The 70,753-nt window shown below is 44.9% G+C and overlaps 3 protein-coding genes across 3 annotated transcripts; 2 read left to right on the forward strand and 1 right to left on the reverse strand.

Annotated features, from left to right (window-relative positions):
- The first annotated feature begins 7,319 nt into the window (after positions 1-7,319).
- Positions 7,320-28,835, forward strand: YME1L1 (YME1 like 1 ATPase). The gene is made up of 19 exons (XM_084279928.1): positions 7,320-7,423; positions 10,076-10,207; positions 12,648-12,810; positions 14,224-14,322; positions 15,488-15,597; positions 16,543-16,693; positions 16,785-16,892; positions 17,674-17,756; positions 18,463-18,553; positions 20,057-20,209; positions 21,455-21,587; positions 22,063-22,125; positions 22,575-22,687; positions 23,044-23,199; positions 23,868-24,019; positions 24,822-24,948; positions 25,046-25,119; positions 25,743-25,829; positions 27,050-28,835. Exons 1-19 carry the CDS (start codon positions 7,394-7,396, stop codon positions 27,191-27,193), a joined length of 2,169 nt encoding a protein of 722 aa, XP_084136054.1. The 5' UTR covers positions 7,320-7,393; the 3' UTR covers positions 27,194-28,835.
- Positions 28,836-32,247: 3,412 nt separating this feature from the next.
- Positions 32,248-37,018, reverse strand: LOC311205516 (patched domain-containing protein 3-like; the record flags this gene model as incomplete). Its single annotated transcript, XM_084279963.1, has 4 exons — positions 32,248-33,770; positions 35,131-35,276; positions 35,841-35,962; positions 36,281-37,018. The coding sequence occupies 4 exons, from the start codon at positions 37,016-37,018 to the stop codon at positions 32,248-32,250; spliced, it is 2,529 nt and encodes an 842-aa protein (XP_084136089.1).
- A 22,394-nt stretch (positions 37,019-59,412) lies between these two features.
- On the forward strand, positions 59,413-68,943 carry LOC311189111 (phthioceranic/hydroxyphthioceranic acid synthase-like; the record flags this gene model as incomplete). Its single annotated transcript, XM_084260691.1, has 6 exons — positions 59,413-59,473; positions 60,880-61,033; positions 61,712-61,872; positions 62,633-62,836; positions 62,940-63,121; positions 63,412-68,943. 6 exons carry the CDS (start codon positions 59,413-59,415, stop codon positions 68,941-68,943), a joined length of 6,294 nt encoding a protein of 2,097 aa, XP_084116817.1.
- Positions 68,944-70,753: the final 1,810 nt, after the last annotated feature.

A 70,753-nucleotide genomic window follows, 5' to 3' on the forward strand; every position in this document is an offset into this window, starting at 1 on the left:
TATTTTCTGTAGTCAGCTCTCCAATAACTACTGTAGTTCGCTTTTTAATTAACTTCTGAAAGACTTCTGTATTCTAGAAAATAAACTGAAAAGCACTTCTGTGAAACTCAAGGACTGACGCCAAATCAAAATATCAGTAACCTCAATGATTTTATTTTGCAAGTGTTTATAGACATCATTAAAGTCGGATCTGAGCTTCCTGAAATAAGTGCAAGTTTCCAGAAATATATACAGTGAGAGCTACTATGCATTTAAGACAATAAAAGATGTGTTTAAAAAAAAAGTACAGGCATCCAAAAAAATGATACAAAGCCACACGTTACCATGGCTCACATCATATTCGAGATAAGAGTCAGCAGGTTCTCAGAAACACACTCTTAACTTCTGGGGTTTTGCTCAAGAAATCTTATCAGTACTCAGATCCCAGTATATAATGCTATCCCACATATATGGCTTTAGCATCTCCTTTATAAATCCTTCACCCTAAACTTTAATCCACACATTAAGTTAACAGAGATCCCAGGAAAAGAAACCTCCATTTACACTCAAAACACACTGTAGGAGCACAAAGCAACCTTGACTCAAAACTCAATCAAGCTGTTCACTGTGTGTGCTTGCAGTTATGCTAGACCCTCTGCTGAGTGTCCTAATCCATGCCTACCTTCATATGAAGTACATAAAACTATATTCAAATCCTACTGTACTTCAGAGTGCTCGATGTAGACAAGCACTTAGTTTTGCTGGTTATTCTCTTGCCATCTAGGCCAACTACCATAATGAACTCTGAGCCTCAGCAACAAGTAAAACCAATTCCCTTTAAGGGAGACTTGGATTCTGCTTGAAAAAGGATGTTTTCTTGTTTTGTTTTCCTTAAGGTGTCTACATATTCTTAAAAGAAATTAGCTATTAGAAAAGACTCTTCTGTGAAAAAAGGAGCCAAGCGGGAAGATATCAAAGGTACCAGGGAAAAGAAATATGCTCAAGCATTCCGAGAAAGAAGTAAAAATTACTAAATTCACTACCACAAAAACGTTTTCAGACATGAACACTGTTCTGCACTCCATCTTCAATGACATAAAACAACAGTTAGTTTTATACTCACTAAATAGATGTTGTTAGCTGACTGAAGGGAGTAGTACAAGTGCACAATGAAAGGACTTTTACTGAGAGCCAACGCATCCCTCTCTGCCTGGACCTGGTGAACCATGTTTTTGTTGATCATGTCTGCTTTTTTCACCACCTGAAAAACAAAACAAAGTCAAGTAAATAAACATTCTTTTCTTTGCTCAACCCGAAGTTCTTCGGTCAATTAATTTACTTCTACACTTGCTCACACACATAGATACATAACAGAGATAACTTCATATACAGACAGAATTTTAAACCACAAGCTATCACAGAACCTTCTTCATTGCTCTGCTCCCAATTCAGTCCTGAATGGAAATCACACAACCAATATTTCCTGCACTTGCACAAACTGGAAAATGAGTGTTTAGACTGTATGTGAAATTAAGCTGCCCTGAGTTAATCCTCTTATCCACAGTACAGAAATCAGAAACAGAAAAAAAGTGTTCAATGCTTAGATATACACTTGATGAGCAAGTCTTTCCACCTCTTCAGAGGCTGAGATATATGGCCTGAGGATTGAAAATAGAATACAATAGTAAGCCACCTCACCTTGGTAACCTCAAGCACAAGACCACAACTACTCCAGCCTCTTAACTTTGTAGAGAAAGCAAGCAAATTTTTTCATTTACAATTTATAATCAGGTCACCCAATAAATATTTGTTGCCTTGGGAAGAAGGCTCAAAGGCATACAACTCACAATGAGGTAATAACAAGCTTAACTATGAATTAAGCTCCGATTCCTATACTGAATTACTCCACTATATATTAACGCCCACTCAATCTTAATCTTGATCAGAAGATGCATAATAGCACAGTTGGTAGGTATTTAGACAAGTACTGCACATGCACTGGAAGTTTGCCCACCTCTGACAGCTATAGTCCAGGTATGTAAAGCAAGTTTCATTAATCCATTCTCTACGCCACACAACTGTAGAGTTACGACCACCATTCAGTAACAGAATTTGTTAACATATAAAGATGGCAAGGCATAAGAAGCATAATTTGCTACCTTCTAAGTGTTGGCCCTAGCTATAAAAATACTTAAATTCAGTAGCTTGCACAGTCTGTAAGTCTGCAACAGGGATAAAGAATGCACACAGAAGCTCTTAGGTCACAACACTTTCAATAAACTTCTGTACAACACTAAAGTAAGGCAACTGACCCACTCTATATGCAGCACAAATTAGTTTCCACAGCTACCATCGCTATAATCAAAGTTGATACACAAAAAAAATAATTCCAAGATATACACAGAATGCACAGCACCCCACATTCAATACGCGTTGACGAGTGTTTAACACATGCTAAATGTTATAGCTGTAAACAATCTGCAAACTTCCCTGCAATAGTGATAAAGGATTTATGTGAAAGCTTTCACCTCAAAATGCTTATAATAAACCAGTGTAAACCCATATATAGCTCTGAACAGCAGTATCTGTTTTGCCTGACTTTTTACATTGCCTTTACATACCATGCAGATGGTTACAATCTTTATAACTGCAAAGCCACACTCCCACAAACCACTAGTACAGTCTTTACTACTGACAACCCTAGTTTTTAATCCTTCATGATCAACATAGGAATGGAGTGGTTGTGGGTTTAGGTTTTTTTAAAACTATGCTCCCAGACAAAGTCCTTTACACGACCTCCTCTCTGTGCACATCTCAGAGGCGGCCTCTTCCCTCGTGACCAAACGTAAGCCCGCCCTCCCCGTGGCACAACCTCTTCAATTTTAGCAGGTATTTTTACAGGAAAGAAGCAAACAGAGCCATAACGCTCCGGAAGGCTTTCAGTGTCGTTTCCTCGGCGCTCAAAGTACTTCTGATGACAGCTGCCATTACCAGAGGCCTCCTAAACAAAGCCTCCAAGCGAGGAGAAACCTGAGGAGAAAGCCAAGCGCAGCCAAGCGGGCAACACGCCTCCCCGGCTTCGCCCCGAAGGGCAGCAGCTCCCCAAAGTCCCAGTGTCAGAAATTGTCATGCGGGGCAAGCCACGGGCCCGCAAGACAGGCCTAGGCAGGGCACCTCTTCCTCCCCGGAACGCCCCTCCCGCACACAGGGCTAAAGGAAAGCGGAGGGCGGCAGCGGCGGAGCGGACCCCGCGGGCCGCAGGGGCGGGGAAGGGTCTCTCGCAGCCGCTCACCTTCACGGCATAGAGCTTCCCCGCCTTGCGGCCCAGGTACACCTTCCCGAAGGCTCCGCGGCTGATGGGCTTCACGATGGTGAACTCCTCGATGGAGGGCGGCCGAGGAACCTCGACGCGCCTCGAGCCGGCAGCGTCGCCCCCCGGCCGCTCCCCAGCCGCCGGCTCCACCGTCCCCATGTCGCGCCCCGGCGCCGCCGCCCCGCGCCGATTCAAAGCGACGCACGCCCCGCCCCGCGGCGTCACCGGCCAACGGGCGGGCACGGAGTAGGGGCTGCGCTCTCGCGAGACCTCTCACGCGGCGCCTTGTTGCTGGCGCACGGAAGCGGCCGTAGCCGCGGCCTGGCGGCGGTAGGCAGCGCCCGGTGGCGGCAGGCAGCGCCCGGCGGCCTGCTGCCCGGGGCCCTGCTGCGGACGGCTCGCCCCGGCAGCGCTTCGTATGCTTTTCCGCAGCGCCTCCGCCGTTAGAGGCGCCATCGCTGCCGTTGTGCGCAGGCCTGTACGTAGCGGCGGTTGCCGCGATGCCCGCCTTCCGGCCCCACCCGTGTGGTGCTGCTCCGGGGCGTGTCTGCTGAAGGAGCCAAGTCCTGACGCAGGCTCGCTCGGTAAAGCTGGTTGCGGCGTTACCCGCCAGGTTTGCGGGCGCCACCCCGGCGCAAGTGTTTCTGGTAGGCTTTTGTCACTACCTGGCTCAACCATATTGCCGTGCTCCAGCCTTCACGGTTTGATCAGAAGGACACCTTCAGCAAACTACCTCGGATAGAAAGGCCAGTGGTCCTAAGAAAGGACTCGCAGCAGGCTGCCTAGTGAAGCAGCAGTTTATTACATGTTCTTGCAAGAGTGGGTGTCCCAGTGAAGCAGGCACACCTGTGGTCAGTGTTTTCAGCATTTTACACCCTATTGCCATCTGAAATCCCTCCTGTGTTTACCTGTGAATTAGGTACTTCCAAGGTTTACAGGCTCAACTGAGGTGCCTTCTTTATAACAGCACCTAGTGTAATGTGCATTGCATGTCTGGCAGGTCCCTGCTTCCCCTTGGTGAAAAAAATAATGGTCATAAGCTTACTGAGCAAAATGCAGTATCTTCCTAAGTTACTAATGTTCATCTTATATAGCCCTTAACTGTTGCCCCTTTATTAACACATCTTGATCGACAGTTGTCCTTTTATCTTCCTTTTATGGTACGACTTAGTTTTAGGCCTCAGTTTCCCCAAAGACCACTTAAGTCTTTGGTAAATGACTCTGGATGAGGTAACTTGAGTCTTTTATTCCTCAAGTCAGTGTAGAAAAACATTCTAAAGTTTGCAAAAACAACATTGCTCAGCATTTTCTATACCTCCTCCTCTTCATTCTGTATACCAATGAACCCCCACAACATTCATTCTGTGGTGTGGGGTTTTTTTAAAATACTTGTTACAACAAACTGTTAGAGCTGTTTTTTCTGACTAGTTAATTTGTCATCGAGGTTTCTAATTTGGCAGCAGTTATTAGGATCTATGAGCAGGTAGACTGTCCTCTCATTTCTGTGGGATGTGTGGGAATGTGTGGGAATTCAGCGGAACGCAGTGTAAAACATTAAGAAACAGGAAGCTAATACTTAGAAAGAAGCAACTGATTTTGGTTGCACATAATAATCCTCTCTCACTTGCATAATCAAAGCTTCAAGAGTTGTGTGTCCAAACAGCATAGGTAGGTGGGCTAGTTCATTACCTAGTCAGGCCTGACTATCACTATTGAGCTCTTACTGTCTCATGGTGTCCTCTGGATTGCTGATGACAAACTGCTTTCTGGACAGATCTGTATGATCAGATGTTAGAACAATGTGATCTGTTGCTTCCCTCCAATTCTTGATTACTTCAGCCTCCATTATCATAGGTGGGGTTGCTCCCTATTTTGTTTCCTTGTTTCAGGCCGTGCTGTTCTGACAGCAGGGATGGGGCTGACATTTGCAGTGTCGTCTGACCTTGTTGCCACCTTCCTGTTCCCAGAGCACAGGATCCAGGAATCCCGGGAAATATCTGGGATGATGTCGTAATGGAGTGCAATCATTCTGCTCTCAGTTTACACACAACAGTGTTTACTAGTTGTACTGCTCCCATTCTTTTATCCCTTGCCTTAATGCTTTTACGTTGCTTACACATATACATTGCTGTCCATAATTAATTCAAACCAGTCTTAATCGTTCCATTGTGGTCCCTGCATCAGAAAAGAGCTATGTCTATAGAGGTCAGTGCAGAAGTGGGGGTCTCCATAACACAGCCTCGTCAGGCCCTTTTTTTGCTCTAAGATACATTGCTTACACTCTGATACTGCACAGGGAGGCCTTGGTTGTACCTGTGAAGGAGTGCTGCAATCTCGCAGATCCCAGCAATAGATGCAATTTAATATGCAAATGTAGGAAACATAACGTTTTAATACATTGGCTGTATTTTAACTCTGCAGCGTTAGTTTAGTTGTGCCTTGTCAGCAGCATTTTCAGCAGACGCCCAGTTGCGATCAGGAGGGCTTGCTCCTTTTGGTGGCATCACATGCCAGCACCAGGCTATGCCAGTTGTAAAACTGTCACCAGTGTGTCATTCCACTACAGCCTGAGATCATCCAGGAGATAATCTACACGTTCTCTCCCTTCCCCTGGGGTACAGCTGCCTAGGAAACTGCTTCGCGAAGTGGTAATGCTTATCCCCTTTCAGGTTTTGTTTTTGTGGAGGTGTTTGCCACATCAGCCAGCTCAGCCACGTGGCTGTGATCATGAGAGTGAAGTGGAAAACAGCAGAGATGGCATGAAAGCAGGTGGAGGCAGCACTGCGGGTGTGCTTATCCAGATAAGCAAGATGACACTTTGAGCAAGGAAGGAAGTGGTCAGGTGAAAAAAAGAAAATGGTAATAAACCCCCAAAATAATTGGAGAGCATGTGGAAAAAATAGCAAAAGGCTAAGAGAAAGGATGACTACTGGAGACGAAATTCTGCCATATGTAGATGCACGTGCCCATAATGTCTTAGTTTAAGTTGCATTTTAACTGGCTATGACTACCAGTATGTAAGTTACTGATACATATTTTTATTTATAAAAGGTTTTTTATATACAGGCAGTATATTCTAACCACCTGCAAAGCATTGTCAGTGCTTCAGGAAGGTGTCTTGAGTAGTGATTCTAATGGATGTGACCTAAATGACACGTACTCTTGCAAATCTGTTCCCTGTGCAGGTGCTAGGCCCATGTTCGCCCTCCTGCTGACGCCCTGTGGGGCTGGCTGCTGCACTGCACTTGCAGCTCCCCAGGCATGGCTTGGTCTGGGTGCAGCGTCCCTGCCTCATTTCCAACCCAAAGGCACCCCCACACGCACTGGAAGTCTTCATCAGAACAGGGCTCCTGGAGTCTCTCTGCTTCTGCAGAGGTGACTAAAGGCAGTCGGACCCAGGGCGCCCCGCGGCCAGCCCTGCTGGCACTCCCGGCCGGCTCAGCTGACAGGACGGCGGCCCCGCTAGCAGCCCTCCGCACCCGTCACCCCGTGTCACGAATCGTCCTCGCCGGGCACTGACTGGGAAGAGGAGCTCTGCTCTAGCCGCTCCCCGGAGGCGGTGACCCCCGGGCCCCTCCGCCGTCAGCGGCTGACAACGGGCACGCCGCGGGGCCCTCCCTACTCCCCGCCCTGGGCACCCCTAGGGCGGGGCTGCCCGCAGCCCTCCTCTTGCTCTTCCTGACAGCCTCGCTGCTTTCCGTGCCAGTGCTCCCCGTTGCCCTGCAGACGGGCCTTCCCGGGAGGGCGGTTTGCCCCTCACCCCCTTCCTCCTCCTGGGGCCGATGGTTTGATCCCGCACGCGCTGCAACGGCAAGCAGGGATTCCTGCGCGGCCGCTTCCGAGCCGGCGGCTGCGCGGGGGCGAAGGGAGAGGCTACCCGGAAGCTCTACCGTCTCCGGACGCTTCCGGGGCAGCTTCGGGCCTGGTCACCGCCCGCCGTGGGGCGCGGCCATTTTCCTGAGGAGCGGAGCCGGGGGGAGGGGGGAGGAGGCTGTCGTGCTGGCGGCGGCTGCCACAGCGGCGGAGGCTGACGGGCGGGCGCGGCTTCTGCGTCTGGGCTAGGAAGCGGAGGAGGCCCCTGTGGTCGTCCCCGCCGCGAGGATGTTTTCCTTCTCTACAGTGCAGCCTCAGGTGAGGGGTGTCGCGGAGCGCCCCGGCAGCGCCCCCGGCCCGTTGCGGTGCGTAGTTCGCCGCTCTTGGGGCCCCTCTCCGCCGGACTGCGGCCGGCGGCTCGCTTCCTGTTTGGGCAGAGGCAGTGGAGCCGGGCGGAGGCAGCCGGGAGGCCCGGGGCTCGCGGGCCTCGGGTGGAAGAGCCGGGATCCGCCTGCCGCGGGTTTTCAGGCTTTGGAAAGCGTCGTCCGGGCGCGAGCGAGCGCTGTGTGCGGGGACGCGCGTCGCGGGGGCTGCCGGCTCGTGGCACCGAGCGTGGCGGCGGGGAGGGGAGCGGGCAGGGGGGCTCCAGCGGCCTGGCGTTCCTGCCGGGGGGGAAAGTGCGTTAATGGAGGAGAGGGAGGTGCAGTGAAAGCCGAAGTGAAGCAGGAACCTGGAGGTGGCGCTTTTTGTACCTGGCTTTGCAGTAGAAGCATTGGGGGGGGTGGTGGGGTGGTGGTGTTCCAACAGCTGAAGTTAAACTGCTGTTCGCTGTCACGGGCTGTTGCGAAAACCGAACAGAGATCACTTAGAAAACAAAAGAGTGAGTGGAGGAGAAGTTCATCAAGTATTTTTTTAACGCAGAACAGTCTGGATGTGATTGGGAAGGTATCGTCTACTGGAGTGTCTCTGATGGCACTAGTGGGTGTTCTGGACTTGAATCTGAACCAGTGGTTTTATTTTTATGTTTTATGTTACAGGGTTAGTATGGAATAGTCTTACTCGACAGTGAGATTTGTTTGTTGGTTCCAGGTGTGGAGAATGCCTTAATCACTTTTGTTAGCAGAACTTGTGATGATGTGAGAATGTATCATTCCAACTCTTCGTAGTGGGAAAAGCAGGAGGAGGGCTTCATTAGTGGTTGGGATGCAGGCTCTGGCCTCTGGAGGCTTTATGGTTTTACCACAACCTCCTGAAGTGATAATTATAACTTTGTACAGTTAACTCTGAGGCAGTTTTCATGTCTCGCAGCATTGCCTCTCTTGATGTTCTGTGTAGTCAACACAGAGATGGAAATCCTCGTGGAAGGACATTCATAGGCAGAGGCTTAGCCAGGTATTGCAACCAGGTATTTTTCCAGCAGCAAGAGCTGCACCCCAACTCACTTCCCTAGCGGCATGGTATGTGTCTGAAGTGCTTTGGAAGTGTTGAAGTTTAGTGCCATATTTTAACTAAATAGGCATGGGCAAATGCTAGAGGAGGAACCCTGATATCTGGTGCACTTGGACTTCTGCACTCATGAATGACGTAGTGTCCCTGAGCTGACTGAGTGCTGCTGAACTGTAGAACTGACTATTTTATGTGTGTATGCTTTGTATAGGTTGATTTGATACTTAGAGATATTGCAGAAGTGGGGACCCAAGTAAGAAAACATAAAGGAAACTTTTGGGAATAATTTGAAACATCTGTATTTTTCCTGCTTTATACAAATTACAAAAGTATTACTTTATACATGCAAATAAGTGGTGTTTGGAAAACAATACAGGAGTCAGTAAGTACTTAAGAATGGTGATCTCTGGATTACTAAATTGTTGATAAATAAATCCTCATGATTTGGTCCTGTTCAAAAGCTTTCATAGTGGTTCAGTGGGAAATAGCTTGATGAGGTCTGATGCTGTGGATAATCTAGGGATAATCTAGAATTTACTGTGTTTTAATATTTCATATTAAAGTCTGAAATTAAGGTCTACCACTAAATAGAATAATTTGCCATTCTTTTCCTCTTTATTACTTAAGGAACATTGCTTAAATTATCTTCTGTGGCTGTGTTATGAAGTGGTATCAGAATGGTGATCTTAATTTTGTCTTGGCAGACACCAGTGCAAGCTCAGGATTATTTTAATGGAACACCCCTTCCAAAGAAGGGAGAGTTCCTGAATGAGAGTAACTATAAACAGGTTTTAAACATTTCCTATTAAATGTTTCCTTTTTGGTGTCTTTTATTGCTATATGGGGAAAACCCAACTATTTTGCATGTAATCACCAAGCTCTTACTACGGTCAATTAACAGGGAAAAACATTTAGTTTCACCAAGTTTTGTGTTTTATTTGCATTAAATGCTTAAGTTTGTGATAGTTGTCAGAAGACAGCAACAATCCTTACTGTTCTGTCACCTGGTTGTAAGAGCACGTATCTAACACAGCAAACAAATGATACATTTTAGAAAAATGAAAAAAGGAATTATTTAGTGTAGTAGTAATTTTGTTTCCCTGCTGTTCAAACTATAAGAAGTTTTCTATCTTTTTTTGTAACTTAACATTGTCTTAAGTACAAAATGAGGACAGTCTCTGCATCTCTGAAGTGTTGATGATCAGTATCTACTTCTGTATTTGCAAATCTAGTGATTATTCTCTTTAAGCCATGCTTATGTTTGGAAACCAGGAAATGTAGCCTTTTTTTAAATTCTTCCACGCTTTGTGCTAATGTAATCTGTCATGCATACTTAATTTTATTTAAAAGGAATAAGCAAGTTTATCAGATAACACTGGTCAGTTCATGTGGCTTATTATGAAGTTCTCACTTAGAAGGCAGCATACAGCACATACAATTATAAGTCAGGGTTTGGAATGGATATATGTTTAAATAGTTTAAAAAAACCTTAAACTGAATTTTTTGTCTGTTTGTTTTGGCCAGGCTACTGTTCCTCTGAGTCACCTTATCAATGCCTTTCATTCACCAAAAAACTCCACTACTACTGCCAGCACAGCATCTGTACAGCCTGTCCAGAGGGACACCTCCCCAGAGCATGATCCTCAGAAGAATGAGGTACTAAAAACCTTTGGAAAAAGTGGTGGTCTGCTTTTAGCTGAATTAACATCCGAGTAATGTCCATTTAAATGAATGCAGTATTTGACTCTTTTTATAAAATAATGCAACTCAACGGAACAGAATGTTAACACATTGAATGCAACTCTGACAGAACTGCAGTAAGTCAGAGCATTGGCATTAAGGGTTATATAACAATACAGTATTTCATTAGTAAGATATTACTTGTCTCATTAATTCGCAAATGAGGAGGGAATTTGCTTCCACTTTCAACTTAATGTTTCTTGTTCTAAAGTAGTAACGCTTCTGTTAGTAAACCCCTTACTGTATTTCCACTCTCTGAGTTCTAGTAAAGTTTGCATCTTCATTGCTTGTGAGAAAATGGACTGTAACTTCAAATATGTAGAGGGGCTTTGAGTGATTAAATAGTATATTTGTGTGTCATCTTTATTTTCCTATTACAATATATTTCATTATCACCAGGTATTTTTTGTTTTTCACTTTAAAAATTTAAAATACAGAAAGTGAAAAGTAGTACCAGATCTTGCAACTTCTCTTTGAACTTCTTTCTTGTAAGAGTTTTATAACTAAGAAAATGTTTAGGAGGAAAATCATGGAGTGTCTTATGTGGTATTGGAAATGAGCATGGATTGCATTAATCCATGGATCACGATTCCATTGTTGGGGTGTCTTTTGTGATTCTGTATTTGTTTCCAGTGATAAAAGTTTATTTCAGCAGGAGACCTGGGTTATTGAACAAAACTAAAATTGTATTTATTTTATTCAGGTCTCTGTCTTTTTACTCTTAAGAGAGTCTGATCTCATTTAAATACAGGGTTGTTTTTTCACATTTAGTATTTTCACTCTTATTCATCACACATCTGTTTGTTTCCTCCTAGCATAATAAAAGTATAAAAATTATAAGTATTTTAAAAGGAAGTTCTTAAAGCAAGTTGATTAGATTATAATAAACCTTAGTTTAAATAGAAGTTAAAATCAGATGATATTCACATAGTATGTGCTGTTCTAATATTGAATGAAGTTGAACTATTGGAATGGCAAAAAAAATCATTATTTGAGAACATGAAGCCTCTGTGCTGCAAGCTTAAATCTGTATTTGGACATTCTGAAAATGTTACATTTCAGAATTGAGTGTTCTCCTCCTGCTTAGCTTTAGGTAATTTTCCGAGTAATTATGTTGGAAGGCTTCACCTATTCCTTTAAAACATGTCTAAAATTCCAGTTACATGTAAAAATGTGTTTGTACTTGTTTTGCATAGAAGTGGGCCAGAAGCGATCTACTGTTTTTACAGTGTTTAACTGCCTTTACAGTTTAAAATGGATTTAGGTAACTTAAACTTTTAATATGGTGGTATTCTGGATGCATCAAGGAACATTTCTTTTGACATTTTATTGATGTATTTTTCATGTGTATCTTTTTATTCAACATCTAGTTTGACCTCAAGAGTAGATTGATGTAAAGCTTACATAAGAAACAATTTAGGAAAAGAAAATACAATAATGTTCTAAATACATAAATATGTAATGTTCTAAAAATCAACACTTATTCTAAATATATTTGCCCAGATACTTAACTTGTCATTTTTACTTCTCAGTTAAGAAAATGTTACTGCAAAAAAAATATTGCAAGGACAATAGATATTTTAAAGGGTCCAAATCATTCTGTACTGTTAAAACATACTCTGCCACAAAAATATTTTTTCCTCCCTGTAAAACACAAGATTAAAATGACTTTGATCAAAGTTATTTCTTTAGTAACTCAAGTGTGTGGGCCATAACTTCCATGTTGGTTTTTTTCATAGTTTCTTTGCTTTGTAGGAAAACCCAGAAAACTTGCCCTTTTTCCTATAGGAGCTTTTACCTTTCATTATGTATCTACCCAGCTCATGGCTTTTTAAGATTTTAGTACTGGGTATAACTTCTGAATATCCACTCTTCGCAGCTAAATCTGTGCAATCTGAAAAAAGGCTAACACAGGAGAAAAAAAATGGGGGGGGATTTTTCTGTTTGCTCACTTGGGTGAACTATGATGGCTGGATATTGGCATACATTACTCCCACACACAAACACACTGTCCATTTGCTCTGTGGTAAAGAGTAGGAAAACTGTTGTCTTTTTTCTGGGGCTGCTTTTATCAGGGAGCAGGAGGGTGTTGAAAAGGCTGAGCTGGGAAGAAAATGTGCTTGTCATAAATGTACTGTGCCATTGGAAATATCAGCATGCACAAATGGAAAACTTGTTCTGCGTTGACAGTAGCAACTATTCTTTCTTTAGTTGTCCTTATCTTCACATAGACAGTGTTTGTTTGGCTGAGCTATAGAACATAAATGCTGCACCAAAAGTTAACTCAGTTGTTCATTTTCCCTCGTCCCCCCTAGTATTCTTAAGTAAATCTTGAATGTTTATTTCTATTTTGCAGTCTGTACTTAATTTAAGAGACGTGGGATTGTCTGATTTGAAAGCTAACCAGTTCAAGGAATTGGTGAAAAGGTTGCTTCCTGGCTACTGTGCAGAAACCAAAGTCTCTTCACCGTGGCATACATCATACATCTCTGCTGAGTCCTTCTTTGAAAATAAACATGGTATGTTTCAGCATCAAGTACCACTGAGAATTGGTAGAGATTATAAATGTTATTCTTTAGTTTAATCACTTAAGCACTGTAAATAACTCATAGTTTAAGAAAACTTTAATAAAAAAGAGTATTAATGTATCTTTTATTATATACAGATCATCTCTAGAGTGGTGCCTTAGAATCTTTGGGATTTTAGAAAACACAGCCTGTTTCTTCAAACTCAGATTTGAAGTTGGCTGCTATTAAACTTGTCTGACCTCAACTGTAGCACAAGTGCATTCATTTTCTCTTCATGAGGAGCCTGAGCTATAATTTTTGTCACCAGCTTGTTTCACCAAATAGAAGGAATTAGATTTTGCTGACTTAGTTAATGTAAACTGGAGATGTTTATTACTCTGTTACATTACTGATTCCTTTTTTGCTTCAAGGAACGTTACACAAAAGGACATGCATTAGAAAGGCACTAAAGGTGGCAAACTATAACAATCCTTCTAGAGTGTTTCATGGCTGAAATCGGCTGAAAAGGTGGTTCTTTACAGTTAAAGATTCTTTGTTGGAATTGATCTCAAATACAGGAAGCAAGGTGTTAAAGTAAAACACAAGGCCATTGTAGGTGCTCAGTGTGTTAGAAGCAGCATGTAGCTGACAATTGAGATACTGCAGTACTGTATTATTATATAGTATGCAATATACTAATAACATAGTATTGCAGTTGGGAGAAAGAGTGTAAGAAAAACATCTCAAGGCTGCCATTAGAGGAAAGGTATTAAATGGTGTTGTGGTGTGAGATTAAAAAAGTTAGATCAGAGGTAGTTTCCTCAATGTGAAGAAAGTTTCAAGTGCTTCAAAGCTTTGATAGATTAGCATGTAAGCTTACTAGAAGGGTTGTTTCATTCACAGTTGAAAACACAAGGTTTATTTTTTCTTGTATGTATTGTATGAGGCCTGTACAGTTTAAGTAAATTGTTTTCATATTTTATACATGGTCTGTTTTAAATTATCCATGAGCAATCTGTTCTTCAAAGCATTTGATACTGAATGATTGGTTGAGTGCTGGTCCTTCAGCTTCATTAAAATCTTTGGATTCCTGCCCAGTGTAGATCACATCTGTACAGAGCTGAATAAAGTTAAGAGTTTTCCCTCTTAGATACAGCTTCAAATTTACAATTCTGGGTACCAATATTTTTTGGGAGTTCTATTTTTAAAAAATCTGGTATATTGTGAAGTGCCTGACATAGGTTAATGCAAAGACGTTAACTATCTGGGTACTTGTAATGGTGCATTTGTTTTATTACAGATATCTGAAGGACTGTAGTAAAATACAGTAAATATTTAAGAAAGCAAAAACAGCCTATGCAAGAAGTAATATTAAGTTGCCATTTAATATATGGCATATTTACGCTTTGCTGTATGTTTTTACAGGTTTTGTGGATGTTTTCAGTACTTTACGCTCATCTTGTTTGTACAGACAGCATCCTAATCCCCTCCAGAATTTCTGCTCAGATGCTCGGCGTTGGCCAGGTATAAAACAAGCCACAGTGGTTTTAATCTCTGTAGTATCTCTTTATTCAGGGAAAATATTTTTACTTTTGTCATAGAGGTATCAGGAAATATTGGTAAACTAACAGGAGAAATTTAATGTTGGTATTAACACTTCAAATAATGAGGTTATTTTTACATTGAGTAGCGTGTTTGCGGAATTAAGTTAATGAGCATGGTGGAACTGTGGACTCTGGTTCAAAGATGTCAGATGCCACTGGAAAATTTTCACAGTGAGAATGGCCAAGTTGTGAAATGGAGAGGTTGTGTTATCTTACTTTTCGGAGGTTTTCAGAACTGGGCTGGAGAAGGGCCAGAGCTGCCTCATCTGATGTTGAAGCTGGACCCTTTTTTGATCAGGGGTTTGACTAGATCACCTCCAGAACTTCCTTTTATCTAGTGCTTTTCTGTGGTAACGGAGGGCTCAGTTAAAACTGTATAATTGACTGGTACTGGTGATCATTTTAATAGTAATGAAAGAAGATAAATATTCTTGGCTTTTATGATTTACGTGGTAAAATCTCCATCACAAGGTTTCCAGTGTGATAGGACATACAGTGCTATAACCTCACTGTGTTTACCTGGTCTCTTTTCAGTTTCTAAGTTAACAGCAATGTCCAGATCTCCTCAGGGCACCTTACCCCCTAAGCTTTTAGACAAAGCTTTATCTTAGAGCATTCCTGTCCTTCTAGATTAGCTTGGAAATGTTTCATGTTTGTCAGCCTGCCTGGTTTTAATTGAGCTGTATGTCTCTTCTGTTCACTGAGATGGTGATGGGGTTGGCCAGTTATTTATAATTCACATTGTGAGCTCCTGATTATTTTAACAAAACATTTATGGGAAAAATATTGTGGAACAGTAAGTGGTTTATTTATCCAGTTTATTACTATTAGATCCAGAGGCGTCTGTCTTACAATTTTCTGTTTGGTGGGGTTTTTTAAACTTTCTCAGCCCAGCACCTTCAACAGATTACTGTTAGCAATTCTCTCCACTTTGTACTGTGGGTATGTTGGGAAGATTATATTCAGTTCAGTCACAGGAGTCTTACTGTATAATGGTTTCTGAAATTCTTAGCTTTGTGGGTTTTTTTGTAGTGATAGTAATGGATAGTTTTTAACTTTTAAAAATTTATTATTACTACTCTAAGTTTACATACAGTCACGGACCTTTAAGACTTTGAGATCAAGAGCAAGACGTCTGCAGTCAACGTCTGAACAGTTCACAGAAACAAAAAGTTCACTCTCTTCACTTTTGAAGGTAAATACAAGTAACATTATGATGTTGTTTTGTGCTTGTACATATTATCTCTTTCTCGTGAATGAACCTGCACAATTTATTGAGGGTGTTCTGTTTCACCAGTGAAAAAACTTCTTAATTCTAAAGTGTGAGCTAATGACAGCATACTGGTTGTCTTAGCAATACACAGTTTTGCTTCATGTGTCATCAACATAAAGAATATTTTGAGGTTTTTAGCCGAGTAGTTTCAGAACATAAAAATGGTTTTGAATTCTAGAAATAAAAATCTTTGGTTTTTTGGCTTTGTTAAGAATAGCTTGGAGTCATGAGTTGTCCGTTCAAACAAACACAGATAGTTTAACATACAAGAAAGTGAATTGCTTTCAAGTAGTTCAACATGGGATTGATGTTTTAAAGATACTTGTGGGTATTTTTGAGATAAAAAATTTGTAATGATGGTATTTTTATGGGTTACAAACTTGCTCTCACACTTGAAATTCAGCAGATAACTATCTAGGCTCTGGATAGCAAAGCACTTAACAAAACCAGGTTAACCTTGCAGTCTTTGCTTCTAATTGGTTGTACAGAGGTCAGGCTAATTACAGCATTTGATCTTATTGTTAAATTAGCTTTGAACTTTCCCCTTCCAGGTATATGTGGTTTGTTTCATCTTTGGATTTGGTATACAGTGGGTGAAGATAAACCAAAGCTAGCTGCATGCAGTGCTGCTCTTAAATTTGGTAGGGCATACGAGATGTCTAATAAAGCTCCACGAAAGCTGTACTTAGCAAAGAAAAGTACTTCACATTTGGAGATAATTTCAAATAATTTCATCTAACCCACCCATAGCACCTGAATCACATGCTGCTTAAAATCTTTTTTTAAAGCCCACACCCGTGCTAGCCAGGTAGTGAAGCTGACTTCACATCACAAGTGTACTAATGCTGCTGTGCAAAATATTTTTAGGGCTTTATCCTGCGAAAGCGAAGAATTGATGTTGAAAACTTAGATACACTAATGAAAACAAAAAACATCCCAGAGGCACACCAGGAAGCTTTTAAAACTGGTTTTGCAGAAGGCTTTTTGAAAGCACAGGTATTCCTGCAAAAAACACTTGGTAAGTTGTTTTAGTTCGTGTACCTTGTTGCTGCATTTAGGAAGTAATTTATTTCAGCCCATATTAAAACTATTTTTGTTTCCTTTTGCAGATTCCTTGAGAAGATCACGTTTGCTTTCTTTCTTTCTCTTCGTTCTTTGTTTTTATCTTGCTGTATATTCATCATTTTTACCTGGCAAAGGTTCCTTTTCTGATGCTGGTTAGTTACCTTTTTTTTTTTCCACGCTGTTTCACTTGTTCATTATGGTTTAGCACAGATTAAACGTGTTTTGACATTAGGATTGGTTTAGGGTAATATTTCAATGTTCTAGTAAAAGGGAAAAGTTACCTACTGCTTTTGGCTACAGCCTTTCAGATGGTAATATAACAAAATGTATATGGAGACAAAAAAGTTTTCTGTAGTTATTTTAATTCTTTTGATGAAACAATTACTTAGAACCAAGTGGGGAATAAGTCAGATTGTTCACCACTTTCATATTTGTCTTTGACTTTTGATGTTGCGTTATCCAGGTCAGCAGTAGGAAAAATGCTTTGGGTTTTATTTGTAAATACAGCCTTGTTTATAGCAGTTAAACTCTTGCTTGGCCAAATTATCTTGAGAAATCCAGTACAAATAGTGGAATGATCAAAAGCTGATCTGATGTTAATGGAGAATTTCAGCTGGGTCTCAGGACAATTGGGGTACGTGCAGAAACGCTGGGTGAGGACTTCTGGCCATGTGTACATGCTGTTGGATGCAGGGCTTGCTGTGCTGCAAGTGACTAAGAAGCATTTGTATCACTGAATTAATGGCAAATATGTAACGTTTTTTTGAATCAGTCTTGTTCTTGATAGACACTTATGAATGGAAACGTGCCCTTCTAAAAGGGCAAGTGTAAAGTTAGTGGCTTAATAGTGTGTGTTCAAGTGCAAAGTTTAGTCTTGGAATGAAATTGCTTCATTTGTAAATTTGTTGTTCGTCATCTGCTGTTTGCTATTAGTACGCTTTCGAACATCAAGTATCTTTGATGCAGCAGTTGATCCAATCCAGTTGAAAAATGTCACCTTTGAACATGTAAAAGGGGTAAGTTCAAAAGTAATGTGTCCAGTTCTTGCTTAACTAATCATTGTGAGCCTGAAGAGTGTCTTTGCTCTGTTCAAGAAATCCTTTCTATGAACTGAAGCCTTACATATATTGCCCTCTCCAAATCAAGGAGGGTTTTAATGACTCTTGTTCTATTTTGTATCTGTGGCACTAAATACCTTACAAGAGAGAAACTATTGACTTGTTGAATCACATTTTTAAAGGCTGTAACAGCGAAAGGCAGGCAAAGTATCCATGCTAATCATATTTTTTGCAGAAGTTGATTGTCAATACAATAAGATGGTAATGCCATTTTATCTCTTTCAGAGAAATGATAAAATTCCCGTGGACAAATAGAGTTAATCTTTTTTTCATTAATTTCATTATTCCTTTCAAAATTCATAGAATTTCTGATTCTATACTGATTTTGTTGGTCAGATATGGTCTTGAGCTCTGGTTATTCCTTCAGTATTAACTTCAGAATTTACCGATTACTATGAGCAGTTCCAGGAAATAGGTTAAACTAAATTCATGGGCACTTGGTATCCACACAAATTCAGTGCTACACTTTTCTCTGCCCTTTCTGTTGTGTGTTTTTGGTCAATATGCAATTACAGAGTTAGTCTATAACACAGATCTCACCTACAAAAAAGATGCAGTATTTTTTAAGTGCTTAGTTATATTTTGTCATGTCTTTCATGTGTAGGTTGAAGAAGCTAAACAGGAATTGCAGGAAGTTGTGGAATTTCTGAAAAACCCACATAAATTTACGGTGCTAGGAGGTAAACTTCCAAAAGGTAAGTGTCATTGCTCAGCCATGTTTTTTTTCCCTTTTGTTTGGTTATATAGGGTTTTGTTTCCCTAAGTGGGCCTAAATGCTGCCGGTTTATGTTTAGTTTGTATCAGGAAAAATCATCAAATAATGATAGATATAGGCAGTGGATTTCCTTACTGGTTTAAAATATTTCAGGAACAAGTGCATCTTGTTGTGAAAGCTGCTTTGTAAAAGGAGATACCCTTAAGTGAGGTATTAAATTGGCTGTTACTCCCCTCCTCCAGAAAATTGGAGATACCGGAGAACTTCAGATAGAAGAAGCAAAGATGCCTGGGTACATCTTACATTCATTAGAAAATCACTAACAGTGTTAGGGGGTAATAAGCTATGACAGTGCACAGCAGTGACTGTGGACTCCAGGCAAAAAGCCTTTCAGAAACCAAACCTGTGTTTATAATTGTTAGAACTTTATTTACAGAGTAAAGAGCTGATACTTCTTTCAAAGACCCAAGTAGAGCCCCTTTTTCAGAAGATGTACTGAACTACAAGAATTCTTTTATCTTGTCACCGAACATATTACTAAAAATATATTTGCTGATAAAGTTATATAAAATTGGTCTTTTTGAGTAGAACTTTCTCGCCCAGAGGAGTTTAGCTTTTGATTTATTTTCCTCCCCTCCTCCTTTAACTGTATCTTTAAGGATATATATATTTTTTAATTTTTTTTTTTAAATTAATAGCTTTTGGTCACTGAATACTTTTAATTCTGCTGTACCTTTTCTCACCTGAGAAAGATAATTAACAGAAGTCTGGAAAATTTACCCAACATAATGCAAAACAGAGCCTGTGTTATGCAAATTAGTATGTTGGGGTTAGGCAAAACTTATTGTGCCTTTAGTTATTGAACTAATACACAGTAGTTCTTTATGTAACTGAACTTCTTTTAGAAGGAGGCCTTTATTTCTTCCATACAGCTTTCAGCATCGGTAGTGCTTGCTAACTGCTTTAGATGGTTCAGAAACAAATATTTTCATTTAAAAGGATGATCATAAGAGCAGACTAAATGAATATGAAATATGTAAACCTGGTAAGTCTGTTTCCTGTTAGTGCTCTACACGGTTTAATGTCAGTTACTCGGAATGATCTAATTAAACACTTCCACTTTCAGAAACTGCTAGAAAAATGTCTAAGATGACTGTTAAGGACTTAGCTGCTAAAAGCAATGGTAATTTTGTAGAATAATTCAGGCTTCTGTCTCTATTTAATAAGACTTAAGGTCGTCTTGCTTAAATATGGATCGTAGTGTATCTAGATCCGTTACAGTGTCAGAAGATGCTATAATTAATTGTCTCTTAAGCTACATCATTGAATCACTGCACATAATGAGCAGTATCTGAAATGAGACATTTAACAGCTTTTTGAAGCCAAGTGTAAATTATTTATTCTAAAGATGGAAGAAGCAGTCTGTCTATAATAGGACTGTGGGTTTGGTGGTTTTCATGGGGTTTTTTGTTTGCCTTTTTAGGTATTCTGTTAGTTGGACCACCTGGTACTGGTAAAACACTTCTTGCACGGGCTGTAGCTGGTGAAGCTGATGTTCCATTTTATTATGCATCTGGGTCAGAGTTTGATGAGATGTTTGTTGGTGTGGGAGCCAGTCGCATCCGGAGCCTGTTCAGTAAGTTAAAAACTTGAGGTTTCAGTCTCTTCACATGCAAGATGAAGTATTCGGTGTTGGTTACAAGTTCTGATTAGGTATAGTTCTGGTTACTAGAAAGTAGTACTGTAGAAGGCTAATAAACAAAATGCTGATTGGTGTAGGCAAATCTCAGTATTCTGCAAGCATCAATCAACTATAGAATCTTGCTAGGTGTCAGACAAAATTCTAGGAAAGCTGTAACTGATGTGAGAACACTCCCAATAGAATAGAAATAATTTAATTGGAAATGTGATGTCCTGTAAACTAAATTAAATAATTAAAATTTATAATTTACTTACTGTCATACATAAAGTATTGTAAATTTGAATTTAATTGCAAATTTAAGATAAAAAATAGTGTTAGCCTTCTCTATTACTTCCTTCATTTTTATATTTTCCTAAATCTGAATTAGAGCTTTGTGGCATCAGAGTGTAGCACCAAGCTTGGCTTTCCTTTCTCTCACTCATCAACAGGTCCAGAATGATAACTCTCATAGAAGAGGCTTTCTATTTTAAGCACTAAAATATTACCAGGGAGGGAGGAACCTAACATCTTTCCTAAATGGAAGATTGAGAGTGTCAGGCATGCACAGTATAGGAAGTTTGCATTTGTAGAAGAAATATGACTTGCTTGACCTGGAAGGGATGTAAAATGTAATGAGTTATACCTTAAAACCTTTCTGTTGACTTCAAGTTAGTTATCTTCTGTGCATTAATGTTACAGCTATGTCTGGCTGGCTAAGATAAGTTGCATGCAGTGTTTTACATTATTGTATTTTTATTTTGTGTTTTTAATACTTATAAACTTGAGGGTGAGGTCTTCACTGTTCAACTTACTTTAATAGAACCTACATGTTATTTGTGTTTAGAGCCATCACACTTCAAATTATTTTGCTTAATAGGTCTGTTTTCTACCCAAGCCTGTCAATAAACTGTTGTACCAAGGCGATTAAAATACACCAAATTTCTTAACCTATTTTACTAGTAATTTCTTGTAGCGTAATGAGAATAAGCTGAGGTGGAGATGCAGAACCTCACTTCTCTGTATTGCTTCATTTCAAAAACATTTATTTTCTTCTAGTCTAAAATCCAGACAGTTCTGGTGATGTCTAACGAAACACTTTATAATCCAAGAGTAATAGAAATAGCAGAGTCCTGAATTACATGATACACTGTCTCCTTCTTTCTGTGGTTGAAGTGCCCTTCTGCTATTTTCTTTTGTTAGGGGAAGCAAAAGCAAATGCACCGTGTGTCATATTTATTGATGAGCTGGACTCTGTTGGTGGGAAGAGAATTGAATCTCCAATGCATCCCTATTCAAGACAGACCATTAATCAACTTCTTGCTGAAATGGATGGGTAAATAAATGCAATTCTGAGAGCACAAAGTGCTTTACTGACTGGTATTTAGACAGGTTGAATTTTTTTCCCTTTTAAGCTTTAATGTGTGTTGTAAATTTTTGTAGTATTTCTAAGGATAAGTTTAAGATATTTTAATGATCACATTCTAGTACTGCCAACAGCAGTGTTAACGGCCTTACTGTAAGGAATATAGAAGCTTCTGAGTTGTAGTAACACAACAGCAGCAATTGCTTTATATAATTTCTCATCCCCACCTCCTCAACCCCCCCCAGTTATATATCTAAAAAGTTCAACTCTGAGGTCAGGGCATGTTTTTAACCACTTGCTGGGTTAAATGTGGTCATTCTTGGTTTACATGTTGTTTGATAGTATGTTTTCCAAAGTAAGAAACAGAAGTAGTTATTGGCAAAAAAGGTGTAAATTCTGTCTTTAAAAAAAAAAAAAACCTCCTCGCTCTCTTTTTTCCATACAGCTTTAAACCTAATGAAGGTGTTGTTATTATTGGTGCAACAAACTTCCCTGAAGCGTTAGATAAGTGAGTATAATGTATTAATCGCTTTTAAAGATAATGTATTAAGAAAGAAACAAAAAAATACCCTGCAGTGTTGCTTGTGACCATCTTTGAGTATTTACAGCATTACAGCTGGGGTTTCCCTCTCTTAAAAAGGATGTACTGACCAGTGCAAGCATTTAAAAGGTTGGTGAGTTAAATATTGAGAAATAATGTAATGTGCTTATAAGCATATAAAAAGTTCTCTAAGTTTATTTACTTAAATTGACCAGCAATGCAAAACCCCCCATTAAAATGCTAATAAACACCTTTGATCTGCCTTTTTACAGATGGATAAGAAAAACGTATTCTGGGCATCTGTGCACCAGACACAGTCTTTAGAAATACCAGCTGAATTTCTGTTCTTTATCTATGTCAGTAAAAGTTTACTGCAGCATTTTTAAGTCATCGTGTTACATTTTCTTTTCCCTTAGCGCTTTAATACGTCCTGGTCGCTTTGATATGCAAGTTACTGTTCCCAAGCCTGATGTGAGAGGTCGTACAGAAATTCTGAAGTGGTATCTTAATAAAATAAAATACGATCCGTGTAAGTAAATACTTCTGCTGTAGCTGCTTTTTGTGTAACAGCTTTTATACTGGATCAGCCTGCTCATGTGTTAGTCCTTTATTCCATCAGTAATTGTGGCTTTAACACGTGCCTCCAGTAAAGAACACAAACTATCTGGTATGTAGTGTAATGACAGATTTTTGAGGTGGTGTTTACTTCTAGTCCCCAAAAGTCTTAAGAGTTCCCTCTAAAGCTGAAAAATGTATGTATAATGCATTATTTTTAATAGAACATGATTCTGGCTTATCAAGAAGTGATCAAGTTATGCCTGCTTATGTTACAACCTTTTTCAGGAGCGATATGGACCCTAATGACAAGTTTGTTTTTCCCTACAGCTGTTGATCCAGAAATAATTGCAAGAGGCACAGTAGGATTTTCTGGAGCAGAGCTTGAGAATCTTGTAAATCAAGCTGCCTTAAAGGCAGCTGTTGATGGAAAAGATATGGTAACCATGAAAGAACTGGAATTCTCCAAGGACAAAATTCTAATGGGTAGGATTTTGAACAAGAGACATACATAGATGTTAGACTACACAGGGGGTCGTCTTATAGAGAAAGAAGGTTTCACGCAGTTGGTTTTTTTGCTTGTTGGAGGGTTTTTTTTGTTTGTTTTAGTTGATCCTGTATAGGACCTTTCGGGACCAGAGAGGAGCATATGAAATCTAGTGAATATAGAGTGAAATCCATATTTTAAAACCTTATAGCGTGAGGCTTTTTTTAATCAAAACTACAGCACATTGTACTTCAGCATAGAGGAAGATGCAGACTTCATTTCTTACCCTACCCCTACTTATTCCTAAAGGGAAGGAGAGAAGAAATGAGCAGAGGCCTAGAGCTTCTGCTTGGATTGCCATGTGATAACACAGACCCTAAACATCTGAGATGAATGCACTAACAACCTGATCTGTTCATAGTTGAAAGAAGAAACGGAATTTTCTCAGCTACTCAGACTACACTTTGAATTTATTATTTTAAAATAAACTTATCTGTAGAGTATATTGACGCCCCTTTTAGACATGAAAATCCTACCATTTTGCACTTCATGGGTGTTAGTTGATTTTGCTGGTGTTTCTCAGCTACTTTGTGCACTTTTTATGTAATGTGTGGATTGTGGTGGCCAGCTGCACCAAAAGACTTTATTTAATGTTCCTCTGTTTAAGGACCTGAACGCAGAAGTGTAGAAATTGATGAGAAAAACAAAACCATCACTGCTTACCATGAATCTGGACATGCTATCATTGCCTATTATACCAAGGATGCAATGCCCATCAACAAGGCCACAATCATGACACGAGGAACAACACTTGGACATGTGAGTATTTCTAGAATTATGTGTTGGTTTACTGTTGAGGACATTGAACAGTTGTAATTATGTTAATTGTTATTGTGTGTTGAAAGGTTCAGTTCTGAGCAATCTCTTGGAAAATTCATTGGTCTTTTGTATGATAGAGAGCTTTCTTCAGTTTGAAATAAATTAGCACATGCTAATACAATGGCTCACACACACAGAGGAAGAAATGTATGTTTGAGTCATCTGCACCTAACATAGCCCCCAAATGGTGAAACTTTGAAGGACTGAAAAGCAGTACTTTTAACACAGACATCCTTTATCAAGTTGCTCTTTGTCCAGTGTGACTTTTTCTAAACCTAATCAGTTACCTACCTCGTTTCTAGCTTAGATACCCCTACGTTTCTCTGTTCTGCCTTTAGCTATCAAGCATTTGAACTGAAAAACATTTCTGTGTGGTTTTGTTGAACTTTATCCAAGTCAGTGTGTTCAGTTAAAGAAAATCATTGGCCTGAATCCTCCAGGCAAGTTGATTTGTGGTGGGTAAAAGGGTAAGGGTAGAATAGATGTTTCAGTTTCTACTGGCGGTAAGTTCAAGTTGTTGAATTTTATGTATTGCTTGTGGCCTGTAGGAGGCTATTTTAGCTGGTAGGCTAAGTGCCTCCAAGTAAACCTGATGAGTGCATAGTCTAGAACAAGGCCCAGAGTATTGAAGTTGTTGCCTAAAGGCCTATATACCCACTTTGGCTATAAACAAGAATGGTTTTCAGATTATTTCAGTATTTCTTCTGTTTATGTTACCTGACCAGAGTTCTGTATCTTACAGGTATCTTTGCTTCCAGAAAATGACAGATGGAGTGAAACTAGATCCCAGTTGCTTGCACAGATGGATGTCTGTATGGGAGGAAGAGTAGCAGAAGAGCTCATCTTTGGAAGTGATCACATCACAACAGGTCAGCTGATCAGTGGTTAAAATAGTTTGATCAAAGCTTGTGGATGGGCATGTTTAACTTGGTTTTGGTAACTAATTTAAATCTGTTTGTTGTCTAGGTGCTTCCAGCGATTTTGACAATGCTACTAAAATTGCAAAGCTCATGGTGACCAGATTTGGAATGAGCGAGAAGGTAGTATCGTCAGTCCTTCGTATTTACGTGGTCCCAAGATGTGTTCTGTTTGTAACTAAATACCTGTTGGGCTGTCAGAGACTTAAGTAGTTCTGGCAAAAAAGCAAGTAAGCCATATGACTGTCCCTGCTATAGAGAACTCTTCTAGAAAACCTGTATGCTTGACAGATTAAAAATTAGCTTGGAAGATCTTCACCTCAAAATCTCATTTAAAATTACTAATGTCTGCAGAAGGTATTTATAATAAAAGCAAAAATTTTGAAATTGAGGATAATCTTAGGGTCTGGGGAGGGATGGGGTAACAATATTGAGTTTTTTTAGACTTCTAAAGAAAATTCTTCAGTTACCTCTATTACTCATCAAGTGTTAGTAGTCTAAGGGTCTTGGGTTTTTAAATAAGAAATAACTTAATCAGGATCTGTACTGTGACCTGCTGAAATAGAACTCTGCAGTGACTTACATGGGTGATGGATAGGCTTCATGTTTTGCTTTTGATGCAAATACTTCAGCAAGCATTTAATTAAGGATTTTATTTGTTTGCACATAGAATCAATAGGTGAGGAAGCTCTTACAGTGTATTTCTGCAACAGTGGCAAGATAAAGATATTTTTGTTGTTGTTTAGCTTGGTGTTATGACCTATACTGATACCGGGAAAGTTAGCCCAGAAACTCAGTCTGCAATTGAACAGGAAGTAAGAACACTTCTACGGGTAAGAGTCTGTCCCCTCCCCGCTCATCTTCGTTTTTTAAATAAGCTGAGCATCACCTTACCTGATAATGTAATACTTAAGAGTTAAGTTAATGTATACTGGTGGTAATACACAGGAGGATGAAAGCATTCCCAAGTATTTCATGTAGCTGCAACTTCAAATCTCTGCGTGTCATGTTGCATGGCTGTTGTCATGCACAAGTAGTGAGAAACAAGTAGGTGGTGTTGCATTCTTTTAATATACTGTTTAACATTTCCTCTTACATTTGGTCAGGATTTGTGTTTTGCCTATGCAGCTCATAGCAACAACAACAACAACAAAAAAAAAGTAGGGCTCTAAATTGTTTCAGGGCAGATGTGAACTGGTGTTAGTGCTGTATTTCACACTGCCCAGTGGATCACTTCATAGAGAGTCCCAGGAACGGCTGTGTTGGGTCAGGGAGTAGTTGGCTCTTGGGGTATCCTGTTCCTCGCAGGGATCAGTAGCAGATATTTAGGGGAATCTGTAACACTCCAATTACAGAACTTCCAGTTCGCTGTTCTGGTAATTTGAATTAGTTTGGTATAGAATCATAGGTGGGAGAATTATTTATATCATAGTATTTGAATGATTAATGCTTCTGCTGCAGCTGGTTTTGAACTGACTTGATCATGTAAGAACCATCTGTGTAGAAGCCAAAGTTAGAGTTGAGGTTGGTGATGCTGGCAGTGCATCTGGTAGCAGCTGGTAACTTAATGGGCAGCTTTCAGCTTTCTAAAAGTACCCAATACTTAGAGTTTTGTAACCTCTTGAAAACTTGTCTTTGAGGAACATTTCTTGAATGCTATAGCACTGCTTATTGTATAAAATCAAGTATATTTAAATTAAGCATCAAGTTTTCAAATCCAGTAAGTTGTTTTTTCCCCGTAGGTCACTTGTAAAAATACTAAGCTCTGTCTCATGATAGTACTTTTCTACTTGTGCAAAATGCAAAGGTGGTATAAAGTGTGGGGTTTGTGGGCTTTTTTTCTTTAAATTATTCACTATGCCAGATAGATTTTTTTTTTTTTTTTTTTTTTTTTTTTCCTTGACATAGTAGGTGTGTTAGCTGCAAAGTGCAAGGCACAACTGTAAATGTCTGTTTCAAACAGCTCTTACCTGGAAATAGTTTCTGAAGTGGAATCTTGCTAGTTTTGTTCTAAAGTCTTAAAAATCTCCTTCCGCTTTTTTTTTAATATTAGGACTCATACGAGCGAGCAAAGAACATCCTGAAGACTCATGCAAAAGAACACAAGAATTTAGCAGAAGCTTTATTGAAATATGAGACTTTGGATGCCAAAGAAATCCAAATTGTTCTGGAGGGAAAAAAACTAGAAGTAAGATGATAACTTCTGGGATACAGTAACTGATAATCTGAAGAATGTACATCTAGCAATGCAGTAGTCTTAACGCAGCGTAGCCTTTTTTCCCTTCCTGATGTGTGTATGGCATTAGTGACAGTTTAATGTTATGTCTCTTGTGAGCTTCTGTTACTCATCTACTTGTTTCATCAGAATAAGACAGACAAAATAAAGCAAGTTCCTCATCCTCTGCTCCCTATGCTCGTCCCACAAAGTTACTCAGCAGGATAAATCTCAGGGTTGAACTGAACATTTTTGGTTCAGTCAAATGTGTTGAAGCTGAGAAGAAAAACATGCAGCTGTACTGGTGTGCTTTGGCACAGCTTCCCAGGCTGTGCTGCTGCATGGGTACTGCTGGATACCTGCTGGAAGCGGGGAATGTTTTATGGGTACTGACAGGTTGGTTGGTGAAACAGCAGTATGTAGTCTAACCAGTGCTCGTACTCTGAGGCTACAGATTGCTTTTAAAGCAGGCTTCTTACTTGGAAGTGTAATGGAGCATCTCTTAAGAACAAAGTGGCTATGCTGTGCATCTCTGTTAAAGGGAACTGGGGGAGCTTAATGTTAGACACAAACATCAGTGATTGCATTTTCAGTGCTCTTGGGGTAAGCACACACGTAGGGCTGGGAGAGAAATTCTAATGGGAAAACAAGGGGCTGAACAGCTCTAAGCCTCTTTTGGACCATGTGTTGGGCAGAACTGTGGCAGGGATAAGGGAAACACCTGTGACCTCTGATGTGCTGCTGACAAGATTCTTGGATTTTTTATTACTGCAGTAGATGGCTAACAGTGCTTTGCTGGCAGTGCTCTTACACTGTGGGAGAGTCTACAGAACTAGTTTCTACTCATACTATGTAAGGGCGTTGGATAATACAGCAGGTAACTCCTTCAAAGAGGGCAATATTGCTCCCTAAAGAGTAGTTCAGAAAAAACGTGTGAAGCACATGTTGTTTCAAATAACATTCCCAGTTCTGTTCTACAGTAGAAATAGGGAAGTAAAATCTTTCTTTCAACCCTTACAGAAAACTCTGAAAGTTTGAAGATAGTAAAAAAACATTTTTGAAAACAAAAGCAGTTTCCAATCAAGTAGAAGTGATTGCTAGCAATGACATGCCAGTATTCTTCTGATCTCATGGAACTGATTTTTAGTAATACCACATCTTGATCATAATCTTTCTGCACAATTAATTGTAGCCTCTTGGGACTATAAACTTTGTTGCAGAGAGGGCCTTAATGTTGAAGGTCACCATACTTGGATGTTAAAATAGTTAGGCTGGTGCCAATAAAAGTGAATGGAAATTGGTAGCTACACTTAAAACTAGAAGTGACATAGTATTTTAGAATTTTGAGTGTAAGGCTTGATTATAACCTAGTTTTTTAGTAAGAGCACATGCATATTTTTTTTCTTTCAAAACAAGGGTAAGTTTCTATTTGCCTATTTTTGTCAGCTTACTATAGTGACATCCCAGTGCAGCGTGGCAGAACTTCCAACTGTTATAAAACAGTATACCAAATGTGTAGGCTGACTAGTCACAGCTGTACATGTATTTTAGGAATATGCCAACAGAAATATACTGCGTATTCGGCATCCGTTTTTTGGAGTAATAAAGGTTAATTTTAATTATGCATATTGGTTTTCTTTTTATTCACTGTAAATTGCTACAAAATGTAATACCAAGTTCCCTACTATGTAAATTGAGGTGTATAAAACATAAAATTGTAAATAAATTTAATAATGGCAAAATTTCATTCTCTCTAATTAGATTTCTAGGGAACATTCTCCCTAGAAATTCAGACCACTTTCAGTTGTTGCTTCAGCAGCATCACTTGCATGTGAATCTGTGTTTGGAAACATGTCACTCCTCAAGCCGTCAAAATCTCTACGGAATGATCTGGTTTGAAGGGTAAGTGCTTGGGCTCCAATTAATGTTTCTGATTCAAAAGTTGCTTCCTGTATGGAAAGGCAAGTGAGCACGGGGGGAAAAAAGGTATCTCTGGGTCATCATGATGCCTGTCTTTGCTTTCTGGAGAGCTTAACAGCAGAGGTGGTACTGCAGACTGTACCTAGAAAGCTGTGTGCATGTGGTAGCTCTGGGGTTTCAAAAAAACTTGTCTGTTAGACGTGTGGTGTCCTCAGGCACGTCTAGGAGCAGAAATGCTTCTTCACATTGGGCCACCCAAAACTTGAGCTGTACCCCAGGGTTGCTGGCCCAGCAGGCAGATCCGCATCTCCCCCGGCACTGAGGATGAGCAGATACCAAAGTTCAAGTGTTCTGGCGCCGCGGAGAAGGGAGCAGTAGGACACTGCTGTACTGGGTCTGACGCCAGGGGTTTGGTAGTGGAGTGACCTAGAGGGGTGGCTTCTGTGAGAAGCTGCTGGAAGGTTCCCCAGTGACTTCCAGAGCCAATTCACCCAGCTTCAAGATGGACCCATTCCTGGCCAAGGCCAAACCCATCAGTGATGGTGGCAGCACAGCTGGGGTAATGTAATTAAAGTGGGGGGAAGACAGCTGTGAAACAACTGCAGGGGAGAGGAGTGAATATGAGAGGAACAACTCTACCAGCACCCAGGTCAGCGCAGATGGAGGTGCAGGATCTGCTTCAGGTGCTGGAGCTGCAACCCTGTAGCCCATAGAGAAGAGCAGGGTGCAGTAGCCAGTTCGCTTGTTGCACAGAGAAGGATGATAATGAAGAAAATCATAGAATCGTAGAATCGTAGAATCATAGGGGTTGGAAGGGCCCTCGAGAGATCATCGGGTCCAACCCCCCTGCCAAAGCAGCTCCCTAGGACATATCACTCAGATAGGCGTCCAGACAGGTCTTGAATATCTCCAGAGATGGAGACTCCACCACCCCCCTGGGCAGCCTGTCCCAGGGCTCTGTCACCCTCCCTGTGGAAAAGTTTTTCCGCATGTTGGTGCGGAACTTCCTGTGCTCCAACTTGCAGCCATTGCCCCTTGTCCTATCCCCACAGACTACTGAAAAGGGGCTGGCTGATTCCCCCTGCATCCCCTGCTTAAGATAATAATAGACTTTAATTAGGTCCCCCCTTAGTCTTCTCTTCTCAAGGCTGAAGAGTCCCAGCTGACTCAGCCTTTCCTCATAGGGGAGATGTTCCAGGCCCCTAATCATCTTCATGGCCCTTCTTTGGACTCTCTCCAGGAGATCCCTGTCTTTTTTAAACCAAGGAGCCCAGAACTGGACACAATACTCCAGGTGGGGCCTGACCAGGGCAGAGTAGAGGGGGAGGATCCCCTCCTTTGACCTGCTGGCTACACTCCTCCGGATGCACCCCAGGATCCCATTGGCTCTCTTAGCCACCTGGGCACACTGCTGCCTCATGGCCAACCTGTCATCCACCAGGACCCCCAGGTCCTTCTCCACTGAGCTCTTCTCCAGCAGGTCACCCCCCAGCCTGTACTGATACAAATGGTTGTTCCTTCCCAGGTGCAAGACTTCACACTTGCTTTTGTTGAACTTCATCTGGTTTCTCCCTGCCCAGCTCTCCAGCCTGTCCAGGTCTCGCTGGATGGCAGCGCAGTGTCCTGCGTGTCAGCCACTCCTCCCAGCTTTGTATCATCAGCGTACTTGCTGAGGGTGGATGATATTCCCTCATCAAGGTCAGCAATGAAGATATTAACCAGGACTGGACCCAACACCAAGCCCTGGGGAACACTGCTAGTAACAGGCCTCTAGTCAGATTTTGCTATGTCCACCTAAAGCCAATAGAAGACCCTGTGCTGCAGCACATGGATGCCTGAAGGTGGCTGTGACACCCTGGGAAGCCTGTGCTGGGGGCAGGCACTTGGCACAACCTGTGACCTCGTAAGAGGAACGCCATTATTTCCAAAAGTATCACACCAAATGAGATAATCTCCTTTGGCTGTGAACCACACCACCTAATCAGCAGCACTGGTAGTGCTTGTGGTGGTACAGCTGTGCTGCTCCTGGTGCCATGGACACTAAGCTGAGGGATCCTCTGAAGCTGGGCACTCCTGTGGGGAAAGGGAATGCCATCAGGAGCAGGATGCCGTGGTAGCTTCTTTCTCAGCTGTCTGGACAGAGCTGCTGCTTCTTCAGAGAGGCCCCATGAGGAGCAGTGGGGGATAAAAACACCAGCCCTGTAAATTGGTCAACTGATGGATGTGCCTCCAGTGGGGGAGCTCGGTAAATCGGTGACAAATTATGACTTGATTACAGGTTAGAAGAGTGCCCCGTGTATTATTCACTGAAAGCTCCTTTGCTGTGTCAGTGTGTCACAGGACGGGCTGTCATGAGTGAACACAATGAAACTTGAGTTCAGTTTTAGGACAGACCAGCTCAAACCTGTGTTGCTTTTTGATTTGGTCCTCAAACCGGGGTGGGTTGTCTCAAGTGAAACCTTCCCTTGCCATGCCATGGCACTGGGGCTTCCACAGTGGTTACTCAGGAGCTCCCCACAAGTCCAGTCACCTACAGCATCATCTCCCTTTGCAAACTGCAGTCAACAGAAGCCAGGCACACTCTTCTTAAAGATACAGGATGTTTATTTAATCTGAGTGAAAAAAAGAGGTTTGAATAGAAGATGTGAGCCAGCTGGGCTGCGTTACGGCACCAAGGTGAATGCTGTCTGTCAGGCTGGGGCAGGGGCGGTCTGTATAGCAATTTTAATACCTTCAATAAACAAGTCCCAAGAAACATCACAGCCAATGTTATATTTATTAATCTTACAGCCAAGCACAGGCAAAAATAAGGAAATGCAAATCCATTCTGCGTGTTTTCAGTCCTTTGGTTCTTTTCCTGCCTGGCTCTTCTGGAGCCTGTGCTTCCCCGTTGTTTGTGTTTTTCTGCCCTTCAGTTTCTTCATTTCTCACACTCCTTGAAAATCAGTGCATTTTAATCTCCGCATCATAAATATATAATAAATGCAAATATATTCCATTTAACTTAATCAAGGACAATCTTTGTCATTTCTAAACCTAAACTCTAGATTTTTAGGTTTGGTATCGTGGGGTGATCTGGTGTTGGGTTTTGTTTGGTGGGGTGAGCTGTCAAAGTTTCAAAAAAAGGTTAAAAACACTGGAATGAAAACAAGGCCGTGAAAAGCCCCAAACAAAATCACAAGGAACATGATCTTGAAAAATGTCCTGAAGATGTAGGTTTTTGCTGCAGCCAGGACAACTACTCCCAGTATAGTAGAAACTGCACCTTGTAGTATGGGGTAGCCCAGCAGGGACAGAGCGTCGACTGCCCTTTTATTGGCGGACGACTCTCTACTCGTAACAAAGGCATAGGAAATATGAGCCGAAAAATCCACAGAGAACCCTATGCAAATGACCAGGTTGATCATGGATATGGAATCCAGATTGACTTTCCAAAACGCCATGAAACCAGCAACACCAACTATAACAGAAGCGATGGCAAAAGTCACCCACAAGCAGCACAACGGGTTGGGAATAAGGAAAAGGGAGACGACGAGCATTGCCCCAGCAGCAATGACAATGTTCTGAATGGTGTTCTGCACTACCACCAGGTACTGATCGTAGTAGATGAACGCTGGGTGGTACACCATGAATGGAATACTGCACTGCTTGGCTGTCTCTCTCAACTGATTGAGAAGATTCTTCTCATCAATGGCTGAGGTCACGTTCACGGTCTGGATGAAGAACCGTGAAGCTTCTATTTTATCCTGAGTCCTGTTCACGTCCCACTCAAAACTGGGAACAATGTGGAACAGGGTCGGTAAGCTATTCATGAAAAGGGTCTGATTTGTTATATTTACCAAGCCCCCTGCAGCAAGTTCTGTGTATACTCTCAGCCATGACTCTGAGAGGTTCTTATCCACATAGGAAAGGTCCTCTAAATTCTGCACGCAGCGCTCAATGCCAAGGCGAACAGTCTCATTCCAGTAATCTACACTTTCAGTAATGACAACCATGACCCGGGGTCCGTACGCCAAGAAGTATTTGTCGTTATCGTCATAGTAGGGAATAACGTAAGAGTCATCGCTCGCCAGGTTTCGCAGATCGATGCCTTCCCTGATCTGAGTACAGCCATAGATACTGCCGCCCAAATATGCTCCGTACAGCAACACCACGAGTAGCTTGATCCCTTTAGTTGTGAAGAAAGGGCCATAATACTTTTTAAAGAAGATGCTCATTGGATGCTCGCCTTCTGGCTGAGACGGCTTCCTAGAGCAGCTGCCTATGCAGCAAGCGTTGTACAAGCAGGACGTCTCAGCCCCATCTTTCTCCACTTCCACCGGCAGGCATGTTAGCCAGTGTCGGTTTCCTTGCTCCCTTTTATGATTTAGGACAATAATTGCCCCAAAGAAGGTCAGGTTATATATGTAGCAGAAGACAAAAGCAGTGCCCGTGTAGAGACAAAATGATCTCACGGACGGAAAAGCAGTCCAGGTGCCAATGAAGAAGGCCAAAACATCCGTGAGAGTGGTGATGGTCACAGAAAGGGCTGCTTCTGCGTAAGTCTCGGCCAGCAGAGTTTTGATGCTGGATTTCTCTTTTTCCCTCAAACTTTGTTCCCAGGAAGCGATCATGATGAACATGTCATCAACACCGACTCCTGCAAGAGGAGAAAAAGCTAATGCTTCACTGCAAAGAGCAGCTTCCACTAGCACCCATTCAAGCCCACATCAAAGTCGGAAAAGTAAAGTCAGGATATTTTATGCTCTTTGCTCTCCACTTTTCTTCTCTCCAGTTTATCTTTGAACATTTATTCACGATTTATGTTCGTTTATCTTTATGTTTATACTGATGCTCCTGCATGTATTATCCACCAGTCCTGGGAAACCCTGCCAGGAAGGCTACAGGTCAGACCTTTCACTATTTTGCCAATTGTACTTAATCTTCTATTCCCTAAAAATTAACCATGCAAAAAGGGGAGGCAAGCCTGCCTGGACAGAGGAGCAAGCGCAGACAATACAGCTAAGCTTAAAACAGAGAAAACCACTAATTGTAGCATGAACAGGGAACTGCCAGTAGACATGCAAAGACGAATTAAGTCACCAGGTAATAGGGGATGGCAGCGAGCCAGGCTGCTTCTGGAGGGCAGGCAGGCTTCAAAGCCATTGTCTAATGGACTGATAATTTGGTTGTTTTAACACCAACTAGACAAGTCTGCATGTCATTTACACCAGATAAGGATTTTAAAAGCAGTAATCTGCTTGCAGCAACATTAACTCCTGGTATTTGGATAGTGCAGTGCTGTCTGTCAAGCAGTCGGTGCAACTGTGATGCTACTAACTTCCTTGCGTTTTGGGGGGAGATGGTTGCACAAATGGTACATCACTTCACTTGTACAGCTACGTGGGATCTTTTGGACACAGTCAATATATCACAGAGGAAATTTCACCTCTTCACCAAATGAGATGGATTTCTACTTGAAATCACAGACAGTCCAGCTCACTGCTTCAGGCACGGTTTTACCTGAGACTACACTCAGAAAATGGGACACAAAAAGTTAGGGCAACTCACTTCCCAGAGTCACCTCAGAATACAGGTACTGGGTTAAGCCAGTACAAGTGGAGCACAAGCTGCACACGGGACGCATGTTCCAAGGTGTCCCTGTTGAGCTGCCTGGAGGTGCCACTGTTGAGCTGCCTGGAGGACGACTAACAGCAGAGAAGTGAAGATCTCTCCCTGTGTTGCAAAAAGTGGTAGCCAAGAGGTGGAGGCTTTGGGGGAGGCTTCTGTACCTGCTTAAACTGCCGACAAATTCAGTAGTCTCACAGAACAGCCCTCACAGCAAACTCTTCTGGGGTAGACAAACTTACCCAGAGCTAATGATACATATAAATGCTTTCTGTACTATGCCTCTAGGAAAGAGAAGAGGACGAAACAGGGAAATACGGTGAGGAAGGAGCTCAGAGAGGCTCCACCTCCACGGTCTTTCTGTCTGAATCCGAGTCGCTCTGTCTACTTACCGAGAATAAGAAATGGTGCGTTTGCTACAGTGACCACAAACGGCACTCCACAGAAGAGCATCAATCCAAAGCTGCTTAATACAGCTAAGCCGGCAGAGACCACTCCACAGCACGCGAGCCAGACATTATTTCTTATACAGCTCAATCTGAAAATAGTTTGAGGAGCATCTTAGTTACGTGTCAAGCATTTCACCAGGGTGTTTGGCATGGCAAGTGCACAGATAGCAACGACTGTCTGTGAAAAGAACTCTTGATGCAAGCTGTGATCTGTAGGAGAGCTCTCAATTCTCCGTGAGCTGTGGAACCCTTTCATAATGAAAAGCATTTACTCTGTCAGAGTGTTTTTCAGTTATTCAAACAGTTCCCCAACCATCTGCTACAAAAAGGATTCTTATGAGGCAGGGACTACAGAAAGGTCTGATGGCTTCAAAGAACTGACAAATAGATCCGAGCATTCGGAAAGCTCTGCGTGTCTGAACCAAACACCTGTTCAGGTATTCGTCTGGTACTTTCCATGAACACCATTTAAGCAGTTGGGAAACACACACCCAAGGAGGAGAGAATCAGCAAGGCCATACACACTGCCTGTTACTCCGTGAAGCCTGCAGCTTCAAGAATGACTTTGCTTTACAAGCGCAGAAACAGCTTAGGCGAGGTGAAGAAGAGCAGAGGTCACCCCTCATCGATCCGTAGCTTAGAAGAGGTTTTACCTTAGGCAAGAGACGATGGAAAAGTTTATTGTCAAGAAGTATGTTACAGAGAAGAGCGGGATCACGCTCTCGGTATTTCCTTCAAACTCCCGTTGCCTCGACAGTGAGGTAAAGTAAGTCACCTGCCAGGGAAACAAGGAGGAACATGAAGCACTCGCGGCTCTTTTTCTCGGTCTCTACACACACGCACCGGCATCGATAAGCAGCGTGGTGGCACGGCGGCACTTCCGCGGCCCTCGCAGCCGCCTCAGGCGCTGCCTGCACCCAGCGCAGGCCAAGGCAGGTGCCTGGCATGGGCAGCGCGGAGCGGAGGGCGCTGGAAGCCCCGCTGGGAGCGCGGCAGACAAGCCAAGAGACCGACCCAGCCTCTCGCCACCCTCCACCATCGGCCTTCTGGCGACGGGGTGGCCCCTCTACGGCCGCGGACCCCGCTGCCTTACCTGGACTGAGGCGAGGCGCATCTCCTCCAGTTCGGACGGGATGTCCCGCAGGAACTCCTCCAGCCACCGCTGGCTCTCCGCCGCCGCCGCGGGACCGTCCTCCCGCAGGTAGTACAGCAGCTTCAGGGCCCGCGCCGACAGTACCCTCCCGCCAGCGTCCGTCTGCACACCGCCCAGCGCGGCCCCCAGGAAGGTGCGGCCGCTGAGGGGGAAGGTGAGGTTCTCCAGGGCAGCGGCCGCCGCGTCGCTGAGCAGCGGCAGCAGCGGGTTGGCGCTGGCGCAGGCGTGGCCGCTGCGGGCGCACACCTGCTCGTAGCCGCGGGCGCGCACCGCCGCGTCCAGCTGCAGCACGTCGAGCCGCGCCGGCCGGGCCAGGACCGAGCTCCCTTCCGCCGCCACGGCCACGAGAGCGGCGTAGGCGCCCTCGGTGGGCAGCCGCGGCGCGGAGAAGCGCTGCGAGTCGTCGGTGGGGAAGTGCCGCCGCACGAAGTCGCGCTCGGCCTTGGCCGGCCCCCGCGTCGGCGTGAACTGCCCCTCGATGTCGTTCGCCTGCCGCTGCGGCAGGAAGAGGAACCCGGCGCCCAGCCCTCCCGACAGCAGCAGCGGCACCAGCACGAAAGGCCAGGGGCAGGCGGCCACGCCGCTGCTCAGCCCTTCGAAGAGCCGTCTCAGCGGCCGCTCCACGCAGTCGGTGTTGCGGCAGGAGCAGCCCTCCGCGGGGCCCCGGGGCTCGGCCATGGGCGAGACCGGGCGTGGACGCGGGCTGCCGGCGGCAGCTGCCCGCTGCGGGTCTGCTGCTGCGCGGACTGTTGCTGCACCGGGCGGGGGAGAACCGCCTGCTGCACGCCGTGGCCGCGGAGAAAGTGAACGTTCCTCAGCGGCGCGGCCAGCGCCTTACCGCTCGAGCGGGCGGTCGCAGCCTTCCCGGCTGTGACTCACCGGGGTTTCCTCCGCCTCCCCGGGACGGGCGGGGACACGAGGCTCCCCCCCGCCGCGCCCGGGCTCGGGCTCGGGACAGCTACGTCTGCCCCGCCGGCTCCGGCCCCGAGGGGGCCCTGTCCCGGCGACGCTCGGTGCCGTTATAGGGCTCGCCGTGCAGAGCCCACCTGCGCCGCGGGGCCGGCTGCCGAGCGCAGGCCCGGCTCTGTCATGCACGGCCCGGCTCCTCCTCTGGGTTTCAGCGTGGGCTTTACTGCTTTCCCGGCATCTGCTGCAGTCATTGCTTCATGACTAAGGATTCTTCTTTTGCCTGGGAGCGTAACCCGCGGCGTGGCGCTGTGCATCGCTCTGCGTGAGCACATCTTGCTCTCTCAATTGACAGCTTTACGAAACCGGAGGGCTGGGGAAGGAAAAGACTGAAGTGGGGCTTAGTGACTGCACCGGGCGAGCCACAGACGCGTCAGTGCCGTGGTGTGCAAGAGCTCTGTGTGTAACACTGACACCAAGCATCGTCCCACGTCTAGAAAGACAGACAGCTTGCCACCGGCCGGCATAAACCCGCCAGCCAGGCTGTGAGCAGCGGGACAGATCTCGCTGTGGCCAGCTTTTGGTGCAGGTTGGATCCCGGGGGTTCCCTTTGCTGTGCCCTGAGGAAGCTGTGTCAGTTCCGAACGTCTGAGTGGGAGAAAGGCACTTAGTATTTCCTGCAGCTCCTACCTTGTTGAAATCTAGGGGGTTTCATGAATCTGACTCGAAACTGACAGTCGGCCACATTCTGTTCTCAGTTGCCTGGATTGACATCATGCTAGAGAAAGAGCTCTTGCCCCAGGAGGAATCTCTCAGAAGAAAAGGGGTAAGCTATTTGATGTCACATAGTCATTTGATAAATTGTTGTGAAAAGAGTTATGCAGCTGGAAAAGATAACTTCTCTTAAGTGGAGATAACTCCATGGAAAACCAGCCCTGTGCATGGGAATAAACCACAGAGAGACACCTATCCCCAAAGCTGCCACCAAGAAGAATTCTAGGATCACCTGGCAGTAGACCAGGTTGTGGGTGATCCACAGACATTGTATCAGGCATGAGGAGACTGTTCACCTCAACAAAACAAAACAAAACAAAATAAAAAACCCAAGAAAACCAACCATAAAACTGACATTTTAAAGCCCAGCAAGGCAGAAAATAAAAATTGACCACTTGTGCTAGCCAGTTTCTTTCTGCCCCCTCAGGAGCTGGAGACAATCTCTGGTAATGGGGAGGAGGTAGGAAATGGCCTGGTGGCAGGCGATGCCTGGTTGAGTACCCAGTGCATTGGGCACAGGTAGGTGCCTGCAGGTTAACTCTTCGTGAGGCTTGTGGGTTTGTCTGGCTTATGGCATGGGAAGATGTCTCCAGTAATGCACAGTTCAGTGTGGTACGTGTCAGTCTTTTCTCCAAGAATCTGCATTCTTGTCCTTGTTGCCCAGCCTATTCATGCATTTTATCTTAAATTCTAATAGGATAAACTCTGAAATATTCCATGGGACAGGGCCCAGAACTGGACTACAGGGCTTCCAGCAAGTCAAGCTTTCCTGTGTTTTTGGATGAAGGCACAACCTCTCTCCTGAGAGGTTTACTGGATGGAAGACTACTCGAGAGAAAGACAAAACTGAGTGCAGATCTCCCTTTCAATGGGCATGTGTTTTCTGCTAGGCTAGTAGATAAAACCCCCAGGTGATACTGCTACCTTTTGCAGCCAGGTTTGGCAAGGAAAGTGGCTGCTGTTCTCTTTCTTTCATAATCCAGTTGACAGTTGTTGGGTGTGTGCTGTGGTTAACAGGATCAGTGGCTTTTCAGGGAGGCTTCATACAGTTTGCATTTCCCCACTGGCTTAGAAGGGATTTGGAGGCGTGATGCTAAAGTCATGATGTTTCTCTGTGCATGTGTTTGCAGAACTCAGGGACTTGGATCCAGATACTGTAAAAGATGAAAAGATAGGAAAGAAGAGAATTCAGACTTCCTGGTTAGAACACCATCTCTGAACTTTGGTGCTTAGACTGACTTAGGCTGTATGTTAACTGTAATCTTTTTCTCAGTAGTGGAAACAAAATCAAATCTGACAAATACAGGTTGAAAGTACCTCATGAGGACTGTGACAAAATGCAGATATGGTTTCCTTGTGTGGATGTCAGGCAGTGCCAGTGCCTTTGCTGTGAAATGCTGAGGGACATTTCCAAGTGAGGTCCCAGTGAATTACAGTTTGGGAATATTACTACATAGGTCCATATTCACAGTAGCACATTTTTTGGGTGTTTCCCAGTGCTACTGGAGTGGTGACAAGCAAAGCAGCCATAGGCCTGACAAACCAAGAAGAGAGCTGAGTGGGATACCCAATGCTGTTCCTGCCTGTGGATGTGATCTGTGGGGACTGAGAAAGAGAACCAATTAACTTCTGACATCCCCAGTGAACTCATCTCTAAGTGGTGTCAGAAAGTGCCTAAGACAGATACATTGTCCACCTCAGGCCCACATAATCCAGTCAAGAGCAGCTGTGGAAACCAACTGTGAATGAGAAATAAAACCAAATAAGCAGGGCCTGTTCAGGTGGGGGAGTTGCCTCCCTGTTGGACAGTATGCAGGGTCAGACCATTTCCCAGAAGGGCTGGAGACCTGTGTTCACAGAATCACAGAATCACAAGGTTGGAAGAGACCTTTGAAGATCATCGAGTCCAACCATTCCCATCCTATGCTAAACCATATCCCTGAGTACCTCATCTACCCTTTTTTTGAATGCATCCAGGGAAGATGACTCAGCCACCTCCCTGGGCAGCCTGTTCCAGGCCCTGACAACTCTTTCAGTAAAACATTTTTTTCTAATATCTAATCTAAACCAGCCCAGGCACAGCTTCATGCCATTTCCCCTTGTTCTATCTTCTGTTACCTGGCTGAAGAGACCATTGCTCACCTCTCTACAACCTCCCTTCAGGTAGTTGTAGGTGGTGAGAAGGTCTCCCTTCAGCCTCCTCTTCTCCAGGCTAAACATCCCCAGCTCCCTCAGCCGTTCCTCATATGATTTGCCCTCCAGCCCCTTCACCAGCCTGGTTGCCCTTCTCTGCACTTGCTCAAGGACCTCAATGTCCTTCTTATGGTGGGGAGCCCAGAACTGCACACAGTACTCGAGGTGTGGCCTCACCAATGCTGACTACAGGGGTACAATCACTTCCCTAGACCTACTGGCCACACTGTTTTTGATACAAGTCAAGATGCCATTGGCCTTCTTGGCTGCCCAGGCACACTGCTGGCTCATATTCAGCCTGCAGTCAACCCCAGGTCCTTCTCTTCCTGACAGGTCTCCAGCCAGTCTCCCCCAAGCCTGTAGCACTGCATGGGGTTGTTATGTCCCATGTGCAGCACTCTACACTTGGCCATGTTAAACTTCATCCCGTTGGTCTCAGCCCATTGGTCCAGTCTGTTCAGATCCCTCTGAAGAGCCTCACTAGCCTCAGGCAGATCAACACTTCCTCCCAGCTTAGTGTCATCTGCAAACTTACTGAGGGAGCATTCAATTCCTTCATCCAGGCCATTGATAAAGATGTTGAACAAGACTGGACCCAGGACTGAGCCCCGGGGGACGCCACTCGTGACCGGCCTCCAGCTGGATTTGGTTCTATTCACCACCACCCTTTGGGCCCGGCCATCCAGCCAGTTTTTAACCCAGTTGAGGGTCCACCTGTCAAGGCCAGTGGCAGCCAGTTTCTCAGTCAGAATGCTGTGAGAAACCGTGTCAAAGGCTTTACTAAGTCCAGGTAGACTACATCCACAGCCTTCCCCTTGTCCATTAAGCGGGTCACCTTGTCATAGAAGGTGATCGGGTTAGTTTGACAGGATCTACCTTTTGTAAACCCATATTGACTGGGCCTGATCCCCTGGCCATCTCACATGTGCTGCACGATAGCTCCCAAGATGACCCTCTCCATGATCTTCCCTGGGACAGAGGTCAGGCTGACAGGCCTGTAGTTTCCTGGATCCTCCTTCTGGCCGTTCTTATATATGGGTGTCACATCTGCCAGCCTCCAGCCGAGTGGAACTTCCCCAGTCTGCCAGGATTTCTGGTAGATGATGGAAAGGGGTTTGGCTAGTACATCTGACAGCTCTCTCAGCACCCTCGGGTGAATCCCATCTGGCCCCATTGACTTGTTAGTGTCTAACTGACACTGTTCAACCCTACCCTCTAACCAGGGTGCCAGAACCTTCTCTCCTCCACAGTGAGGCCCACCAACCAGCACAACCACATAACTGCGGGGCAGTTGTACCCCGCAGGAAGCCCAGAGAAAGCAAGCATTCAGCCTCGCTCTCCCTCAGGCATGGCCCAGGAAGATTGACAGGTGCAGGCAAGGCTTTGGTCATGGCTTGAAGGTCACAATGGCTCCAGGGCTGAACCAGCTCCTGGCCCAAGAAACAGCAGGGTAGGGAGAGCACACTCGGTTTCTGGCAGGTGGTAGATACTCCACAGTGCTTTGAAATGCAGAATCAATCTATGCCTGGCTGGTGCGACTCCCTGTTGTGCTACATTTTGTGTCTGAAAGCTGCCTTTCAGTTTGCCTCTTCAGGCTCTGTTCCCCTCTCCTCAGAGCAGGAGCCAGCTGTAGCTGTGCTTGCCTGTCATCTTTGCTCACAGACTGTGAGAATAGTTACTTACCTGCAAGGGCAGGCTGGCTGTCCTCAGTAATGCAGAGAGAAACATGTTCTGCTCTGCCTTCCAAACCTCTCCTGGGACTGAAAGTGATTCAAACAATTCTGTAGAGTCACAGAATTTGACTGGCGCTGCAAAGGCTCTGTGGGCCCCATGTCATCGCGCCCCTCTCAGAGGAGGGCTGGCATGGGCATTAGGCCAGATTGCTCAGGGCTTTGTCCAGCTGAGTGTGGAGCACCTCCAAGGACAGGGCTTCCAGAGCCTCTGGGCAACTTGTTCAGTGTTTGATAGCCTTCATCATGATTCCACCCGTCCTCCCCCCTGCCATGTTGTCAAGGTTTTGGTAGCTGGGCTGCTGGGAGGGCCCTCTGAGGAGAGACCAGATGCTGCCCTGAGCCGGTCACAGATGGTTCCAGCTGGCTTCAAAGGATCCTTGGCAGGACACCCTCAAGGGGAGTCTGTGGCACCTCTGTGAAATTATCTTAAAGGGGTGAGCACCAAGCAGAAGGAGAAACAAGGCCTGAGCAGGAGGACAAAAGAGAGAAGACCATGCCTGGGCTGGACCTGGAGCTATGGGGCTGCTTGAGCAGGAGCCAAGAGGTGCAGCTGGAAAGGGTTGCTGCCAATGAAGGAACCACCATGCACATGCTGGTCGCAGTCTCCTGGGCCACCCACCACCTCACCAAAGGGGCTGAGCATAGTGTGTGGTGAAGGGACTGAAGAGCTAAGGGTGGGGAGAAGAGGTGTCTGAAGGGAAGGAGATAGGGGTGTTTGTCCTAAGGGCTGGTTGGTTGGTTTCTCTCTGCCTTCATACCAGAATGTGTAATTAAACGATTGTTAATGGCATCATGGGTATGGCCTGATTATGAGGGTGGCCAGATGGGAGGTGAATTCCTGGTTTCCTCCTGGGTGTCTTATCTCTTCAGAATACACAATTCCAAAGAAAACCTGGAATTTATTCTGCCACCAGGACCCGGAACTAACAGATGTTCATTCGCGTTGAGGGTCTGCTCTTCCTCTCTTTGGGAGCACATGGTAACTCTTGCAGTTGCCATCTGCTGAGAGCTGGCAGGATGGGTGGCTGCAGGAGGGCACAGGTGCAACACAGAAGCAGCTGTGTTGTGCAAAGAGTTGTTGCTGCCTTACGTGATGTCCTAGCTGGCAGTATGTGTTAGGCATGTTCTGGGACCCTGTTGGTATGAGGCTGTTCAGGAATTTCTTTTCAAGCTGACATAAAGAAAAATTCCTATCTCCACTTTGATTTAATAATCATGTGGTTTTCCATGAGGACCACTCTACACTATACTTTTAAAACCATGGAATTCTATGAGTATGATGTAACGTGAGGCTACTGAAGCATCTAATCGAAATTCGTACATGGCAATCCTTACAACACATCCATAAAAGTTTCCTTTCCTTAATGCATACAAACGATTTCACAACCACTCCCATGAGAGCTGTAAAAATTGTGCCTCTCTAAGCTGTATCTTATTAATGAGGAGTATATTATCTTTCAGGCTGCTTTTTTGTTGTGTACATGCTTCCAACCCAAGTCATTCAATAATTCTACAATTCTGTTTCAGATCCCTTTGAGGTCTCATGCATTACTGAGAATGGACTGAGTTAAAAAGTCAATAAACAAAAGACCAACAAACCAACACATTCTTGCTTTTTGAGGAAGACTGTATTTTGCTGTGGAATAGAACTTCAGCAGGCAGACAGACCAAAGGAGTGATTAGTTTTGGCACAGCAGCATGTTATTTTTCTACTCCCAGAGTCTCCTTGAACTCTTTTTTAGCTTTGTGATTGCCCTCTCAGAGAGTGCTTGTCATGCAAGATACATGAGATAGTATAACCCTGTTGGGGAGTGTCCTGTTAAGGGATAAGCAACGTAATCCTTCCTTTCTTCTTTAGGGGAAAATTGGGTCAAGTATGCATCATCTTTGTTATGCCTTCATTTGGAGCAATATGGTAATATCTGTCCCTGAATGGGATCTTCTCTGTGGTTTTGAAGTTTCAACAAGGCTTCTTGTTTCCTCCTTGTTGTCTGGGTATCTTTGGTCATTCAGGAAGATATGTGGGTGCTGAAGATTAGATCATGATTCTTTTTAGACTAATTTTCTATGACATAAGTTGTCGAGAAATGCCATTTCACTTGACATTTTGAATATTTTCTACAGCTTTCAGAAGAAATCATAAATAGTTTGAAATTTGCTCAGTATTTCAGTATAATAAAAGGAAATAATCAGCTAATTTTTCAGGAAGCTCTTATTTTATGTGACTTCAGTATAAAGTCTGTAATTACGGTCATGGTAAATCGTAAGTTTATGACATTTTTCACTTTAAAACTAGCTGTGTCAACAGTGACTGTTACGAATGCCTTGGAAGGATACGTCCCATAGAATTTTAAAACAAAGTATGTTATAACTTTATTTCACCTTCAAAGAGAAACTTTTTTTTTTGATGTAGGGAAGACCCAGGTGTTCAAGGCAGCGTAATGTGGTTTCTTTGTGTTTGAATGCAACAGAGAAAGTCCTTGTCCTCAGTCCAGCCTCTATCATATCTGTAACGTGCCTTGACCCAGTTCCACCAGAGACAGAGACAAATGGTCAGTGAATTTTTGACACTGCTCAGCCAGTCCCTGAGTAGTGGCCTTCCCCCAAACCTCACCCCCTAGTTTTACTGCAGAGCATGATTTCGTATGGGGTAGGGTATCCCTTTGGTCAGATGGGGTCAGCTGTTCCAGATGTGTCCCTTCCCAACTTTTTGTGCACCCCCAGCCTACTCACTGTCGGGGCATGGGAAATCATGCAGAAGCAGAGGAGCAGAAGACATCTTTATGTTGTATAAGCACCGCTCAGCAGTAATTAAAACATCGCTGTGTTGTCAGCACAAATCCAAAACATAATCCCTTAAAAGCTGACATGAAGAAATTTATTCCAGCCATAATAAGTACAGTGAACTGGGAATTTTTTTGAGGAATTGCTCCCTAAGTGTACCTGGTCAGGACCCTCTATACATTTGCATACAGCTTCCCTGTGTATGGGGCAGGAAAACATAATCATGCTTTTGCGCTTTGGGCTCCATCACAGCAGAAATTTCCAGATATTCACAGCACTGTCTGAATTCTGTTGGTACACCTCCACTGGCTGTGTGGGGAGACAGGAAGGGTAGATCAAAACCTTTGGGACCTGTGCCATTTTGACATTGCTTGCTGAAGAGAACTGTGGATTTATAAGGAAGACTATAGCCAGAAAGAAAGAGAAACTTGGGTGCTGTGCACTCACCTAAGCTGATACATTTACAGCCCGAATCCAGAAGGTATGTGGCTGTAGTCCCCCAGTAGAGTGAGGAGACAGGAGCCTTAGAGGGGCCAAACAACAACAAATACAGAGATTAAGGAGTGGGAAGAAGTCCTACATGCTAGTGAAAGAGGAAATGACAACTCGGGGTGGCAGTCATCATGTGTTTTGCAGGCTGCAGATGGATACTTCTGTGTACATGGAACTGAAAAGAAGTGAACAGCAACAAGGTGAAGAGGTGCCAGTTTCTTCAACAGTGTCTTATTGGTTACAGCCCCTATCCAAGAAGGGTAAAGCATGGGTATAAGTCTCGTAAGCTGGGTGGCTGCATATGGAGAATGAAGAGGACACCAACTGGGCAAGCTTGAGGGAGCTTTGTTCTTCAGTCTAGAGGCTAGGCTCGTTTCATATGGGGAGTGGAAATGATTGTTTCAGGTTCCCAATCAAGACTTAAGTGTTTTATCTGAAACAGTTACTGACTCAAATAGCAAAATAATTCAGTGTAGAAGGGGTAAAACCTTCCTAGTGATTCCCTGATGCGTAGACACATGGAGGGCAGATGACTTGGGACCTCACTGTGGCGAACAGTTTATTAGCTCTGACCAGTAGCTGAAAATGTGTGTGACTGTCTTCAGTGAACAAAGCTAAATGCATGTTACCAATGCTGTGTTTTAAAATGACATATTCATGTTGGTTGAAATAGGTGTACGCAGGGCCTGCTAAACCAGATTGAATTCATAGGAGTGTCTAGTGTGTCTGACTGGAACCTCATAAACTTGCATTGTTGCTTACTTTTTCAGCTCAGAGCACTTGCTGGTGCAACAAGAAGACCACAGGGATCTTTTAAAGTAGAGGAATCCTGTCAGTTCACCTCCAGGTGAGCAAATTTGTTTGTTTGTTTGTTTATTTAATTAAATTTATCTTTTAAGTGCCTAACATTCACTGAAATCTTGAGATTGCTCTTGAAATATTTATTTGGATCCAGTCTGTGTTGTCTTCCAGTTGACAACAGTAGATGAACACATGCTTTAATCAGAAAACACAAAATGTTGGAGTTTCAGAATGGAGTATAAAAAATAAAAGGGTCATTGCATGCAGGTATCTATACCAGGGAATGCTTCTTTTAGGTAAGTCATATTTTTTTTACTCCCATTGCTGATGTGTTTTGGAGCCTCACCTCAACTTGCCTGTTTTCACGGAACTCTTCTGACTAACTTTAGGTGTAACTGCTTGAGCAAAGAAGTTGAGCCAGATAATCTCCAGAAGTACTTTCCAAACTGAACTATACTGTGATTCTATGAAAACTTGCATTTCCCACATCTTTTGTTGACATGCCACTTAGTCGTGCTTGCGGGGAAATGAGTAAATGAGCTCATAGGTGAGAAAAAGTCATCATCCGTCTTTTATTTCTCCCAGGCTGTTTCTTTCTCCCAGTCTTTTGTTCCTTGTGTTGGAGATAGTGCTCTTAAGAATTACAAGCCTATAACATATAATACATCTTATGAATTCTTTTATCAGTGAGAAGCACTGTCTGTTAGCCTGCTCACTTTTTACTCTCAGAGATATCTCTACAGTGGAGTGTTTATCTACAAGTTTAGGTGTATGCTCCCTGGCTGGCTTTTGTTTTGTGGTGGGTATTTTTAGTTTAAATATGAATGTGTGTACTTGGTGTATCTGAGATCCTGCAAATGGATTATTTCATTCCTTTGACTTTGGTTATCTCTCTGTTGGCTAACAGCCCTTTGTGCTTCATAAACTGCTGTCTGGAGTATATGTGCATGGCTTGTGTGGGAATGTATGTGAAGTTTCTTAAAACAGTGAACATTGCTGTCTACAAGACTGGCAAAACAACCTAGACTTCTAGAAACTGCCTTTGGAAATACATATGTATATTTAAACAGAGCTACATGGTACTCTCACCACTTGCACAAGATCCTTATAAATTCCCAGAAGATGCAGTTTCTGTGAAAGGTTGTTTGCTGTCTGTAATCCTGTAACAGCCTGCCACTGTGCAAGGGCCAATAAACAGCCTTGAGCCGTCTGTGGGGGCCAGGAATAAAACCAGCTTTTCTGAAAGAAACAGTGCTGGGTTGGTTGAGCTGTTAATTGAGACCTTAGGGTACAATTTAACTGTCTGTTGTACTTACCTTATTGTCCTTTGCTTACAGGCTAGGTTTAAATTTGCACAGTTTGTTTTTCCATTATAAACTTAATTATCCAGTAATTTAATTGTGAGAAAAAGTATAAATTATCTGCTTTAGAATATTAAGGAAAGTTGGTGATGTGTGCAGCTGTGGCAACAGTAAGTTCTGTGGCTGAGGGCTAGATCGAGGTGTACAGGTGTGTCCCCGGGGCCAGGGGGATCCTGAGGAAGAACAGAGATCCCCCTGGGAGCCAGCAGCTCTTAAGAGAGAGGCTGACGTGGCTTGGGCATTGGCAGAAGCAACCGTGGGAGATTTTCGTGTCCCTAGAGAGTGCTAGTGACACAGAGTGCTGTGATGGGGTGTCCAGGCAGGGTTCGAGAGGGCGCAGCAGACTTCCCAGCAGTTTGCACAGTGTTTGTGGGCCCACAGCCCAGGGAAGTGCCAGGGAAGTGTCTTTGCCATAATGGCGGGCACTTGCCTCAGAGGTAAAACTAGTGTTTCTACAGAGAAAGCCCTGGAGATGTCTGATGCTTCAACCCAGATGGAACTGCTAAGGAAGGGGACTTTAGTACAGAGGGGAGGTTGCTAGGATCCCAGACACTTCTCCTAGAGAAAAGATAAGTACCTGTAAAAGATGTGTACAGCTTGATGATCTGTTGTGTCAGGTGGTCAAGCTTAAAAGGCTGTGCAGTATTAGAGGGGCCTAGAAGGAGGTGGATAAGAACCATGCTGCTGTGGTGGGCACCACAGAGAATGAGGAACCTTGGACGCTGGTGACCTACAAAAGCTGGACTCTGCTTCAGTCCCACCTTCCAGCATTACAACAAAACCCAGGTATGAAGCTTTAACAGCTGTAGACGCTCACGAGCAAGATCTTGTTGCAGTTTTGTGAGGCTGTGCTGCTGAGACGGTTTCTTTAAGCAGCAGTTAGAGTTTTCTGCCAGCCTAACTATAAACAACGAGCAATTCAAGGCCAAAGCTGCCACACAAGAGATAGTCAAGCACCTCTGTGAATCACATATAGGAGAAAACAACCCGGAAGCAGCTGCATTTTGCCACTGGAGAAGGGAGCGAGGAGATGTAATGAGTTGTGCAGACACCAAGGCCGGAGAAGGGCGGGGGAGGAGGCGGCCCAGGTGCCAGAGAGAAAGATGCCCCTGCAGCCCGTGGAGAAACCCACGGAAAAGGCCGAGACCCCACCTGCAGCTCGTGGAGGGGCTCCACGCTGGATGGAGCAGGTGGAGACATAAAGGAGATGCTGTGACCCTACGTTGGAACAAGCTGCCGCCAGCACTTGCAGCCATGAGGTGAAACAGAGACATAGAGAAGACGCTGTGACCCTACGTTGGAAGAAACCCCTGCCAGCACTTGCAGCCCATGGAGAGAAACAGAGACACAGAGATGAGTGAGAGAGAGATTTGCACTGGAACAGGTTTGCTGGGGGAGGCTGGTGACCCCACAGAGGACTGGGACTGAGAGACATTGTGATTTATGACTGCCCGCCATAGTAGTGACCCACGCCAGGGCAGCTTGTGAATAAAGCCCTGGGGAAAGGATTCATGTTGGAGAAGTTCGTGGAGGACTATCTCCTATGGGTGGGACCCCATGGTGTAGCAGGGGGAGGGTGTGGAATGAATGCTCCCTCCCTCCCGGCCGAGAGGGAAACCAACTTGCAAGGGACTGACCGTAGCCCCCATCTCCCAGTCCCTGCCCCCTTGTGCTGCGATCAGGGGGAAAAGGGAGTGAAGTCATGGCTAGAGTGAAGTCTGCTAAGAAGGGAGCAGGGGGGAGGTTAGAGGTGTCTTAAGATCTGGAAAAGGAAAACAGCTCATGAAGAAGTAACTGAGAACCCCATTTTTTTTTCCCAGTCCCTGCCCCCCTGCACTGTGAACAGGGGGAAGAATGGAGCAAGATCATGGCTAAAGGGAAGTCTGCTTAGAATGGAGGGGTGGAGAGAAGGTGCTACCGAGAACCCCATCTTCCCCAGTCCCTGCCCCCTCTGTACTGCGAGCCGGGGGGAAGAAGGGAGCAAAATCCTGACTGAAGTCTGCTAAGAAGGGAGTGGTGGGGGGAAAGTGTTTTAAGATCTGGTTACATTTGTTTTAAGATCTGGTCACGCTGCCAAATCCGTTTTTTCTTCACTGTTCTTTGTAGTTGTAGTGTAGTGTAATAGAGTAGAGTAGTTTCTCTCTTCACTTTGTGTTGAGTCTGTTTGGCCCACATCGTCGATGACAGAATGATCTCTACCTGTCCTTATTTTGACTCCTGAGCCTCTTAATATATATTTTTTCTCCCCTGTCCAACTAAGGGGAGTCATAGACTGACTTTGGTGGACGTCTGGCCTCCAGCCAGGGCGAAACCACGACAGATCTGCAAGGAGAAACTATACTAGCAGCACACAGTGAGTACCACAAAAGGAATGCCAAGTGCTCATAGTGATTCTGTTAAGGGTCATTGAGGTGCCCATCTGCCAGTCTGACAGGGAGTCACAAGAGGTATGCTGCCTCTACAAGTACTAAGGTCTGAAATGATGCCAAGAGGGTGTAATAACTTATCAAGAGCTCAGACTACTATCCATTGCTAGTCTTTCATGTGAATAGCTGCTTCCTCATCCAAATGTTAAATGGGCCAACCAGGACTGGGGCACTGCTGGACTTGCTACTCACAAACCAAGAAAACCTGCTTTTTAATATCTCTGCTAATGATATCCTTGGCTGTAGGGATCACAGTATTGCGGGGTTTGGGATCTTGCTAGGCACACTCAAGTTTAGTGCTAAGGCAAAGGGTTTAGATTTTAGAAGAGCAAAATTCCGTTCACTCAGAGCTCGTGGAAGCTTCTCTGTAGGAAGCTTCCATGGAGGATAAAGGAGCTAGTGAATGCTGGGAGTTTTTCAAGAGCGTTCTCCTGGAAGCACAAAAACCAGTTCATCCCTATAAAGGCAAGGGGAGCAGAAGGAGCTTGACTAAACCACAAGCTTCTGACTGCTCAAAACCAAAAGACAAGCATAGCAGAGATGGAAAAGCAAAGGAATGCCCATTGAGAGCTACAGGGGCATTGCCAGGGTGTGCAGAGATGCAGTTAGAAAAGCAGAAACTCATTTTGAGAAACGTAAAAGCTCGTCTCGAATTGAAATTGGGCAGAAATGTGAAAAACTGCAAGAAAAGGTTCTTCAGGCATGTAAACAAGTAGAAACACAATGAAAATATTGGCCTGCTCTTAAACAGGAGAGGTGAATTAGTCACCACCAACTGAGAAGGCTTCTTAACCTTTTCTTCATGTCTGAGCTTGTAAAAAGAGCTGGCTGATGTTTTGCAAAGCCATCATCTTTGAGAAGTTATGGAGATCAGGGAATGTCTCAGACAACTGGAAGAAGGCTAATGCCACTCCCATCTACAAGAAGGGCTTAGAGGAGGAACCTGGAAATTATAGGCTCATCAGTCCCTGAGAAAGTTACAGCACAAATCCTCCTGTGGGCTATCACAAGTCAAATGAAGCATGTGATTGGGAAAAACAGCACAGATTCACCAAGGGCAAATCATGTTTGACAAACCTGATCACCACCCACGACAAAGTAAGCTGCTCAGTTGACGTGTGGTGAGTGTTGGACATTGTCTGCCTGCCTCCTAGGCTTTCAATACAGGTTCCCACACTCATCTCCTAGACCAACTGATGTGTTGTGGTCTAGTCAAGAGGTCTGTATGGTGGGTAGGAAGTGGTTGACAGGCTGCACCTACAAAGTGGTGGTAAATAGCTCCTTTTCAATCTGGCAACCTGTCACAGATGGGGTCCTGCAGGGATTGGTATTTGTCCCAGTGCTGTCTAATGTCTTCCAAAGTGGTCTGAACTATGGGATCAAGCATACCCTGATGAAGTTTGCTGATGATACCAAACTGAGTGAGGAAGTGGACACTTCGGAAGGGAGAGCGACCCTGAAAGAAGACCTGGATAGGCTAGAAGAGTGGACTAACAAAGCTCAACAAGGACAAGCGTAATGTCTTGCACTGGAGAAGACATAATCCATGAGTGTAGCCAGGGAGTAATTCTGTGGAAAGGAGCCCGGGGGTCCTGGTGGACAACAAGCTCAATGTGAGTGAACAGTGTGTGGCTGTGACAAAGAAAGGGCATCATCAGCAGAGATAGAGTCATTATCCCACTCTACTCAGTGCTTGTCTGGCCACACCTGGAATATGGTGCTCAATTTTGGTCCCACAAAAAGATGTGGACAGGCTGGAGAAGGTCCAGAGAAGGGCAACAGAAACGGTCAAAGTACTAGGTAGCCTGTATATGAGGGAAGGCTGAGAGAACCGAGTTTGATCAGCCTTGAGAAAAGGCGGCTTCAGATAGACAGTACCACCACATTGCTGTATTTAACAGGTGGCTATAAAGAAGATGAAGACTCCCTTTTTACAAGGAGCCACAGGGAAAAGTCAAGGGGTAACAGGTGCAAGTTACTCCTGGGGACACTCTCAGTGGACACAAGAGGAAAATTTTTTGCAATGAGAACAATAAGCCATTGGAATAATCTCCCCAAGGAAGTGGTGGGTTCCCCAGCATTGGATACTTCAGCTGTTCACAGTGCTGAGCCATCTTGTCCAGACGGTGCTTTTTCCAAGAAAGGCTGGAACAGATGGTTGTTGAGGTCCTTTCCAACCTGATACTCTCTGTTTTTATGAAAATCCTTCTTTGTATTTATTGTAAAGACTGCACATGGCTTTTCCCAGTGGTTGAGTGTAGTTGTACTTTTTTTTTTTTAAGTGTATGTATTCATGCAGAGTATTGTGCTATTAAAAAACCAAACCCAACAGTTTGAACATCTCAGTTTAAGCCTTGATGCCAGATGCTATTGCTTAATAGTAGAATTACCAGGGAAACATTTTGAAATGGCTAAATGCAACGTCAGGAATCAGGAACAGAGAAAATTGGGGATTTTGACAGGGTTTGGGATTTTGACAGGAAACTGGTAGTCTTGTTATGTAACCAGGTTATTTCAGATGTCAGATTTAGTGATTGATAAAAAGAATTAATGACATTCCTGTATATATTAAAAAGAATATTGAGTAGGTATAGACATTCATCAGTCATAGTGGCTTTATCTAACTTTAACCATCTAAATTGATCTAATTTTCCCCCTGCAGGCTTTTTATCTATTGTCTTTGAAGAAGAAGGCTAGGTAGCTCTAACATAGTCGAGGAAGAGAGCTCAGGCAAGGGAGACCCGGCGGGTGGAGCCCTCTGAAAAGCGGCAACCCCCGAGCATTGATCCTCGAGGGCAAATGAAAGAAGGAGAGGAGAAAAGGAGAGACCCCGCGACGCACCCGGCGCCAGCCACTGCCTCTCGCTGAGACTGCACGTCGGCGTGACTCCTCGGGGGCGGAGCTTAGCGCGGCAGCGGCAATCCGACTCCCTACAAGAGGCGCCTCTGGGAGCGCCAGCGACCAGGACGGGTAAACAGAGCGTGGCGCGGCAGTTCGCGCAGGCAGGGTGAGCCTTCCCTCCTAGCTCAGAGGGGAAATTGAGCACACCAGCTCAGAGTACACAGGTTGAGCCAAGGGTTCCCTGTTTCTTGTGTCCAGACATTTGGACCATGGTGTCCACCAGGCGGAGACCTTCCCCCTACAAATCTGGGGCAACCCCAATGAGGGATGTGCCTAAGGACACCTCGGTCCAGGTCACTGGCTGCAGGGAATGTTTGAGTCTGCTGCTGCCAAGTGAAAGAGACAAGGGCCTCACCTGTGTGAGGTGTGAGCAGGTGGATGACCTCCTCTGCTTAGTTGCCAATCTTGAGGATGAGCTCGAAAGGCTGAAAGCCTGCCCACTCAATAAGGTAGCAGTGGGAGTGGAAACTGTGACTTGTGTCAGCACAGGTGGGTGCTCTTGTCTTCCTCAGGTAACTTGCCCTGACACCAACATTTCAAACATGGTCCTCACTAGGAAACGGGCTTCCCATGCAAAGGCTGTGGCAACCCAGACAGAGGGTCTGCTCCATAATGTGGCAGTTCAGGTTTCTGACTGTCGGGAGTGCCTCAGCCTGCTGCTGCCAGGGAAGGATGGGAAGGATGTGACTTGCGTGCGGTGTGAGCAGCTGTTCAGCCTTGTTGTGGAGCTTAGGGAGGAGGTAGATAGACTGTGGACCATCAGAGAATGCGAGCGGGAGATAGACTGGTGGAGCGACTCTCTGCGAAAAAGGCGCAGAGATTGCACTTCCCAGACTGAGGGAGTATTGGGAGAAATGGCCCCTCTCTCTCACCATAGTCAAGCAGGGAGAGACAGCTTGAGAGGAGAGGAGGAATGGCAGCAGGTCTCAGCCCGGCGTTGCAGGCGACCCCCATCCCGACCTACCTCGGTTCCCCTGGTCCCTCTCTGTAACAGGTATGAAGCCCTGAAACCAGAGGGAGACGTGAGTGATGATGACATAGGAGCGCTGCCGCCAAGCTTGCCCAAGGTAAGGTGGACGGCTCCACGTTTGAAGACTGCTTCCTCTACGAAAGAAAGGAGGGTGATAGTTGTGGGCAACTCTCTTCTGAGAGGAACAGAGGGCCCAATATGTCGGCCTGACCCCTACCCATAGGGAGGTGTGCTGCCTTCCTGGGGCACGGGTCAGGGATATTTCTAGAAAACTCCCCAGCCTTATCCGCCCCTCCGATTATTACCCTTTATTGGTAGTTCAGACTGGCAGTAATGGGATTGCTGACAGAAGCCTGAGGATTATAAAAAATGATTTTAGGAGGCTGGGGAAGTTAGTCGATGGAGCGGGCATACAAGTTGTGTTTACCAATATTCCTTTGGTGGCAGGGGCAAACACTGAGATAAGCAGAAAAGGCCATCTTATAAATGCATGGCTGAGAGGCTGGTGCAAACGCAAAAATTTTGGATTCTTTGATCACGAGGCGGTCTGCTCGGCACCTAGCCTGAGGACAGCTGATGGGAATTGCCTGTCTCCGAAAGGGAAACGGATACTTGCCCAGGACCTGGCAGGACTTGTAGAAAGGGCTTTAAACTAGATAGGAAGGGGGAAGGGGATAAAGCCAGGTCTGCTAGAGATCGGCCTGGGGAAGTGGTATTGGGATTAGGAGAGAGGCAAGGGGCTCAGCTGAAGTGCGTCTACACTAACGCACGCAGCATGGGCAACAAGCAAGAAGAGTTGGAAGCCATAGTGTGGCAGGCAAACTATGACCTCGTTGCCATAACAGAAACATGGTGGGATTGCTCCCATGACTGGAGTGCTGCAATGGATGGCTACAAACTCTTCAGGAGAGACAGGCAAGGAAGGAGGGGTGGTGGTGTGGCTCTATACATTAGGGAATCCTTTCCTGCTACTGAGATTGTGACTGGGGATGATAACATTGAATCCCTATGGGTAAAGATCAGAGGAAGGGCTGACAAGGCAGACATCCTGGTGGGCGTCTGTTATAGACCGCCAAACCAGGATGAAGAGACAGATGAGGTGTTCTACAAGCAGCTGGCACGAGCTGCACGGTCATCAGCCCTTGTCCTCATAGGGGACTTCAACTTCCCTGACATATGCTGGGAGTACAGCACAGCACAGAAGAAGCAGTCTAGGAGGTTTTTGGAGTGCATAGAGGATGCCTTCCTGATGCAGCTGGTCAGAGAGCCCACAAGAGGAACTGCCCTGCTAGACCTGCTGTTCGTGAACAGGGAAGGTCTGGTAGGAGATGTGAAGGTTGGGGGCTGCCTTGGACAGAGTGACCATGAAATGATACATTTCTCAATTCATGGTGGAGCTTGGAGGGGGAATAGTAAAACTGCTACCTTGGACTTCCGGAGGGCGGACTTTGATTTGTTCAAGAGACTGGTAGGGGGAGTCCCTTGGCATTTAGTCTTAGCGAACAAAGGGGTGCAAGAGAGCTGGTTGCTCTTCAAGAAGGAAGTCTTAAGGGCGCAGGAGCAGGCGGTCCCCCTGAGCCGCAAAATGAGCCGGCGGAGAAGAAGACCGGCGTGGATGAATAGGGAGTTATTCTTGAGGCTCTGGGAGAAAAAGAGAATCTACCGCCTGTGGAAGGAGGGACGGGCAACTGAGAATGAATTCAAGGAAGTTGTCAGGATGTGTAGAGGTGAAATCAGAAAGGCAAAAGCCCAGCTTGAAATTAACCTGGCCGCTGGAGTGAAAAGGAATAACAAACTCTTTTATAAGTACATTAACAATAAGAGGAGGACAAAGGAGAATATCCACTCTTTACTGGATGAGGCTGGGAATGTGATCACTGAGGATAAGGAAAAGGCGGAGGTTCTGAATGCCTTCTTTACGTCCGTCTTTAAAGGTCAGACCAGTTATCCTCAGGGTACTCCTCTCTCTGACCTGGTAGTCTCGGCTGGGGAGCATGCTAACTCCCCTGTGATTCTGGAAGAAACGGTCAGAGACTTCCTACTCCAACTGGACTGCCACAAGTCCATGGGGCCGGATGAAATCCACCCGAGAGTGCTGAGGGAACTGGCAGAGGTGGTAGCTGAGCCGCTTTCCATTATCTATCAGCTCTCCTTGTTGACTGGTGAGGTCCCAGAAGACTGGAGGCTCGCCAATGTGACTCCCATTTACAAGAAAGGTTGTAAGGAGGATCCGGGGAACTACAGGCCTGTTAGCCTGACCTCGGTTCCAGGGAAGGTTATGGAACAGATAGCCTTGAGGGAGATCATGCGGCATGTGCGGGATGGCCGGGGGATCAGGCCTAGCCAGCATGGGTTCATGAAGGGCAGGTCCTGTTTGACCAACCTGATCTCCTTCTATGATCTAGTGACCCATCTGCTGGATGAGGGAAAGGCTGTTGATGTGGTCTACCTAGACTTCAGCAAAGCCTTTGACACTGTCTCCCACGGTATTCTCCTGCAGAAGCTGGCAGCCCGTGGCTGGAATGGGTACACCCTCGGCTGGGTAAGGAGCTGGCTGGAGGGCCGGGCTCAGAGAGTGGTAGTAAATGGAGTTAAATCCAGCTGGCAACTGGTCACGAGTGGTGTTCCCCAGGGGTCGGTGCTGGGGCCTGTCCTCTTCAGTATCTTTATTGATGACCTAGATGAGGGCATTGAGTGCACCCTCAGTAAGTTTGCAGATGACACTAAATTGGCTGGGAGTGTGGATCTGCCTGGGGGTAGCGAGGCCCTACAGAGGGATCTGGACAGGCTGGAGAGCTGGGCTGAAGCCAATGGCATGAGGTTCAACAAGAGCAAATGCCGAGTCCTGCACTTTGGCCACAACAACCCCAGGCAGCGCTATAGGCTTGGGGTGGAGTGGCTGGAGGACTGTGTGGAGGAAATGGACCTGGGGGTACTGATTGATGCACGGCTGAACATGAGCCAACAGTGTGCGCGAGTGGCCAAGAAGGCCAACGGCATCCTGGCTTGCATCAAAAATAGTGTTACTAGTAGGAACAGGGAGGTAATTGTCCCCCTGTACTCAGCACTTGTGAGGCCGCATCTCAAGTACTGTGTTCAGTTTTGGGCCCCTCACTACAGGAAAGACATTGAGGCCCTGGAACGCGTTCAGAGGAGAGCTACTAAGCTGGTGAGGGGTCTGGAGCACAGGCCTTACGAGGAGCGGCTGAGGGAGCTGGGATTGTTCAGCCTGGAGAAGAGGAGGCTCAGGGGAGACCTTATAGCTCTCTATAACTTCCTGAAGGGAGGTTGTAGTGAGCTGGGGGTCGGCCTCTTCTCCCGTGTAGACAGTGACAGAACTAGAGGGAATGGTATCAAGCTGCGCCAGGGGATATTCAGGCTGGACATTAGGAAGCACTACTTCTCGGAAAGGGTAGTCAGGCAATGGAATGCACTGCCCAGGGAGGTGGTGGAGTCACCGACCCTGGGGTGTTCAAGGAAAGACTGGATGTTGTATTGAGGGACATGGTTTAGTGGGAGCCAGTAGTAATAGGTGAATGGTTGGACTGGATGATCTTTTAGGTCTTTTCCAACCTTGATAATTCTGTGATTCTGTGATAGTCTATGCACCTAATCTTTAAGTAGCTCAACTTAAATAAGATCATAGAATGACAGAATGGTTTGCATTAGAAGAGACCTCAAAGATCATCTAGTTCCAACCCCCCTGGCATGGGCAGGGACGCTAGACCAGGTTGCCCAAAGCCCATCCAACCTGGCCTTGGACACTTCTGGGGAGGGGGAGCCACAGCTTCTCTGGGCAGCCTGTTCCAGTGTGTCACCACCGTCACAGTGAAGAATTTTTTTCCTTATATCTAATCTAAATATACCATTCCTCATCTTAAGGTCATTACCCCTTGTCCTACAGCTACACTCCCTGATAAAGAGTCCCTCTGCATTTTCCTGAAGGCCCCCTTAAGGTACTGTGGGAATGCAGTAAGGTCTCCCCTGAGCCTTCTTTTCTCCAGGCTGAACAAGCCCAACTCTCTCAGCCTGTCTTCATAGGAGAGGTGCTCCAGCCCGCTGATAATCTGGCCCTCCTCTGGACTCACTCCAACAGATCCATGTCTTTCATATGTTGAGGGCTCCAGAGCTGAACAGAGGACTTCAGGTGGGATCTCACAAGAGTGGAGTGGAGGGGGAGAAGCACTTCCCTCAAATCTGCCGGTCACACCTCTTTAGATGCAGCCCATAACACAGCTGGCTTTCTGGGCTGCAAGTGCATATTGCTGGCTCATGTTGAGCTTTTCATCCACCAACAACCCCTAGTCATCCTCCTCAGGGCGGCTCTCAATCCCTTGATAAATTGAATCCAAGGTGAACTCTATTCATGGCCCAGCAATGTGCCCTTACAGCAAAGAAAGCCAATGGTCTCCTGGGGTGCGTTAGACAAAGTATTCCTAGCAGGCCAAGGGCGGTCATCCTTTCTTTCTACTCAGCACTGGTGGGGCTACATAAGGAGTACTGTGTCCAGTTCTGGGCTTCCCAGTACAAGAGAGACAATGATATACTGGAGAGAGTCCAGTGAAAGGCCACGAATACGGTTGAGGGACTGGAGCATCTCTTACAAAGGGGGAAGCTAATAGAGCTGCCACTGTTCATCCTGGAGAAGGCTCGGGGGAACTGCTCAATGCATATATGCTTTGTCCTTTCCTTACTGTCCACATTTTAGGAAAATTAGGCAAACATTTTCATACTACGATGATCTCATTTCTTCTCCTTGTTGATCATCAGGACAATAGTTGCTGTTGTCCGAGTTCAAACTATCAGCAGTGGCACCGGACTCTGAACACTTAGACTGAAAGGGGCAAGGCCTGGAGATTGTGTTTCAAGCTCTCAGCAAGTTCACGCAGCCAACTTTGTGTCCTTTACTGTCATATAGAATACTTCTTATTCAATCATAGGCGAGGGTGAGATTCCTATTAAAGCAGGGGAGGTGGGAGGGGGCAGAATAACATCAAAGTCAAATAATTTAGAGTCCAGAAACTGCTCTTCTTTTACTTTTTTTTCCTCACCAGCCCCATAGAGCAGAGCACTGGAAACTTATAAAAGGAATGAGGAGTTCCAGACACCTTGCTCTTTGTGGTGAGGCAATTTTGCTCCCACTGGATTAGTATTCCTCCTTGGTATCATAATTAATGCTATAACAATTACAACAGTGGTGATGATGATCATGATGACGATGACCACGACATCAGCAAAGTGCTGGAAAAAGTCATACAGCATGAAAAATGTAAATACAGCTCACTCATTCAATGACACATTAATATCCATTAATTATCATTATGTACAAAACTAATTTTTGAGATTTGACTTACAAAAAATGGTTTGTCTATAAGCCAGTGCCTTTTCTTGCTAGATTTTCACCATAAAGCAGAATAAGATATTTGTGTCACCACCTCCTAGCTGGGCAGAGCACTGCTTCAGTGAAGAAACAACTGGTAGTGATTTGCACAGTAACCCTTCTTGTGTTCTGTTTGAAGCAGGGAATCATAGAATCATAGGGGTTGGAAGGGACCTCGAGAGATCATCAGGTCCAACCCCCAGGTATTTTTGTCCTAATACCTACTTGAAACTAAAAACCTTTCAGAAGACATTATTTTTTTGCTTTTTCTTTGTGATCTGTTTATTTCATGATAAATGCATAATTGTTTGAGCTGGCTGACTCTTACACCCATATTATGCAGGTTGAGAGATGGAGATCGAAACTGGAGATGAAATTGCTATTGTGGGAATAGGGTGCAACTTTCCTGGAGGTAAGTTTTGGATAAAACCAGAGCAGGCTGCTGAGCAGACAGTGAAAAGCGTGCTCCCTCATTCATGCTGAGGTAGAGGAAAAGAACACATTCCTCCCTGGCTTCTGTAGAATTTGTTGCTTTGCTACTTGTAGAATCTTTTGAAAAGGTGACACTGGTGCAAAAGACTTGGTTCAAATACTAGTAGAAGCTACTAAATTGCTAGCAATTATGTAGCAGCAGTGTCTTGCCATAGCATGAAATATTAGTTGTGTGCAAGCCATCTGTTGGTCCAGACATGCCAGTACAGGGACTTTTTTCAGAAACGTTCTTAATTACCTCACCATGCAGTAAGCGAACCATGTCCTGATCCTGCATTGTGCATGGTCAGAACTGTGTTTCTGAAGGTGCCCTGAAAGAGCAACGGGAGCTGTTAAAGTACCCCAGTCCAGCTATGGTGTGTGGCTGTGTCTGTGGTGATGGACTGATGGTGGGAGGGCTTAGGTGGGCGTGCTGTCCTGTGATCCCTGGTACTGACTGCTCGCTAGCACAATCCACAGCCCAGCACTGGCCCATGTCTGTTCAAAGGAGGAGGAGAAATGTGAGCCATGGTGTGGATGCCATGTTTGTTGGTTTCCAGAATAAGAAAGGGGAGTAGACATATTTTCAGGGCCTAGAGCTGGAGCTCTGGCTTTCAACCAGTAAGGACAGGGGCCCTCAAAAACCAGTGAGGTGTGGGGCTCTGTCATCATTGAATATACACATACTTTTATGTTTGATTTAGGTGCCTTTCTAGTGCCAGAGACAAATGATAAGACCTCTGGCATTTATCGTGGCATTTACCTGTCACTGATTGGCTCGGCCTTGGTCAGCAGCAGGTCCAGCCTTGAGCCCAGCTGGTATTTACTCCATCAGGCCCAGGGAAAGCTTCTAGCAGCTTCTTGCAGAAAGCCACCCCTGCAGCCCCCCACTTCTCCACCCGAACCCAGCCACGCAAAATCACCACACCTGGGACTTGTAAGCTCAGTCTGCCTTCAGAGAGCTCATGCCCAGAGCTGACCTTTTGCTGCCAGTGGAGCTGCCTGGGGAGTGGTGCTGTTCAGATACAGAAAGACTTCATCGCACTCGTGGGGGCAGTGGGGACACAGTGCATGTATATAGGAGATACAGTGAGATGGGAGGAAGATGGGGGCAGCAGTAAGTTAAGGATTTTGTGGGGTTCCTTTGCCTTTAGGCAAGCAGTGGAGGGATCAGTCATGCCTTGCCATTTTCCTCTTGCCAGAGAATGATCGTTTCTTTCTCTGGTGATTGTAATTGAGCAACCCAGATGTATACGTGGAAGTTCCTTGGAACTGAGTGTGCATTTCTGAGTCTGCGTGGGGAGGGGAGCACATAATCTAACCTACTTTAAACCCTTTGTACAACAGGTGATGGAATTGACAATTTCTGGAAAGTCTTGGAGGAAGGCAGAAACTGCACAGGAGAAATTCCCATTGAGAGATTTAATGTCCAAGAGTGGTATGATCCAGATGATAACAAGCCAGGAAAAATGTGTACAAAGCGAGCTGCTCTTCTCAATGAGTGAGTCTGTTACTAAGCCATGCCACTGATTTTTTTGTTCTTCTTAGACTAACACGTCCATGCTTTCAGAGGGTGCAAGCCAAAGGGAGAGCTTACAAATGGGACCTAGGCTCTGGCTTTCTTCTGTCTCACGTGATGAACATGATTAAGCCTGGGCTTGGTTGGTTGTGTGCGTGGGCCTACTTTGAAGATTTTTCTCAAGATGAACACACATATGCATATAAAAATATTTTGAATTTGAATCTGAACCGATCCTGTATTTCCTGGTTTTAAACTGTAAAGCATCTCTGTGTGTTGTTTACAACAATCTAGAAGACAGTATTTGTTTGAAACTTGCTGAGTACGACCCCATTACAGCAGAGGGAGTCTCATTCTGCAGATGTTCATAATCTGAAGAGTCCTGTTGGTATTAATGGGATAACCAAGTGAATAAACATTTCTAGGGGTGGACTTGTAACTCTGAAATGCAGAATCACTGATTAAAGTACATAAGTTGTGGTGGGACATAAACCATCCTTAGCCTATAAACATTTTATTCTGAATTTCAGGAGTGAGAGCTGTGGACTAAACACCACTCACCGCTTTGCTTTTCATGAAAGTGCAAAAGGGTGTGTACTTTGAGCTTGGAAGTAAATGCATATGGTAAATCAAGTCTATTGCCTGGTCTCTGTGTTTTAGATTTAATTCCTTTGACAACCACCTGTTTGGGATTAATGATCTGGAAGCTGAACGCATGGATCCGCAACAGAAGTTACTGATAGAATGCACCTACAAGGCCCTGGAGGATGCAGGAGTCCCTGTAGAAGCTATCAGTGGCACCAGAACGGGTGTTTTTGTTGGTAAGATGAAAATTTCATGGTGAAAAATGTCTGCTTGAGTCTCACAAAGACTGATGCACTCCTTCATAAACTTTCCATATGTATCTAGCACTGGAGACCTAAAGGCTGCTGTGCTATGACACTACTGGATATTTTTGCCAAGAGTTACTAGGCTACTCCCTAAGTTCATTCCATAATTCACAGATCCATTTTAGGTGTTCCTCTTAGTGTCTTCAGGCACTGAAGTTAAACTGCCTCCCCAGCCCTTCCCAGGAATGATACTCTCAAGTCAGGCCTACACATTTTTCCAGTGGACTCTTTTCCAGTATAACATTGGTTGAGGTGGTACAGGGGTTAAGAGCCTCTTAAAGCAGCAGAAATCCTCGTGTAGGTACCAGAACGCTGCCAAGGGGCACCTGTCCAAATGCTCGTGTTGTCAAGGTGCTAGAGTAACAGCACGCGTTTGCTGGGGCAGTCTGTGCCTAAGCAGGCTACACCCAGCTTTCCTGCATCATACACTGAGCTAAGCCATCAGGAAAGGCCTGCCATTTGGTGTGCAGGCAGAACTTTCAAGTCTTTGCTATGTTTGGGTAAGTTGGGTCCGGGGGGATTGCTGGGAGATCTGGCACTGACTTGCGCTGAAGCCAAGTTTCACCACAGGAGCGCTGATGCCCTGTAGTTTACTATGAAAACAGAAACCCCAAACACATCATCAGGTTTAGAGCTGAACTTCCCTTTTGTTTCCTTGGGTTAATGTGACACATATTTGATATCTTTACAGGTCTTATGAACCGAGACTATGAAATTGTAACAAGCAGAGCAGTGAGTGAAATAAATCATTATGACGGTACGGGAACAGCAATGAGCATTGCTGCTAACAGGGTCTCATTCACGTTTAATCTGACTGGACCATCACTGACTATTGACACGGCATGTTCATCTTTTCTTTTTGCTCTGCACTACGCCTTACGAGCAATTAAATCAGGTAATGGGAGTGAAGAGATGCTGGGCAACAAAATTAGGATGGCTGCTGTTTCTGTCCGTCGTCCTGCACATCTCAACATCACTATGTTTCTGTTTTACTCCAGGAGATTGTGAGGCAGCAATCTGTGGCGGGGTGAGCTGCATAATAGATCCCCGCACCTTTGTGTCTCTCAGTAAAGCAAAAATGATCTCTCCGGAGGGAATAAGCAAACCCTTCTCCAAAAAGGCAGATGGCTATGGAAGGGGAGAAGGCTGTGGTGTTGTTTACCTCAAACCACTGAAAAAGGTAAGGCCTCTGGTGAAACAGCCTAAAACAAGACTGGTTGCTTACCTGAGTTTTGTAGCTGCAGTTTGAGCAACTGCTTTGCCAGGAAAGATTTTCCAATTCAACCTGAAGACTAATGAAGCATTTATTAAGCATTAAGCATTTAGGCATTTCACCTACCACATGGTAGGGTTCACACATTTAAATGCTTGTATGTCGCTCTCTCTTCTTCTTGGTTGTTTTGTTTTGTTTTCTGCCACACAGAAAAAGCATGAGATTGCTAAAGCAAATTTTACCTCTTCATGACACAGGCAAAGGAAGACTACAGCAAAATCTGGGGTGTTATAAACATCAGCGCAGTAAATCAGAACGGTAGGTCTGTGACTCCAATCACAAGACCTTCAAGAGTAGAGCAAGAGAAGTTACTGCGCAGTATTTATGAAGCTCATGTTGATCCTTCAGTTGTGCAGTACGTTGAAGCTCATGGTACAGGAACTGCTGCTGGAGATCCAACTGAAGCTGAAAGCCTTGGCAATGTCATTTCTCAAAACCGGTCTTCACACGTTTCCATCCTGAAAATAGGTTCAGTGAAAGGAAATATTGGCCACACGGAATCAGCCGCTGGAGCAGCAGGGTTAATCAAAGTGCTTCTGATGATGCATCATGGAAAGATTGTTCCGTCCTTACATTACTCAAAGGAGATGAGCAGCATCGATACAGAGAAATTAAACCTGGCAGTTCCCACAGCTGTAGAGCCCTGGGAGGAATCCAGTGAGTATGGAAGAGTGGCTGGCATCAACTGCTTTGGATTTGGAGGAACCAATGCTCACATTGTAGTCAGGCAGGTTAAGCAGCTAGAGCCTCTTCCAGCCTTTAAGAGGCCCCTTGAAATAGTTCTGCTGTCTGCAGCATCGCATAAATCCCTTCAGATGATGATGGCCGATACAGCAGAGCAGCTGAGCACAAGAAGCTTGGTAACTCTCCCAAGCCTGGCCTATACATCTGCCTGCAGAAGAAGCCATGGCAACTACAGGTACCGAAAAGCGTTTGTCACAAATTCCCTGCAACACTTGCAGCAAGAGGTTATGTCGGCAGTGAGCAGTGAACTTCCCACCTCAAAGGTGGAACCACACTTGGTGTTTGTGTTCTGTGGCAACGGCGTAATGCTGAAGGAGTTCACTCCGTCCCTGCTAAGCTCAGAGCCAGTGTTCAGAGACAAGTGCAGGGAAATAGAAGCACTTTTTCAGAAGCACGCTCCCATCAGCCTGCTGCCAGCAAGAGGTCACAGCCCAGAGGACTTGTTGAATCCAGAGCTTTGCCAGCCCTTGCTTTTTACCCTGCAGGTTGCCTTAGCTTTCCTGCTGAAATACTGGGGCATTGAGCCAGTCGCTGTCATTGGCCACTCAATAGGGGAAGTTGCTGCTGCGCACTTTGCTGGGTACCTTTCCCTGGCAGATGCAGTCAAAGTGATTTATCACCGGAGCCGGCTGCAGGCAAAGACTGCCAGTGGCAGAATGTTGGTGGTTGGAAACATTCCTGTTGGAGAGATTGCTGAACGTCTGCATCGCTACTCGGGGAAGGTGTGCATTGCAGCTTTCAACAGCCCAGTTTCCTGCACCTTGTCTGGGAATGCAGACTCTGTGGATGCTGTCCAGAGAGATTTAGCTCAAGCTTTCAGCCACAGAAACATCTTTCTTCATGTGTTAAATGTCTCAGCTGCATACCACAGCCCCAGCATGGATGGGATTCTTGGGGAGTTGGAAGGACACATAGTGCCTTTAGAAAAACAGAGGGGGGAAATTGAAGTGATTTCAACCCTGACTGGGGGGGCTGTTTCTGAGAAGGACTTTGCTCAGGGCAAATTCTGGGCCCGGCATACTCGTGAGCCGGTTGCTTTCAGTCAGGCCATAGAAACCGTGGCTAGAGGGAGGGAAAATGTGCTGTTTGTGGAAATAAGTCCTCACCGAGCATTGCAGCGAAGCATAAAGGAAACGCTAGGAAAAGGCACAAAGGTCTTCTCTGCTTTGCAAACTGATGCAGAGTATCAGACACTTTTCACCCTGGTAGGAAATCTGTTCGAACTGGGATGCAATCCCAGCTGGCAGCACTTTTATAATGGGTATCAAAGTGCTCCAGTGGCCATTCCACGGTATCAGTTTGATCGCAAAAAACTCATGGCCTGCCTGAGTATCCATCAGCAAGCCAAGCAAAGAGACATTGGCTCCAGTCATGCTTTGATTTACACCACAAAGAGTGACAACATGGAGTTTGGCTGCCTGCTGTCTCAGGACACAACATCGTACTTATATGAGCACAAGAACAATGGTGTGGCTTTGGTCCCTGGTGCTTTTTATGTGGAGCTTGGTCTGGCCTCTGTGATGCGCAGCTCAAGACCTAGAGAGCCTCTAAGTTCTTGCCAGTTGAGTATCAGTTTTTCTGCACCGTGTGTTCTCACACAGAGCTCCCAAGCCTTGACTATCAAGCTGAGTCCACAAAAAGCAGTGACAGCCTTTGAGATACTCTCTTCCTCCAACGCGGTTTATGCTGCAGGCCAAGTTATAAAGGCGCCTGAAACTGTGGTGGAAGAAAGTACCATCTCCTTCCAAGCCATCTATCAGAGATGCAGGTCAGTGGTTAGCAGAGAGGAGGTTTATGAAGCCCTGTCGCAGCTGGGCTTTCAGTATGGCTCCATGTTCCAGCAGCTCAGCGATGTGCATTATTGCCAGGAACTGAAGGAAGCTATAACAAGCATAAAGGTGAACAAGGAGACCATCAGAGAGATGTACAACTACTGCATCCATCCAGTGCTGCTCGACTGTTTTCTGCAGATGACCGCTGTCACCACCTCAAAGACGTTCCCGTCCAGAGCAGCCTTTCCTTCAGGGATAGGCAGCCTGGTGGTGCTGCGACCGTTGGAGGAAGAAATGATGATATATCTGAGAACAAGCAAATCCACTGGGAACTCTCTAGAAGTCTGCGGATGCTTTATGGACAAACGTGGCTGCGTGTTGGCTGAACTCAAGCGTGTTGCCATCACCTTCATGAAGGAAGTGTCTTCCAGAGACAATGAGTTCATGTTTGAAAACAAGTGGAAAGAAGTCTTTCCTTCCCAGGTGCCCAGCGCTCTGGGGGCTATGCCCAGAGTCCTAGTGTTTGCAGACAAATTTGGGATAGCTGAGCAGCTCAAAAAATATTTACATCCTGCTTCACGATATGTTATGTATGAAGACTGGGAAGCTCTCTTGGAAGGCCACGCAGAGGATAAAATGAGAGCAGAGGTTGAGGATTATGATGAAATTCTGTTCCTGTGGGGAATTCACAAGTTGAATGAAGATTACCCAAGGAAAGTGGTAGACCAGTTGGCAAAGTGTTGTGAAGCCTATCGCCAAGTTATTGTGGCATTAAGAGAGAAAACGTCCCACTGTTCAGTCAGAGTTATCACCTATAAAACGACAGAAAGAAATGTGGACCACATCAATTGCGGGTTTGCGCTGCATGGCATGACCAGAACTTGTGTCGTTGAGGTTCCAGAAATCACCTTTCAGCTAATTGACCTCAGCTCTTCCACTTCCCTGGACATCTCAGTGCTAGCAGATGTTCTTGTCAAATGCAAAGGTGTGGAGTATCCAGAAGTTTGCATCAGCCAAGGAAGAATGTATGTGGCTGAAGTCAGACGCTCACCGTTTGTAGATGTAGATGACAGCCAACCCATAAGATCTCTGCAGAAGTCAGAAGCATTCACTTTGTACACTTCTGACCCATACACAGCTAAAGACTTGTCTGCTGAAATATCCACCAGCACAACTACTCAGCTTGCAAAACAGAGCGTTGAAATTCAGGTGGATAAAATATGTCTGCACTCAGAAGATTATTTTCCCATCACTGTTTCTAGTCGTAACTTTGGTAGTACCCTGTATTGGAATTCACAAGCAGTAGACAAACATGGACTTTTAGCTCTTGACTTCAGTGGCACAGTAACAGCAACAGGCATCGATGTGAAGAAAGTTAAAGTGGGAGATCACGTGGCTTCATGTTATCCAGCTGCTGCGTCATCCCGAGTTCAGATTCCAGGAGCAGTTTGTTTCAATGTAAAGAAATTCCCATGCTTTCGGAATGTCCCTTGTGTGTCATACTTTATCATTGCCTGGGAAATCTTCAGTCAGAGGTTACCCAAGGGGAAACATGGCAGAACAGTGGGCATTACTTCTACAGAGCCATCGTCAGCTTTGTGCCATGTTCTTTCTGCAGCAGCAGAAGAGATGGGTTGGAGAACAGTACTTGCGAGGCCCACTCCAGACAAGTTCCAGTATATAAACCTGTGCAATGCCCTTGTTGTTCTTCCTCCAGTGAACAGCCTGTCTCGGGAGGATCTGGCCCACATGTACTTTCTTAAGGACGTGGTGCTAGTGTGTGGCAATCAACAGCCTGAATGTATCCAGAACCTCAGTGGACTTGATCATGAAGATACCTGCTTTCATATCCTTACACTTAGCAGCATTTTCCAGAAAGCTTCCCTAAAGGAATTGCAAAAGACTGTGCAGGCGTGGATCAGTTCCATGGATATGAAACGGTTTAGACATCTCTCGGGTTCTGTTTTCCAGCAGGCTGAGAACTTTGAACGAATGAATTCTACAATGTCCTATTTTACCGACCAATCTGTCCCGCTTGCTGTACTGAGAAGGCAGAAGGACATCACCCCGCTTTCAGATATCCCATTGTATGAACCCCAGAAGAAGTTGTTTAAGCAGAATGCTGTGTACGTGGTAGTCGGGGGGCTCACTGGACTTGGCTTTGAAACGGTGAAATTCATAGCCAAGAACGGAGGCGAGTTTATTGCGATACTCTCCAGGAGAATTCCAAGCAAGGAGAAGCAAGAAGAGATAAAGGCTTTGCAGCAGCAGTATGAAGGAAGCAAAGTAGTGTACGTGCAGTGTGATGTTACTTCGACCAGCGATGTTGAGAAAGCTTTCCGCTATATCGCAAACATCTTTGCAGGGACTCCCATCAAAGGTGTGTTCCAAAGTGCTGTTGTTTTACATGATGGTCGTCTTGAAGTTCTGAACTTGGCTGACTTTCAGAAAGTGCTGAGTCCAAAAGTAGCAGGGACCCTAAATCTTCACTGGGCTACCAGAGGCCAGGAGCTTGACCACTTTGTGTGCTACTCCTCTATTACTTCCTTTATGGGCAATTCCACCCAGGCAAACTATGCAGCTGCAAACTCTTTCTTGGATGTCTTCTGCCTCTACAGGAGGAACCTTGGGCTTTCAGGCCAATCCATTAACTGGGGAGCTTTGAACCTTGGCGTACTGTTCAATCAAAACCATATTCAGAGCATCCTGGAGTCCAAGGGAATAGACATTCTGCAAGTGCATGAAATTCATGAGTATCTCAGGAAGAGTTTAGTTATGAATAACCCACAACAAACTGTTGCCAAGTTAAATTTTCCCACTTTGGCGCATCATGTCTTGTCTCGGATTATTTCACTCAAAAGTCGCTTCATGTCACTTATGTCAGAAGAATTCAGGAACGAACTTGAAATCTCTGAGGAACCTCAAGTCCAGGGTACTGCTGTGGTCAAACCTGAAGACTATATCACTTCAGTGGTGAGTGACCTCACTGAGTTAAGCCCAGATGAACTAACCATGAATACACCACTTTCATCCTTGGGCATAGACTCTATGTTAGCAATGACAATTCAGAACCGTGTCTTTCAAGAGAGAAGGGTGGACATACCTCTTCTGAAACTGCTTGATCCTCACACAACTCTGTCAAGTTTAGTAGTAGTTTTAGAAGCAGCAAGCAATCCAAATGGAGTAGTTGAGAAAAAAAAGTGCTGCAGTTGAAAGTGTAGAGGATGGGAGCTGGCTATAGGAGTCTTCTCACTCAGGAACTGTGTGACTTTTGAAGATACGTGGAGCATTTGTAGCATCTCAGAATATTCAGTGCAGACAGAAGAGAATATCTGATGGTGCTGAATGTACTCTTCTGCACTGACCCAGAAAAAAACATTCCAGGTTCTTCTGCCACTCCACTAGCTGTACTAAATTCAGTCAGTTGTTTGACTTGATACTCTCAGTATCTTAATTTTTCAACATTTTAAACTAGAACTGTGTAGTTTAATACAGACACATTTTCATTTGGCAAATTTCTGTGTTCAATGAACACTGCATTTTTCAAACCATATCAAAAGCTTGATGAAAATGATGCATTTGCACTTCTAAACAATGAATTTACATGTAAAGCAGTTTAGGATTACCACCCTTTTCCTCGTTATTATATTCTTAATCTGTTATTCTTTTTTGAATATTTTCAAACATGTATACATATGGGCACCTTTTCGAAAGACTTCTAGTAGTTGTGAATTTCAAAGGTTTCTCCTCAAAAATGACACGTAAGTTTTTCCTTAGTTCGGCAGGAATATTAAAAAAATACTAGTTGCAAACCATACTGTTTTTCTTTATTAGGTAAACAAATCTTTTGGAAAGCCCAAATACACAAGGGTAGTAAAACAGTTTGAAGTGGAAAACCTAAAGTGTATCCTTGTCTTATTTAACTTTTTGTCACTGACCCACTCTCGAAGTTTAAATTTTCATAATCCCAACAGCCACCTTTCGTTTAGTCTGGGGAGAAAATACAGACTTTTCCCCAAAGGCACTGAAAGAAACCGTGTTTACAGTGTCTTAATGTGGGAATGAGGTCCCTGTATTGTTCCTCCCTTTAATACCTAATTACCATTCATCCCGAGGTGTCTGTTATAGCACTGGCAGTCTTCTCCAGTGCATGGAGTACCCATGGACTGTGAGGTGACCCTGAAACCACCTCTTCTCCAGGCTGAACAAGTCCAGTTCCCTCAGCTTCGCCTCATAGCTCTGGTGGTCCAGCACCCAAGTGTCTGAGGGCCTTCTGCTGAGCTCTACTCAAACTTATCTATATCTGTGTTATACTGTCAGGCTCAGAAGTTGACCAGGGTTGCAGGTGTGGTGTAATGAGTGAAGTGTGGTGTAGTGGTGGTGTGCATTGTAGCACCAGTGTGAGCTAATGAGTAAAGGTGAAGAATGCTTTCCCTTGATCTCTGGGCTACGCTGCTGTGGATACAGCCCAGTCGACTGTTACTCTTTTTTGTTGCCTGAAGGGGACGTGGCCTAGTGCTTACTCCACTGCTCACTGGGACCCTCTGGTCCTTTTTATGCAAGCTGCTCCCCAGCCATTCAGTCACCAGCTTTTGACGTCCTGGAGCTTGGACTGTCTCCTGTGCAGAGCTGGTGCAGGGAGCTGTTCCACCCTGGGTGTGAGGCCTTGAGTTCACCACGATTGTAGTTCATGAAAATTCTGACAAGCTCTTTGTCCCCCTGAATAGCGGCCCTGCCGTTCGATTTGTCAAATGCAGCCAACAGAAACCAGGCAAAATTTGGTGGCAAATTATGACTTGATTACAGCTTAAAAGAAACCCAGCGGTCCAGTGCTGGCTGCAGTGTCCACCTGCGCTGAGCTTGCCAGGCCCATGCAGTACTGCAGCGGTGTGCTCTCTCAGAGGCTTTGTTCCTGTCCTGTAAGTGCCCCCAAGCCCTCCCATCTCGTGTTGCTGAAGCAGGCAGCAGTGAAGGTGACATGGCCCACCTGACTGGCCTGGCAGCGCAGGGGCTGGTGAATTGC

This window comes from Gallinula chloropus, assembly GCF_964237585.1.
Source record: "Gallinula chloropus genome assembly, chromosome: 2".
In the NCBI taxonomy this organism is placed as follows: domain Eukaryota; kingdom Metazoa; phylum Chordata; class Aves; order Gruiformes; family Rallidae; genus Gallinula; species Gallinula chloropus.

Bases quoted from the DNA above. Each gene is read 5' to 3' on its own strand.
- YME1L1 (XM_084279928.1), top strand. From the start codon at position 7,394: ATGTTTTCCTTCTCTACAGTGCAGCCTCAG. The intron at 16,694-16,784 runs GTAAGTTGTTTT...TTCCTTTTGCAG, and splicing joins ATTCCTGCAAAAAACACTTG to ATTCCTTGAGAAGATCACGT. The intron at 24,949-25,045 runs GTCAGCTGATCA...TTTGTTGTCTAG, and splicing joins AAGTGATCACATCACAACAG to GTGCTTCCAGCGATTTTGAC.